Source organism: Colius striatus, chromosome 10, assembly GCF_028858725.1.
Source record: "Colius striatus isolate bColStr4 chromosome 10, bColStr4.1.hap1, whole genome shotgun sequence".
Classification (NCBI taxonomy): Eukaryota; Metazoa; Chordata; class Aves; order Coliiformes; family Coliidae; genus Colius; species Colius striatus.
Window position 1 is genome coordinate 5,465,970 of NC_084768.1, and position 72,089 is coordinate 5,538,058.

Consider the following 72,089-nt stretch of genomic DNA (forward strand, 5'->3'; position numbering starts at 1 on the left):
TCAGTGGAAAGCCAAGCTGTTTATTTTACTTAGCATTTGATTCTGTAAGTAAATGAGTTTCTAGTGGGACACAACTTTGCAATCAGCTCCTTCACATCACTAAACTGTTATTAAACTACGCCATAAATATTAAATTAATTTCTAAATGCTTAAACTTAATACTATTGACAAAAAATAAGAATGTGCAGGTAAGTAACAGACTTGCTGGCAACCTATTGCTTGAAACTCTAGAATATTTGATCATGAGAAGAAAAAAAATTTCCTTGCTACTGACAGCTTTTTACAAAACTTGATTTCCCAGGAGATTTATCTTTTGGGAATAAAATTTAAGAAGGGATTTTGTCTACACTTTGCTACATATTCCAGAATCTCTATGGTGAATAGGATTCCTGGAGATCTGCCACTCTGGATTTGTTTGAATATTAACTGTCAATACATTTCACTTAATTTCCTAATAAACACAAGGAAGACTCATTTTCCTCCCAATATCTTGGGAAAAAGGCACAATCTGAGACAGAAAAGTTCTCATTCCTTGGCTTCTGAGTCTCTAAATAAATACTGGAGCAGCAAAGAAGAGGTCCAGAATAAAAGCCATCCAGAAAAAGAAATACGTATGCTGGCCTGCAATTTATGCAGCAACAGAATAATAGTTGTTTTCCCCCATGTGGTTAGTTTTCTCAGCAGCCTGACCAGAAAGAAAAGTAACCAGGCTGCCCAGATGCATACCAAAACTTATTGTGAGATCAGTTGCATCTGCTTCTATCTGTCCCAAGGCAAACTGAATATCAGCTTAATTAATGGAAAGTTATCAATCAAGCAAAAGAAGAAACCCACAATTAGACATTCACTCTTTGTATCTGAAAATCTAAGAATTTATATGTACTATCATTATTTACTGACTCTACTTGAGATTATGAAATAAGGTCAGGGAGAAAACTCTCCAGAGTATATACTTAATGGACTGGACTAACAACGGGCTCCATGCTAAATCCGAAGAGCATGGCTGGAATCTTGTATTCAACAGAAAATGTATTTTAGAGCGGAAACAGGCACCAGCTGTTATCCATGTCTGCTGATGGGAAATGTAGGGACTCCTTTGCTTCCATGGATGGTGCATTTTCCTGGCATGTAACTGAGTAGTGCAGCATGTTTGATGGTGGAACTCAAAAGAGACAGTAAACAGCTCATTGTGTAGTGATCCAAAAAGCTCCACCTTGCAATTTACAACATTAAAAGTTTTGAAAGAAGTTGTAAATAATTTCAGTGATGGGAACAGAGGATCTCCATCCCTCTTTCTATGTCTCTTTCACAAAGTAGACCACAAAACTGAAACATCAGAGAATACTTGTTCCTATTTTAATAATTGAGAAACCTATCTCAGCTCAAGTATGTATTTTGTCCAGAGGAAACTTGGAAAAACAACAGTTGTAAGGTGCCTGAAAGCATGTTATTACTGAACAGTGGTGGACTAGGTGGTCTCAACAGGTCCTCTGTAATTAAAAATAGGGTCACGTCTACGGAAAGTAATCCAGGTGCACAGGTACCACCATTTGTCTCCTTTACAGTGTTAGCCATGTAAAGTTCAAGAAGAGAATTGATGTAACTTAGGAACCTAATTAGGCCATTAGAAGTAAACTCCATTAAAAAATACCCTTCAGCTTTAACGATAAACTGCAGCCATTTTAAATTTAACACTGTGATAGCAAGAAATACTACCATTGAATAATTCAGCATTCTGTAACATAAGGCGAGACAAGAGGAATGAAAAAGTGTGATTGCTATTTTCATTACGATGTGCCTTTTTGGGACGTATAGTATAAACCTCAAATCTCTGACACTAATTATTTTGGCATCTTATTGGCAGTCACAATTAGACAAAATGTAGAAATTTCTAAGAGCAAAACAACTTCTTGGCTAGATTTCTTCAGCCTGGTATACTTCAGACTTTTATTTATGGCTAAATTGAAGCTGGATGTCAAATCTGGGTCCCTTAGAACAAAATTTTAATAATTAACTGGCAAAACTGAACATGATCGTTTCTGACACACCTACACTGGTAATTATTGCTTTGAGGCCATTTACTAATGAAATTAATGTATTCATTGCCCTAACAAATTAGCATAACTCATACATAATGCCCCACATTTCAAGACCTTCCTAGAAAAACAACACTTAATACTGCAGAACAGAACGGCAAGGGCATTACATGGAGACAGTATTCACTGAACTACTACATGCTAAAACCACAATGGCTAAGTGTTAGTTATAAAGCAAGAAGTAAATACAATGTGGGTATTGAAACCATTAATAGTGTAGTCAAGAGAGCACAATCAAGTATTATCTTTGCACTTCAAATAAGCACATATTACAATAGCAGTAACCATGGAATCTAATTAACTGGGTACTTTTAGAGATATGAAGTATGAAAAGGAGGCAGTGCTGAAGCAATTTCTTCTTCCTTCTTAAATTCACAATAAACAGAGTGTGGCTACTCTGCTTTTTTGCCTATATTTCCATTCAGACTAATTCAGTGCCTGGAAGTGACTACAGCAGCCATAGCTGCCAAGCAACAGCAAAAGACAGGATTAAATGCATTACCTTTGGACATGACAAAAACATTAGCAGCAACCCACCATCATTTTTAACTGGGAAGATTCTCTGACTTTGTTTGGGGAAAGTGATTCCCAAAGTTTTTTATCTCACCACGCAGAACAGAGGTCAGGGGAACAGACCAGCATGTGGCTAGATGCTGTCTTAGTTTGATGGAGGACAGGATTGGAAAGCACATCTGCTGTGCTGGCTCACCTGGCAGGCTGGGGGCTGCACTGAGACCCCCAAGCAACAGACCTAACGTGCACGGACACTTACAGAGCACTCACAACCCATGACCTGTAAAGTGCCGGTATAGGCAGATTATGCATGAAGAACCACTGCTTTTGAGTATAAACAGTGGATTTATGTATTTCAAATGATAAATTTGCTTTGAACAAAAAGATGGGAGCAAAAATACAATGGGTTTGCAGAAAGTTATCTAAGTCTGTGCACTCTACAGAATTCATGCCTGGCTCAGCTGTGGGGGCTGAGAGCTAAGGACAACTTGACCAGGTCTTTCTTCCACACAACTGAGGAGCAGGTCCTGATGCCAGCTACAGAAAGGTTACTTTGCCTGTGTTCTCTAGCACTGTCTAAAAGTTATTTCCTCCTGAGAAGCACCAAATAGGAGTATATTCTTGTGGCACCCTCTGCTCCTATACATACATAAATGCAAGGGAACACAGAGTTCCTCAGTAGCTTCTATTGCTACCAAGGGAAGTAAAAAAACTCCCAAGCAAAAAATTATAGAATAATCACCTCAAGCATGGACTCTCTTTGGAACTCTATTCACATGTGTTTGGATCCCACCCAGAATCATGAAGTCTTACACCTTTATTAATGTTTTTATTCTACTCGATGTAATTTGGAGTCTCTCATTGCTCATATGAATGTCTGATCTTTTTGAATCCTCTCTTAAGTGCTTGGAGCCTATGACATCTTGATATAGCAGTGAGTTCTATATGTTAATTATGCATTGCATGAAGTTTCATTTGACCCATTCTATATCTCTTGCTTACCAAGCCATTCCCTTTTCCCTCCCAAACATTCCTCTCCCGTTTAGAGTTCCCCATTTTGCACATTTCCTCACTTTGAACTAAAAATCTAAGTCTTCCTAAAGTCTTTCTTTGATTATCTACAGGTTTCTTCTGTTTCTAACTTTACATTTCTTCATTAATTTAGTTTTAAAATAGAAAATGATGGGAACACAAGATAGCATAAGAGATTTTTCTATAGCCCATCCAATTTAATCTAGATACTGCAAACATCAGAAAGCACACTTCAGAATGGTTTAAACAGTCCAGTGGTGGATTCCCGGGGTTGAACCACAGTTTATTGTGCTCTCTCTCCCAGAGACATGAACCCTGATTATATTGTGGCCACTATTATGAAGTATAGATACATAACTTTAGGCAATTCATGTATGACCGAGAGCTCTCTATCTGTGCCTGTCTGAAGAGCTAGCTGATCTTCAGTGTAATCATCTGAATTGTCAAGAAATTGGTTCTTTGAACCTTGCCCTGTTGTCACATACAACCATTTTAGAGATAGGTAAATGCTACCTCTTTGATATTCGTCACAACTACACAAGAGGGGAACAATTTTCATTTATACTAACCCTTCTTTACACTCAAGCAGTAGATCTCTGCATTTCTGTCTACATTATATAATGTCAAGGTAACAGCAAGCAATATTAACGAGAACAAGAATCAGTTCTTTGACATAGTTTCATTAGGCAACAACAACTGTAAACCTACCATTATTTTTTGTGAACTTTCTTCTGATTTAAAAAATAAACCCACATCAAAGAACTTACACAATGCTTGGGATATTCCTAAAACATTTAGAAACACTGTACTAGAAGAACAGCAGTTCCCTGTCAAGTTATTGTAGAGCTTTCCGTTGAGAAATATTAGCTGGTCAAACCACAGAAAGCTACACTCCATTCTCATGGCTGGTCTGTTCTACATCATTTTAGCCACGTGCTGAAATACTCCAGTATATGATCTATTCTATCCAGCTAATAATTATGTACTACAATACTGCATTTGTATCAAATGTTTGAGTTGCACTTACTTTGTGAAGGTCAGTCCTCTTCCACCCCCAGCTACCTAGTTCACCTATTTTTGACTTTAAGTCTCTCATTGGTATATAGATTTTATTTTTGGCAGTATGCCTAGTTTTAGTTAATTTCTTTATCTGGCACGTTGTTACTTCCCTCAAATATGCCTCTGCAACCTTTCTTCCTCCAGGTCAGCTCTAATTTCTGTCCTATCATTTACTACTAGATACAGGGTTACTTTTGTATTACTGACATTCCTAGCAGATGTCTTTCTCTGACCCAAGTGCTCCTCACCACCTGTCACCTTGCTTCCAGGTTTGGCTATAAATATTCCTCCCCTTGCCGGTTTGACTATAAATAATCCCCTCCCCACCCTGGTGGTTTTTGGAGTCAGATGGTTCCAATCTGTGTAAGGTGGAGCTTCCTTTTACTTTACAGGGTTAAAGTTCCTTCTCCTCATTGTGTTACCCACATAGAAATCCTACTGCTGCACAAATCCACAAGTGTAATAGAAGCATACCAGTAGGTCCCTAAATAAAATATTCTGCTTTTTCATCTACATTTTCACCTCTCCTATCTACCTCCCAATGTTACCAGTACCAGTATGCACAAGAGACACTGAGCTGTGCTTATAATCAAGTTCATATCTACTTACGCTGCCTCCTGTAGAAGGACCAACACAGCTACCTCACAGGCAAGTCTCACATGGCAACCTCAGATACTGTCCTTGCACATGTGAATGATCAGGTCAAAGGGCTATGTTCTAGCCCATCTAGTAACTCTGTGACCCAGTCAGTACCCACACATAAAGGTCAAAGGAGACCTTCTTACAGAGAATCCCACTGTCACCTTCCTGAGACTGACTAAAGCAGAGTATGTTGAGGATGTCTAAGACAACATGGATAAGAAGCCATGATCTTGTGAGCTTTGTAGACTGTAGGTCTCTCCCAGAGGAAATCTGCCAAGCATCTATGCTAGGAGCTGCAATTAGATCTTGGCAGACACCTGTCTGAGGTGCCCAGGAATTGTTCTTCAAAGCTTGTATAGTGATGCTCAAAGTAACTGGTTTCTGTTCAGCATCCACCATACAAGGTGTTTTAACACATATTTTGCACATGTCAGAAGCAAACAAATGCACTAAACTCAAACCCAGAAGTTTGGATGTGAACTGCAGTAGGAGCCACAGTGCACTTTGGCTTTTTGATATGTTCTGTTTTCTTTCATTTTGTGGGGGTTTTTGGTCTTTTTTGCTTTTTTTTTTTTGGGGGGGGGGGGTGTTTTTTTTAAAGGTAAGACAGATGAGTGCTTCAGTCAGACTGGGGTGGCTACTGTAAAATTAAGATGAAATTTAGATTCAATTCACATACAAGGAGCCAGGATTTAAGAGGGTGACTACTGACAGTTCCTACAGGAGGAAAGGGAAAACAAATAAACAAAAAACACCTCATCCAAAAAATAAAAACCAAGCAGCCTAGAAGAAGTTAAACCAAACTGAAAGAGGGATGTATTGTTTTTCTTATTGGACCATCTTCCAAAGTTTTGGCACACAAGTCTTTGAGAAGACTACTTCATATTTCTCTGTTCACAAAGCAGAAGGTAGATACACCCAGTAACAAATGCTTCTTCAAGGTTTTGGCTTTGGTCCTACAGAGGATGGGGCAGAAAACACACAGCACTAGAATTGGGCTTCAGAAACTTTTCTGTGTTTACGGCATTCTCAGGAAAAGCAGTGATTGCAGCAGCAGCAACAGGCCACCTGCAGCAAGATAAGCAATAAGTGAAAATAAAAGAGGAAAGAAAGTGCTGACTGACTTTCTCAAAGCTGTTAAAGACTTTACTAGAGACAGAAAACAAGCAATGGATTTGCTGGGGTGCCTCTTTCTCACATCTTAAGTAAAAATTTATAGGAAAAGCGGTGATTAAGGAGTCACTGAGACTGTGGAAAAGAGCTAGTAAGAGAAAGCATTGTAAAACCCTGACAAGATATAGATGTCTGTCATTCATTCAATGACATTATGCCACTTTTCATGCACTGAAGAGCTATATTTAGTGACGTGTATTATCTATCCTAGTCAAAGACAATCCTGTGATAGGGGTTAACTTGGAAAGAGCTGAAGTGGGCAGTGACATCCCTACATGCAACTGGAGGCACTCAGGCTCATAGCTGAAGGAACTCTGTGTGACCTTAGAGGCTGTACACACAAGACTTGCCTGCAAAACCCGTGAGAACTTTTCCTGCTATGATTATAAACTTTACTAAGTTAGACTCTCACAGAGTTATATAACCCTATGTGGTAGTTAATGAAGTGCTGGATGTAAGAAAAATAACCGTAATGTTATTTTGCCCCTGGTATGCTTTGCCTTATAAGGATTAAATCTAGAGCTAATTCACTCGTGTTTTGTGATCTCTATCATGCTGCAATAATAATACTTAGCACTTTATAGCACTTTTCACTTATAAAAAGTGCTTTACAAACATTATCTAATTATTAATCTTCACAACAGTCCTGTGATACAGGTATACAGGTCAATTTAATGTTCTGTTTTAATAAACTACTAGCACTTTAGTAAATTGAAAAGTATAAAACACATTAAATTCACTTAAGAGAAACAAAAGCTAGTGAACAAATTGCAATTCTCTCCACAACATTCTAGGTGGGCAATACACACAGCCAACTGTCAGTGATCACTGCCTCTGAGGTCCACAGCTGACAGCCTACATAGCAAATATTTCAATTTGAAATGAGTTGAGAGACCCATTTTTTCTGACTATAACATGAATAATGAGGGATTCATTCAGAGAAGATGAGGTCACTCAATCAAGACCATCCTATATTAAATTCTATACAAATAAAACACGGTAGTCCCTACCTTGCAATGTTTAGGATCTAGATATAAAACAAGAGCTGTGACATAGGGAATGGAAGGAAATCAGCACAGGTAAGCAGTAATCATCACTATTCAAATTATATCTTCCTGATACAATCAAGTATATCAAACACATGCTGAACCATTTTATGCCAGTGTATCGTACTCTGTTGTTCTCTCCATTGACACAACTCAGATTTTAGTTGTTTGTGATCAAGACAGGCCAAAAGTTTGGCGTTGGGCAAACACATCATACAACTTAGTTACATAATCACAAACCAAGTTTTCCACATGGTCACTGTTTCACACAGTGCATGGCATGGAGTGCATGGCATGGACTTGTCTGTTAGATGAATCAATACAAGGCAGGAGGCTGCTGCCTGACCATGAGGAGGGCTGCCCTGTGTGTTGCTGAGGTTCAGAGTTATGTAATGAGCAAAGAATGTGGGAAGAAAGAAAGAAAAATACAATCTCCTACTTAAGGTAGTTTAAAAGTTACCCCTAAGAGTTTGGAGTCTTACACCAGCTTTTGTCACAAGATAGTCTATGAGACACAGGACAAGTTTCTTAAAATCAAGCTTTTCACACAAGGTTGTCTAACAATGATATATTTCTTGACACCTGGGGTCTACCTTGCTCAAAGTGCTGATAACTCACAAATGCAGCTCAAGAGTTGTGCTTTCAGCTTGCTAACCAATGTTAAATATCCTGAAATGGAGCGGAGCAGGATGTCTCAGACTGGGCTCCCAAATCAGGAGGTATTTTCAACCTTGAATGACTGTGTCCCAGTCCCCATCTGTCAAACAAGGATAATAATTCCTCCTCATTTCACTGGGGTGCTGTGAAAATAACTTCATTAATGGTATGTGAAGCACTGTAGTGTTGAGTGCTACGTAGAAACCTAGGAGGAAATTAATAATTCTGTCTCTGGAGCAAGTTTTGAAAAGCATGCAATAAAAGGCCTGAAGGCACACACTTAACAGGAGAGAAAAAAGAAAAAGATTGGATTTGAAATATTTGGACAAAATATTTGTTCTGCTTGTTAAGTGAGCGCTGCCCATGCTTTATCCAGCACCCTCAGTCACTCTCAACTTGTGGTCTCAGTTTTTATTTGTAAATTACCAGGTTTCTAAAAATTCAGAGCTATTTAGCTCTCCACAAATGCCATAGCAGAGAATCCTACTGATGAGCCCATGGCCCAGCAGCGTCACTGTCAATATTTAGAATTACTGTACAGGCCTCTATCATTTCAGCTTCTGGAATATAGCAACAATAGCATCTTTCTCAACAGGAAAGAAGGAAAGAAGATCATATTTTTGCAGTAGACTTTGATGGCATTTGAAAATAACAAAAGAAAGAAGCAATTTGAGGGGGAAAGAAGTGCTCAACATTTTATACAGAGCAGCACATATTCACTTCCTTTCCAAAAACAGCCAAACCATTCTGATCATAGTAATTCTAAATGTTTTGCCCCAAGAGGAAGCCCAACATGGAAAATATCAACCCAAGCACTTAAAGTCTGTGAAGATTAAAAATAAACTTAATACATCTTCTTTACAGTAGTTTACAAGGGAGAATTTTCAGGCAATCTGGATGGCAGTCAACATTCCCTACCTAGAATATGCATGTACACACTGTCCAACATAGTATTTTGCTATCTGTGCAACTTATTTTAATTCTTTCCTAGCATGTCTTCTTCAGTACTGAGGGGTTTAAAATTATTAATTTATTTTTATTATACACCCCCTAGCTGTTTCTTATATGGAGAGAATGGTATTCCTTAGCTTCCTTTAAATAATATACAGATGGCTAATCACTGTGGCACCCAAGAAAGATATGTCAGGTAAAGTAAACATTCTGAAAAGAATGAACCCTTGAGCTATCCCTGCCAAATAATCTTACCTGGAACTGTCACAACGATTGTGGTGTGACCAAAGAAACAGCCTTTGATGACTGAGGAGTTATCCGAACTAGTAAATTGCTTGGTGAGTAGAAAAAAAGCCAAATGCCAGTTAGTCGAAAGCAGTGGCATTTAATAGAAATGATAAAACCAGAGGGCTGCCTTTTCTGACTATAACATTGAGGCTATCAAATACATTTTTTTAAATGCAAGTGAGAGAAAACTGCTATTGTCTGCTTTCCTGCCACTTGTCCAAGGTACTTACATAGTACAAATGTAATGGCTGCTTTTTGGATGAACAACATTACACCAATATGGATTATAAGAGGCTGAAGCTAAAACTAGAACTGCAACTGCATTCAGTGCTCAACATCCTTTCTAAAATGATCCAGACTTTATAAAAACCAAGTGTGCAGAACAATGTTTTATGTTTAAGGTTCTCAAGATAAAAAAGTAGTTCCTGAATATTATGTTACTCTCAACACGAAAGAGGATACAATCTCTTTTAGATGTGTTATGGCACAAATGACTTTATTAAGTTTTTAAGAACTGTTCTTGTGTTCATACCAAGTCAAACTTTTAAAATCTCCTTAATCTATTGTTGGCAACTCAGTCTGGAAAGCAAATTTGACCCTTATTCTAAAGTAATGCTTGAAATATCCTCTCCATACTTTCATATTTCTTTTATTCTTAGCTGCCAGTATTCTCATTTTATGTGCTTCACTTGTATTTTGATGCCAGCTCCAGTCACCTGAGTAATAATTCTGATGCCCTGAAACCGGCCATGCAAAGTGATGTGAGGATCAAGAGAAGACCTTGCCTGGATTAATGGAAGTCTGAAGCCAAATATATCAGACGTAGCTGGCACATAATTGTGACAGTGTTTGGGAGACAAACACCCTATCTCCCTCAGAATCCCCAGAGATCTGGGGGACTCACACTGTGTATGTGGCCCAAAGAGAAGACAGCATATGGACAGGCTGAGGGACAAAGACACAGAGACATCTGCTTGAGAAACAGTCTCCCATCTGGAACCTCATCTACCAAAACTGAACTCCATCCTGTCAGTAAGACATCATGACTAAAGAACAAATGATTCCTAAGTAAGGTATCTGGGATGGCAGAGAGCTAACTGACATGGTTACAAAACTGAACCCACAATGTTGAGCCCCTTCGCTACCTGTCCACAACACTATACAATACTTAGTACAATACCCCAGAGGAAAAATAAGTGTCTATTTTAGTTTGTCAGGGCAAAGTCAAGAAAAAAAGAGAAAGTAACTTTCAATGGACATTTCTCCTCTTGCCACAATTCCTTACAATGGTTCTTCATCCACAGTGGTCTCATTATCAGGTAGCTGATACTTCTCTCTTCCAGATGTATACCCATATACTTTGTGCTTGGTCCTCACAGGCATCTGGAATAAAGGCCTGTGGAATACAGCTGGGAGCTGCATATGCAGAAATGCCTATGCTGGAGTTGAAAAGAGCAAACCCGCTTTAAAAGACCTATGGAGACAGTCAGAAACTTATTGAACGAGAAGGATGATATGAGGAAAAGAAAAAGATAATGGGAGCTATGGTTTGCATGTGAGACTTATGAGAGGATTTATATACGTAATTATAAGCAGGCAGCAACAGTGTTCTCCCAGGTGGGCTGCATCTGACCAGTGGTAGTAAATGCTCCTAGGAGCAAGAATTTTGAGTCATTTTTTCTGAGAGTAAAATGCTCCTAATCCAAATCTGTGTGGGTTAGAGAAAAATCTCAACATATTTGTCTATCAACTCACTTATGTTTCATATAACTCAAACTTCTAATATGATCAGCTATTTATTTCTTCACAGACATGCCTCTGAAGCCTACAATTCAGTAATTTACTTAAGAAAAATAGAGTCTATTACACAGTAAAGAGAAATGCAAGCTCTTTCATTTACTTTTCAAGTAATTAATCTCATTACACCCAAATTAGAGGAACATCCCCTTTAAAACAACAGTGTAAATATACATCATTTGTCCTGAAGGCAGGGGAAGAGAACATCTTTTACACTTCCTATGGCTGGAGATAGCCGACTGGAGAAGGCAGGGGTGCAAGTCCACAGAAGAGAGAAGGGAATTTACACACAAAACTGTATATGAGGAAACAACAGGTTGAACTCTATTTGGCATGTGAAGATAATTTATGGATCCGTAAGCTTGTGTTTCAATTAAGAGATTCATGAGAAAACCAATATGGAAAAATGACTTCTTTCTCCATGGTTTTATGCCTTGGAATTGGTCTGTTGGTATTACAATGACTTACAGCAACATGCTGTATTCTCCATACCCATGATTTTGTTAGTACTTCTAGAGTTCTACCTAGACCTTGCTTTCCTGATCTACAGATTGTCAATATCACATCAATAAATTAAACACTTTTGTCAAGAAATTTGAATATAACGTTGTGGGACTTATCTGTGCTGTAAATTCTTTGCATGTTACATTATCTCCCACTTGAGAACACTAGAAAAAAAACCCACAAACAGCAAAACAGAGAGTTAAATATTAAACTTATTTGAAGATTATCTTGTCTAGCCAAATATACATAAAGTCTCCTACTATCTCCTCACAGGATTAAGGAATGGCAAGGCCAGATCTGTAATAAAAGGTGAGTGTCTTATCACCCTCAAATCTGGCTCATATTTGTTAATTGTCACCTTTCTTCCATTTACAGTTTTCATATTATACAAGTACTTATATACTCTGAGTCAATGAGGTACAGAAAGATAAGCTTCAAATACATTACGGACAATAGGCACAAACTAGAGCTCAGGACCTCTGGGCCTCTCTGAGCCTTTGGAAACAATCAAGGTTTATGGTGTTTAGCCATTGCCTCATGGGAAATACACACAGCTTTGCTGAGATAATGCACTTAAAGTGTCATTTGTAGCAAAAGTATAACCTGCAAAGGTCATTATGACTGTCCTTCATAAACTAGCTTTTGAGAACATTATCAAATCCAAATTATAGGCCTTGGAGATTCCAAATACGCCCATATTGCTGACTTTGAAATAGAAAACACGATTCTTACACAAAACTGTAAGAATTAGTTTATCCCTGTTCAATCAACTCTAGATGAGGTTCAACAAAACGCCAAAAATAAGGTCCAAGGAACTATGAAAGGCAGAATACTATTGCTTGAAATTTCTGAACCTCTGCAAGACAGAGAAACATCACCAAAACAAGGGCAACAGCAGCCAGTCTCAAACACAGTCTGAAATAGTCTTCAACTACTGAGAGAAAGTGCGTGCCAGTCTTCTGGGAGGCACAGAAGTGACAGGATGAGAGATCACGGACATCAAGCTGCACAAGGAGTATTGCAAATGGAAGGAAATAAGTATTGTTAAAAAGGAAAAAAAAATCACTGTTAGGATAGTAACACACTAACAGGTAGGCCAGCAAGATTGTGCAAGCCTTGCCTCTGAAGATATTAAAAACTTTACAGAACCAGTCCTGAGAAACCTGATCCAAGTTGGGGTTGCTTTGAGCAGAAAGCTGCTACTCATGCAAATGCCTCAATTCTTGCTGATTCACTTGAGGGCTCATAGCCTTCACCTGACAGTGAGGTGAGGTGGAGCAGGCAAGTTCCAGTGGTCAGAAGAGACTGAAATCTCCTTTTCGATGAAACAAGTGCAAATTTTAACACGGAAGAACCCTCATCTTTTAGTTTGTGTATCAGGATTAATGGTAGTTCAAAGTACATCAATGAGCAGATCAAATACAAAGAAAGACTACACTTCTACCAGGCAAATACCCCCATCACAACTGCAGCTTCCACCTGAGAAAGCATGTGACATGCTCGTTTCACAGTCAATTTCATAGATATATTAAACTACTTACCATAGCAGCTTCCTTAAAACCCTGTTAAAGCTGAGATGTGGAGCAGAATAGAGACAAACTGAAGTACCCTGCTGTGCTTATTTGGTTTCCAAACAAAAGCCCACTGAGGGTCAGGAGAAGGCTCGAAGGAAGGGGAAGGTGGTTTAAGTTCATGGTAAGAGTGGCTCCACTGCAGAAATGCTGGAAACATTACATCATCTCAGATTCATTACATCAATTGTCAATTCCTGAACATTCATGACAGATTGCCATTCAAGTGGCTTAGATTGATTATCAATTTTATGTAAGAAAGTGAAATACTTTCTCAAGAAGGAAATGAACACAACCTTTGGACAAGTGTAACACTGAGGCATATGCAGTTCTCAGAAAGTGGCTTGCATGCCATGTCAAAGATTGAAATAAGAGCCAGTTAAGATTTCATCTCCAAAATCAGAGGATTAGGTCCCAATAGTAGGAATCCAGTCAACATAATAAGTCTGAAGAGTACATACTGTCTTATATGGGTTTTATAGTTGCTTCTCAGGCAACTCCAAAGACTGTTAAATACAGAAACCAAGCTAAAATGATCAGAATTCGGGGAACTCAATAGCATATTGAAATTTGAAGAAGGTTTTGAATAAAACATTATACTGAATAAAACACTAGGGTGGGCAACACGAGAGATAATATAGGACAAAATGAAACCACTTAAGGTTTATGAAGTATTTTGCCTCTTTATCAATGTTCACTTTTTCTGTTACGTCACCTTGTGATGTTTCCAAAACTAGCACTTCAAACTATTTAAAAGTAACCCCTCCAGAGTGTCATTAGTGTAAATAAGGGTTTGGGTTTTCTTGGTTTGTTTGGTTTGGTGTATTTTTTCAGTTGTGCCTTCTGTGACATGCCCACCAACGTAGCAGATGAAACATGATGGTCTCAGTCTTTAGTAACTCTCCTTCCTTCATCTCCAATGAGTTTTATATAAATCAAATCTTCCTGACTGTAAGTGTAGGTATCCTGCATCATGGGGATGATTTTTCCCTTACATCTTAGAATCTTATAATTTATAACACGAAATTTAAACCAACATAAATTAGTAATTCAATCCCTATATTCCAATTTAATGAACTAGAGGTTTCATTGCTTTATTGTTTTGTGCCACTGGACCGATCTTTTGGTTTACAGATGGAATGTACTTATTTCTTAATAAATAAATGCACAAAAAAATAAAGGTATCCTCAATGCAATTATGCTGATGTCCCTCAGGAACCAGAATGCAATTATTTAAAATATTATTTTCTTAGATTACTCTCAAGCAAATAAGGAAAGAAATATGAAATTTTTGTCCTTTTAGCTTAAGCTCATTTTAAGAGCAGAAACAGTGATGCAGTTAGTCCCCAGTGGCAACTGAGAAGCACTTAGCCAGAAAATTGTTATTGGATTACAGTTCTGGCTTCATAAAACGTGGCTAAAGATCATTTTAGACATCTATGGAATGACCCATTGTCAAAATTGGTATGACAAACAAGAGACAAAGTTATTCTATTTGGCCATTTTGAGAATTTTTCAGATCACAAAGGTAACTTGGGGCTGTATCAGCCTACACAGTTTTGATTCAATTATAAAAATAACTCACAATAAGAAGAATTCTAGCATAAATAATTGAGTCTTTCTGGAGGAAAAGAAAAATCACCACATACATGTGCATATACATCCAACTGTTCCTGATGTATAAAGAATTGTTAACTGATAGGGTGATCAGAAGTCAATCCTGATACTGAGGACGACCTTTTTAAACTAACTGGTCTTCTTTACTTAAATAAACAAGATGAAAAGGGCACCAAAGGACGCTGCAAGATTTTTAACAATGTGCAAACTGAAACCACTTAGATACCACCAAAGTTCATATGATCCTTTTCAGTTCACTTTACACCCTTTTTCAAACAGATGATTTCCTGGATGAGAATGCTGCCTACTATATTTTAATTTGCTGGTTAAAAAAGAATAACAAATATGAAGATACATCAGATACAGATATGCATACTTAAAAAAATGCAAACAAGAAATGAAACTGTTCATCTTTGTGTTTGAAGTCACCAGTGACCACTGGCAATAGAGTAAAAATGAGGACCTTAATCAAAAACCTAACATGGGATTTAATTTCTTCATGGAAAGTCTTTGTCATTTTTCTTCTCTGCCCATTACATGGTACGTCTTTGCTCATATAATTACGTAATTAACATCCTCAGCACCTATTTCATCCCTTGTTAATTTTGCTAAATATAAACACAGACATGCTCAAGGAAACAGACTTGGCAAGTGAAGAGGCATAACCAATTTAAAGGGGAAAAAAAATCTATTTACATACTGATGATCAGTACATATCACTGAGCATTACTAGATGCTCATAATCTACATGATGGCCTTCTGACTAGAAGTGCCTGTGCAAGAACAGCTTTTGCTAGGATGACATAGATGGAACAGAAGTGTTGATAAAAGGTAGTCTTGGTTTTGTTTGTTGTAGTCAGTCATGCAGCTTGTAGCAACAAAGGGCAGTAGTGGAAGCTGGTAAACCACATAGGTTTCACAACACTGTTGTTCCCAAAGCTGTTTTCTGAAAAATCATAAGGACTGGGGATGGGAAGGTGGGATGGGGAGATGGGAGATAAACTTGTCAGCTAAAGGCCCATAAGATTTTTGCAGTTTATCCTACTGCCAATTCCGCGGCCAAAGCCACAATTAACTGAGAGCATTGCATAACTATGATCATAATTCAATCGAAGATGCAAGTTTGAAGATTAGGGGACTAGCAGAAAGTTCCTCCCTTACAGCTCTGCCATGAAAGAGGAAAGTAGTAGAAAGTCTACAGTAAACAAAGATTCTAGTTCCAGATGGGAAGTTCGCAAAGTTTTAATTGATCCACCCTTGGCAGGCAAACTGGCAGTTTTATTTCTTCTCCTATAGTGTCCAAAAAGTATCTGTTCATCCTTGTGAAAAAGGAAAGTTTCATATAGGCTCTGTTTAGCAAGGTCATCAAGACTAGACCTGTATTCATCCTAACATAGGGATCCTAACATTTAAGGTCAGATTTTAAAACTCTTACAACAAAAATTACTTAGTTCCTGAATGATACCACTAGTTCTTGGGTTATGATGTTATTAAACCAAAGAAAAAGGATCACTAGCCCCTGTTTGCAACATAAATACGCTTTCAAACTTACTGCTTCCATACAGAAGTATACTGGTTTCTATATAGATGCATAATGTCATTTGCTACAGCAGCTAGCGAAGAGAGAACTAGTCTGTTTTCAAAAATCCTTCTCATTAAGAGCCAATACTGAAATTGTTTCATTGCCTTCATTAGTAAGTATAATCCTAGGCTATACCAAAGTCTGTCTGCAAGTATACTGTGCTGACCTCCTTATCTTTAGAACTCTGTTAATTATCCCAGAGTGTACAAGAAAGTGGAACAATCCAGTTTGAACACCCTGATGCTGTCTCAGCAATTTCTGCTCTGAGCACACGCTATTTCAACAGCCGGTGAACATTGGAGTTGAAGTGCATGCAACCAGCTGAAAAGGATGCAATTCTTATTCTTATGATGAATATCAGGGTCAGAGGTGAGGGCTAGATAACACATAGCAGATGTGGAGGGAGTAGAAGGAATTCTGTTTACTTTGGGTGACCACCTACATTTCAAGGGGATGTACAGGGGGGGAAGCTAAAACTGCAAGATAAAGACTGTTTAAGGGACTGCATTGTACAATATTTTGCAGGACGAAGCTACATACTTGTATATTAACATGAACTATTGTGGCAATACAAGAGTTAGTCCATTCCAAATTAACCACTCATGGAATATGACTCTTCAGGAAACAAGTAAGAGAAATCTTTTTAAAACATACCTGTGATCAGCTAGTATTGAAAAGTCATATTCTTTTTGCATTGCCTGTATTTCTTTGCATTTCGGGATTTTTTTCTGCTCTGAACCTGAGGGATGTTCTAGTCACTGAGAAGACTCTAGCTGCTTGAGCTAGATCCTCAGCTCTGTAGCCCAGGTTGTGAAAAGGGGACCTGAAACCACTCTAAACAGACATTGGATGATTTTTGCAAACATGATGATGAAGCAGGTGATTTACAGGAAGAACTGTCAGCAGACATCTAGCTGCTCAGCTTTTCATACTCCATGGTAAAGGATAAGGAATCTTTCTTCTCAGTACCATCAGCTCTTAACTCTGAAGCAGTAAGGAGGAAGCTGACTACAGTCAGCTACTGTGAGAGACAAAGTGAGAAGACTGATCACTTCAGGTATCTCAATGAGCTTACTGTACAAAGAATGAACTTTGTTTCCCCTGCTTCCTCTTCCCCTCCCAAAGAAATCATGAAAGTCATTAAGCATCTTGATGTTTTCCATATGGATGTTTCTACAAGTTATAAGGTCAAAGTGGACAAGTTAGGAGAACTTAAGACCATCAGAAACGACTGCAAAGGGGAAGTGAGGCAGGGAAAGCAGTTCACTTTCAAAAGGAAAAAACAAATACCCTAAACCAAACTATCCTGGGACAAGTTGCATTTCTCAACATACTACAGGCATCCATTTCCCAGACTACTGAAATCAAATGCCTTTGTGAAGACTGCCACAGAAAAAAAGTGTCAGCAAACAGACAGATAGGTTTTATTGAAAATTTCTCTTCAAAATATTTTCATACATTTTTTAAGAGAGGTCTAGTAGTTACATCTACATAATATGATCCAATCAGTGTTCAAAAGGAAATTAATGGGAATATCATTACATTTTTTAATTAGTCTTTATAGAAAAATCCAATAGAGACTAGTCATCTATGGAACAATGACCTTAGAAAATAGTTGTGAGGAGGCAAGTTTAGTCTAAGAAGGAAAAAAAAACCCAAATAAAACAAATTCCACCACGGAGATGTCCATCCCTTAGCTTGCTAACTTTCTAAATGAGTTGTTACACTTATTCCTTTATAAGCTTAGCTCTGGATGTTGAGGAATCAAACTCATTTTTATGGGTGAAGTACACGAGTTGGAAATAAGTTTGGCAAATGATCTCTGAACTACTCTAGACTCTTTGTAGGTACAGTAGTACTACATTTCTAAAGATATACACTGCCTCATTTAAATGATGGATTGATATGGAAGATGCAGGACAATTTAAGTAGAAAATCTAATAGTGTTGAGTTCTAAGCATTCTCTGCTATGTGCATCTCATCTCAGGTAATATTAAAGATAATTAAAAATCATGCCAATTCCTTAAAGCTGAAATGCATCAGGAGCATAAATCGGTCATTCTTTTCCAAAACCAAAACAATCTGCAGAAACAACTCTGATATTGCTGGAGCCTGGCTGAAACAAATGACCAAAAGAATAACCATTGCTCAGAAAGTGGTAGGGAATGCACCTCACTCCAGCTCCCATGTTAACTTTTGGTCTGCTGCCATGCTCCCACTTTGGCAATCAAAGGAATGCTGTGGGCACCATATAAAGGCATATGTGGTAGCTGGAGGGTTAAAGTAGACATTCCTTATCCTTGACAGATGGTTATTCATGGTCATTACTACTAAATTCATTTGCTGAATAATTTGGATATGACAAAAGTGTGTAGGAATATATGCCAGGGCACCCTTCTAGGAATCCTAAAACGCAATATCCCCTTCCATGCATTCACCGTACATCCTCATGCAGAGTGTGACACATTGAAAAAAATGTAGGCTTTCTGAACACTCTAACTCCCTTGTGCCACTCTCATTACATTAGAGTGGTTCTAGAAAGCTACTGGGTCCAGACCTAGGGATGGATGAATGGGCTTGGCTTAAGCAACTATTTTGTCAATAAGTGTAATGCAAACCAAATTTTTTGTTTGGGCTTTTTTTTCCCCCCAAAGTCACAGTTTGAATGGCATTGAGAGCTATAGTAGGACTACTTAAGGGTGGTCTGAATGGCTTTAAAACAAGTTGTCTCTAACAAAACATTGATTTTTAATGATGAGCTGCATACTCACTTTTGCCACACAAGTGAGGCCACTCAACAAACTGCCCTCTCTCTCCACAGCCACTCCCTTATCTCAAACCAGAACATTTTCTCACGCAGTGAAAGGCATAAAGATCTTTTGGCAAATGTTTCTTAAAAATAATAACAAAAATACCTAAGTTCCTTTTCACTTCTTCCAGTTGATACAGGAAACTGAACTTCTCCCCTTCTCTGTTCCCACTGATATTTCCAAATTGGCACCTCAAAACACCACTGCCACTAACTCACTGAAATGGAAAGTCTTCTATTGACCTCAAAGACATTTGGATCAGGCTCAAAGTCAGCATCCTAACTTGACAGCACAGACTACCAGGCCACAACACTGGCTGGAATACGTCATGTACATACTATTGCTAAAACAGTACAGGAAGCATAAACAACTTCAATTCTCTGAAAGTATGTGCTGTTTTTTCCTTTTCATTTTTCAGAACATTTTGTGAAGTTCTGTTAATTCCTCTGCTGATATAGGTTAATTCATAGGAAATTTCATTGTCTTCACATCTCTCAAAGGCCTGAGATGTCATATTTTTTATTAGAACATGAACCTTCTAGTGCAGAGGCCTTGCCTCTACTTGTTAGTAATTCACTTGGTACACTATTGACACTATGTAATATAAAAGAGTAAACTACAATAATAACAAGTGGGAAAAGGCTCTGTGCTGTTTTCCACCATGGCCATCAATCCTATTCAGATGCATGCAAGACAAAAAAAATCTAGGCAAATGTGTGAAAGCTAAGCCTTACCTACAAGTTTACAAAGTATCTCAGATACAGAGACAACTGAATCCAACCTTCCATATGCTCAAGGCAAGCAGATCCATTAAACCAGTTCAGACAAAATATTCACAACATCTGTTTCAAAGACTTGCATTAGCATCTGAATGAACACCATCCTGTTTGTGTGTCTTTCCCATCATCGAAATCTACAGCTGCTTCAAACCACAGCCACAGTGGACCCAAGACATGCTAAGCTTCTCAGCTCCTAAAGTTAAGGAGAGTTAAAGGACAAGACATCTTGTAGGACCTTCTCAACATCTCATACAACCTCCTCTTTGGCGAGCAACTGACATCTGGTGGTGTTAAACTCTCTCCTTTCCTGCTTTCTAATTGAGTTTGTAAACTATGTTTATAAGAAGCCTGCAGAACTGAAGTAAAACTAACAGAAGACAACAACACTACAGTGCCATGGGGGACACTACACACACTGAAGGTAAGCAAAACTGGACTAGAAAATTGTGCAAGCTCCTCCCATCTTTTATATCCAAGTAAATATACACTTCTGGTGAGCAATCAATTTTTTGAAATAACAAAAGGGCAGCAGAACATCAGAACTCATCTCTTCCCATTCTCAACAGATAAAGCATTCTTTTGCTTCCAATTAAAAAGATTAATAAAGTAAGGGAACACATCAGGTTAGCATCAATCATTGCCCATGTGGTTCTCATTATTGCAATTAGAAGTTATCTCCTCAAAATTGTTGGATGAAAGTGCCATGCTCTGCAATTGAAAACACATTGAAAAGAGTTATCCAACTTATTTGAGTGTCTTAAGAAAGTCAAATTTAAGAACACTGTGGAGGTAACATTGAAAGGAATCATTAAAGGCAATCTGTCAGTAAAAGGGTCCCATGAAGCTGCTGTTCAAGAATTTGAATATTGCTAAGTCTTCTCTTTAAAAAAATAAAGAGAAGAAAGAATATTAATATAAAGAATTAACATTTTTTAAAAAAAGAAGCTTTTCCAAACTCTGCTACTGAAATTCAAGGCTTTCTATTGTCAGTGCTTTAGGTCCTATATGTATTAGGAGTGTTAGCTCCCTGAATTAACATGTTTAGATTGTCACACTGAATGGGCCAAATTTCAAATAATCCTGAGCAAACTTGGTTGTTTTGCTGAAATATCACTGCATATGTCACAGAAAGTACAGTTCAATTTTGACATCCAGGCTTTCACAAGATATGGGATTTTTTAAATGAGTGAGCTAAAGAGAGAATTTTTGTGTATGCAGGACTGTGGACTTACAAATCTGTGAAATAGATATGCACATCAAATAGAACTTATAATTTCATTACAGTCTCTTTCTTTCATACATTAGTGTACAAACCAATTACATCAAAGCTAGTAGCATGCTTAAACCCAACCTTTTTTAAAGCTTTCTTTGTGTAAAGTAACTTTAATTTTTTCTTTCCCCACCCTCTTCCTCCTCTTTCTGTTCACTGAATGCATTTATGGTATAGGATGCAGTGATTTCATGCAGTTCTGTTCAAAACTATTCAGGGTATAAACCCACTCACTAGCTCTTGAGAAAGATTTCCTGGATGCTATTTAAAAAAAGGAGAATTTTAACAGGCAGAAAGATATCTCCTGTAACATAAAGGAAAACCCTTTTATTTAATATATCAGAGGAAAATAACAAAGGGTCTTGAAGAAAGAACATTTCCTGCCATCTTTATTTACATTTGAACTCTGCTACCAGTTTTCTTCTGTGGCTTCTGAAAACCAGTGGTCTCTTGCATCCTTTGGTTACCAATAGATAGCTTGATCTGTGGGCAGGGGATTTACATGACAGTGCATTTCCATGACAAGAGAACAGTCAGTCTCCAAAGGCTATTTAGAAAACTAAAAGAAACTGTGACTCTTGTCCTACAATTCTCAGCTATAAAAACCGACTTTTAAAAATTCTTGCTCTGATAGAATTCTTCAACTCTCAGAGAAAAAAGCAACGTTGAAAATGAAACGAGAGAAGTACAGATTTCTCAAACGAGGCTATGGGAGGAAAGTGGCCCTCTAAAATTTCCAATAGAAAAATTACCCTGTATGAAAGAAAACATGGAGAAAAGGGAAACAACGATGCTGAATATGATAAAAAGTTTGTTTATGCTTAATACATGGGAGAAATGGTTCAAGGACAGCTAAATGTGACCCATTTAATATACCAAGGTCTCCAATACCCATTGTGCTCTGCTGACTAAGTGCTGATCATGCAAATTAATGCTGCCTGGGGACACACAGTACTTTTCAGTTGCAGTCTGAATTTTCCAAAAAACTTTTAGAGATGTGGGTACATGTTACAGGGCAACTAGGGCTATTTTCCTTTCTTCAGTTGTTGGCTCATTTTGATAATTCATCTTTCTGACACTCTTGAGTCTTCTGACACAGACATCCATATTCAGGAATGTAAAAAACCTAATTATTGCTACTAGTTGTGTGATTTAAAGTACAGATTGCCAAGACAATTTGAAAAGGTGTCCCAAGACTAATATTTAAGGTTCGAGAGGAAAGAGGAATAAAAATCTAGCGGTCATTGTGACTCAAATTAACTCAGAAGTTCAGCAAAGTCTAAGAGTCATCACAGGTAACGTAGATTATGGCCTCAGCATACACTGTATTCCAGATCTGGTTCCTTCTAGACTCCCTCACCTTTACTGTCTTAGATTCTTACCCAGGTTGCAATATGCATACAAATCCCACTAGGTATAATTTGAGCTCATAATGTCTGACCAAATGCAAGGAAATCCAACTACACATCACCTGTGAAACTGGCATCAAACACCCAATCAAAACTTTATAAATTTGGTGAAGATGAATGTACAAAATGAAAGGGCTAAGAAAAACAGAAAAACAGAAGTTAGGAACAGCAACACTCATTTAATAAGAGTACAATGTGTCCACTGTGTGAATACAAAAGCACATGAGGGCAGACAATCCTTTTAATAATTTTACTATAATTATATAGATTCTAACCCACAGGGAAATTATGCTCTAAAACAAGTCACTCACCCCCATTCCCCAAACATTTCTCTAAAAGATTGAACCGTGCCTTTTCCTATGGCTATTTTTAGTAATGGGATCGGTAATTAAACATTGTATGGTCTGGGGCCCCAAAGAAAACATGACTCTGGGTTCTGGATGTGTTCCATGATATCTTGAAACAATCTTAGAAAATGTATGCAGCTAGTGTTGTGATCCCCACCAGATCTGCAGGGGCCCATTAGGATCACCAGAGGAAGCGTGTGGTTGTGACAATGCAAGCAATTTAGCATTACTCACTGGAGCTGAGGCATGACACCGTGTGAAGTTGCTGTTGTTCTCATTGGTTTCTCTTAAGACACTCAAGTTCAAATCTACTTAATTCATAGCTGAAATCCAAACAAAAACCTGCAGCCTCTCAAGAGAATGTCCCAAACGCCTGATAACAACCTGCTCCCTGGAGAAGGTGCATTCAATCCCTGCTCCTGTAGAGTCTCCAAGAAAAGAGGTCTAATTAATGATACACTCCCATGTACCTGTTCTCCATTTTGCAGGTCTATAGTGTCAACAGGTAGCAGGAATTATTTGACTGAAAAAGAGAAGCCACCTCACTCCAACCTCAGTAGAAGTGGTCTCCTCTAACTCAGATCATTTCAGCGCCTGGAGGTTCATGGCAATGCCACCTCCCATCCAGCAGTACTGCTAGGGGCACACACAGAGACTGTAGTCAGCGCTTCACCGCTGCAGCTCCTTCACTTCTCAGCTGGGAATTCAAGACACGGGACCACCATTTGCTCACCTTCCCCAACCTATTCTTTAACTCCATTTCCTTCTTTTACCAACACGTGACTTCAAACAGTTAATTCTTCAAAAAGCAAAGGAAATGGTTTGAGTACTTTTGTTTCAGTGAGATGTTCTGTTAAGTGAATACAATCTAATCCAGATTTTCTTTTGTTTTGTCAGTTTGGCTGCCATGCTGAAAAATCAATTATCTCCAGAATCCAAGTTTACACTAAGAGTGAGTGGAGTAACAGGGTAACAACTGTAGTCACTCTTGCTATACAGTCCACATCTTAATAAAAAGTTGTTTTGATCCTTTAATGATTTATCTTCTTTCTTCTCATTCTTATTTAGGACAAGTTAAAAAATCTGACACTTAATGAAGAAAAATATATACTGAATCCACCAGCTACACTCAGCAAGCAAACCATGTAGATGGGCTGTTCGTCTCCCTATCCAGAAAGCCATTATCTTGAAAGTATTTTTGAAACTTATATAATATTTTCAGAGACATGTTGTCTCACACCCAGAATCACTAGTGCATTTTATTTGACATATGTCAAGTAACAGATTAACATGGGAAAGAAGCTGGATCTTCTTCTCCTCAAAGATGACCATGAAATATTAAAATAAAGATTGTAGAAGTCATTTGAACTGTTTGTGCAGCTGAAAAAAAACATTGATCTTCCTGTAGTAAACTTCTGCTTACCAAAACACAAGCTACTGCATACTAATGGAAAAGCACACAGATGCCTGCTTCTATACCTCACTTAGTATGATGTTCTAACCCTCACAGGAACATCTATTTATAAGGTAATTGTTGCAAAACACTTTTAAAAGGCTCACTATCAGGAAAACAACCTCAACCCTTCATGCCCAATCATTGGCAAAGTCAATGAGTGCAGTCTAGACACTGGAACAAACAGCTAATGCTATGAGACATAACGCTTTCTTGCAAAAATGTCATTTCATTAGTTACCAAATGAAAAAGGAATGTGGGTGCTGGAGGACACTTACTGTATACTAATTTTGTGTGCATATGTACACATATCTAACACTTATGTGCAAGTACATATGTGCATTGACAGAGAAGGATGCTCTACTACATAGGGGTCTGAGACAGGCCCTTCTAGGTACATGCCTCATGTCTGTGGACGTGTAAAAATGGTCGAAGATACAAATAGTTCAAAGTGATAAACTAAGAAGAAAAAAAAAACAGCCTAACACACTAAGAGACAGTACACTTCAAACACTACTTATTAGTATTAACAGTTATGGTGTGAGGAGGACAGAAAGTTGACCTTGGTTAGTTAATGTTTCTATGCTACAGAGACAAAGTGAGTTTCCTACAGACACTATAAAAAACTGTACTGTAGAAGCATTTATGGGGTACAACTTTCAAAGTGCACGGTGAGGTTTTATAGCCATCTCAGACATCCTGGGCTAAATCCTAAGCTACTGATATCAACACAGTTCCCCTTACTCTAGTAGCACTACACCAATTTACATCATCCAAGGATCTAGCCCGGGAAGTGTAATGGGACTCCTGTGGCCTCAGCTTTCACAGAACAATCTGATACTATATAACATAATCTGACAAACTCGAGAAATTTGAAATTAAGACTTCTACTCCTTATTTCATCCAGTTAAGTGCTGCAGAGACCTTGATAGTACAGTCAGTGCACCGACACACAGCTACAAGAATTTCATTGCTCAGCAGTAGATGGTCCTATTGACTCCAATGGGACTCAAATCCATTTCAGTGAGATCTTATTTAAGCAAAGAGGGGGTTTGGCCTATTAAAATGCAAAAGGCTTCTCGTAGTCTGATTCCAGATGATACCTTCCTGTGCTCTGTGGTCCTGATGTGGATGACAAGATTTGATTTCTTAGACTCCCCAGTCGAAACATTTAGATCTGGATACCAACTTCCTCTTACATTGCAGAAGATGGCCCTGAACTTCAGAACCAGAATGTTACTCCAGGCTGACTAAGATGAAATAAAGGGAAACTCTACAAATAAAAGTAATTTTGGAAGAATCTAAATATTCAGGCAAATTTTCTCAACTGGCACAAAACTAGCACTGTGGCATTTACTTCAGTGGATCTACAAAACTCACTTGAGTTGAAGGACTGACCCTTACATGTCAACAACCTCTGCTAAATAACTTGGTATCAGTCACATGAAGTACTAGACTCTGTCTGAAATTTCATGACAGATTGAAGGCCATCCCTGGACAGAGACCATAGGGCAAAAATATATTTCAGAAAAGAAAAAGTCATGCTTCAAGTTAGAGTTCTCTTCACAATGAAAGGTGACCTTTGATATCATTCTTGCCTTGCTCTTTGTATTTAAACTCCTTTTGCTTTCAGCAGAACTCAAACACAGATGATCACTGCCTTCATCCTTTCTTTAGCATCACTATTTCAATATTCCAGACTCAACCATCATTTACCCCTGCAGTCCCCTACTGTGCATCTGTCCCTCAAATTTTAAATACCTGTCCTCCCAATCTGTTCTGAGGCCAAGCCCAAATGAGTTTTGTGCATGTAAATTCTATTATCTACATACATAAATGACAGAACGTACTGCCTGTGCATGCAAATGTTAGTTACCTAGACCAACCAATGTGCCACTGTGTATTAAGGGGCAAAGGTTTTTTGTACACAAAGAGAAGTCTATCAAGTATATCTTTGAAATGGGGGTCCTAACATTATGTGCAAGAAAAAGAAGGACCCCTGCCTGTAAAGAGTATTTCCAAAAAACCCATAATTTCATGTAGCTTAAATCTCTGGATAACCTTCAGAGGTTGAGTTACCCTTGCTTACAGCTCTTCAGGATCCACCTGGCCTTTGGTAATACTAGAGCATATGTGCAATCTGTCCAGTTGAAGTGTTCAGAGAAAGAAACATCATCTCACTAATATAGATTATCCACAGCATCTTAAAGATTTCTTGTCATAAAAACATACCCAGGAGTTTAACAATTCATTCACCAGAAATACACTGTAAGTGATAAGAAGTAACTTCATCAGCCAGGTGACGTTTCTGGTTTGGGGTTGTTTTTGTTTTTGGCTAAAGCAGGTTTTCTTCTAAATGCTGCAAAAGTCAATACTTTTCTTTTTATTCACCCTCCAACAGGTAAAATTAGATGATCCCTTTTTTTTGGTCTTTTAAAGTCAGGGAAATTTTAACACAGTAAGTTACAGCCTGAGATCAGCTTATCAACTATTACAAACCCCTCCTGAAGAGGTCTGAAAACGGAATAACTTATTTACCCTTCATTTAGGAAGCACACAGTTCATCCTATATATTTTCTATATGTGTGCACGAAGTCAGGGTTTGGGCTGTATCATTGATACTCAGTTCTGTCACCTAGCTGTAACTAAGAACCGAGTTCAGTTCAGTGTATGTGTATGTTATCCACACATTTATATACACCATTATATAGACTCCAGTTATCACTCAGTGTATGAATCAGTCCCTTAGCAGTTTATGATTTATGCAGCTTGCTAGAAGAGAAGTAGGCCATGCCAGCCTTGAAAGCACTTTAGCTTAGTTGTTTTTACTCATGAAGGACATGTTGTCCTGTAATTATTCTGTCATTTCTTAAAAGGTGAAATCCTTAACAGGTTCATGCTTTATGTGCTGCTATGTGGATGTGTGAGTTTATGTCTGAGCACGTCTCACCAAGTAGGAATCATCATTTCAAATTACTTTACAAGTAGCTACATAGAACTGGACAGTTTAAAATGTGTTAAATATCCTCAGAGTTTATATGGACAGTTTCAGGGGGAGCAGGGGTGGAGCAGGGTAAGGGGGAGTCGAGGAAATCATTAATATGTTCCAATTACTGCCCTGATTCACAAAATCCACAACTGCATAAAAGGGTCATCTTCTGGTTTGATCCTGATGGTAATGTAATGTTGTGTTGTGTTGCCTTGTATCATTTAATAGGGCAGTATCAGCAAAATGTGCAACTCTAAACAATTATGCAAATTTTAAAGTAATATGTTCAGAGGAAAACTGAAAGGAGATTCTGACATTAATCAGAGACTGCAGGCTCTGCTTGCAAGAGCTCTGTAAAATATGGGCTAACCTTTGTGTTAGTGGCTAAAAGGCAAAGTTTCTCTTGTGCCCCAAATTAACTGCAGTTCTAGCTCATTGGAAAAAAAACAAGAATATTAGATTCTCCTTTCTATACAAAAATCTGCTTAAAGGGATAGCACTAAGACACAGAAAACCTCCCGTTCCTTAGATATGTCAGAATATTTGAAGAATTTTAATAAACTTCTGGAATGATTTATAAATCACATAAATTATGGGATTTCTACAATATATTCTCGCTAACAAGTCCTGCTGTGCCTAACTAATGCTTATCTGATGTACTGGCAACGTGACGCTAATAAGTGGGTAAACACAGAATATTGAACTGGTTTCAGTTAAAAAGATTGTCAGCCTGGACTCCAAAAGAATATAGGGGAATCTGGATTCTTCTGATACTTTAAAAGAGGTTCTGTCCAGTTGGGAGTTTCTTTTAACTAGAGATGGGAGAAAAAGAAGGCCTGTGTTTGGGATCCTCCAGGCTTCAGATTCAAATTTTAGATCTCTGTTTGTTGGAAACTACTTGTGTGATACTCAGCCCTTACTGTTAACCAGGGAAAGAAGTATAATTTGGCCAGAGAAAAGTCATGCTCAGCATAACCATGAAAAGGAAATGCCACATCTCTCATGAGAAAGAATGAACTCAAGAGACATCTATCCTGCTCTCCCAACTACTGTGGTTCAGACTATCCAAACTCTTATGATTATTATCTGAACTGCTCTCCGAACCTCCATTTCCCCACTGTCAGCTGTAATACATGAGGGCAGTTTACAAGAGAGTGTTAGCTATTCGCTTTGAATTTCCCAGCTTTAGTTGGTTTAAGACAGACCCTTAATGTCACTTAAACATTGTGGTTTTGTGCTATATTTTAATTTTGAAAGGATTATCAAGAAAATCTACCCTTTCCGTTAACTTTCTTTGAAAAACGATTAAGAGTTTTAGAAAGGATCTCCAAATATCCTCACCCTGCCTGAAAAGTTATCCAGACCGAAACACGTAATACAGATGAAATTTTGTAAAAAAAATGGAGAGGCAAAACTTCAAGTTCTCAATCTGAAACTACAAATACCATCGTGCTGCTTGGGAATGCAGTGCAACATGGTTAAACACTGTAAATGACACTGAAATTTCCTTTGTGTTGTTATTTGGCTCTGTACAGCTTTATTGATAAAAACAGCAATTTATTTTTCTTTTTATGAGGCTAACAATTACATACCACTCAAAAGAATTTGACTGCTATTAGCTGACTACAACACTTGCAAGGAGAAAAATCCTGTTGTCTTACACAAACTTTAACAGATTACCAGTAAATAATATTCCACCTAAGAAAGACTTTGGAGAACTGTTAATAAAGTGAGTCTTCTTTAGCTACTCCTTCCTAAAATACCACATTAGTAATCATGGGCTGCAACTAATTTTCCTGATATTCTGTGTGGAAGTCACTATGAAAACTAGGCAGAGATGAGAAGTAATGAATGCATCATTCATAAATATGGTTCCTCAAACATAAAAATCTGGCAAAGCTCAAAGAGCAGAGCAGGAGGTAAGACAGCTTTCATATGCTGCTGCCTTTAATGCTCTTAATGTACATTGGATAATTATGTACCTCATTTCTTCCAAACTGAGTAAGATAATTTGTTTTAAATCTTTTTGTGGCATGTGCTGCTATATGTCTCTCTTAATTTTTTATAGTATTCTGTGGTCTAAAGAAAGCAGTTCTAAATTAAATAAGCTAGAATACCTATTTCACAAAGCAACCAACTGCATTCGGGTGAAGCTCTTTTGAAAGCTGTGTCAAATCTTCCCTGTCTCTGGGAGGAAAGTACCTCATTCCCCTTGCATTAGTCACCCTGCTAGAGATTAATCCTAATGAGCTTTTTCTACAGGCTTGTCTGGCACACCCAGGATTTGCATTACATACCTGCGATTTCTCAATATTTAGCCCAAAATGTGCTCGTTCAAATGCAGAGAGATATCAACTTTCCAGAAACCATTAACTACAGTATTACCGTAATAGCCTATTGAGCCTAAAGTGAGGCCAGCCACGGGGTGCTTCCTCAGCTTTGGTAGGAAGCCATAATGCAACTAAGTATTGTCAAATCAACATGGGCCAACACTCATATGAATGCCAGTATAAATGACACATCTAAAAAAGGTCACTGTATTAAACAGCAACAGTGCTCTTTTATTTCTTTATTTCATTATCCTCATTACCTCCCTCATTATCTCCCTGTTTCACTGATTTTGGCAAACAGTGGGCATCTATTTGATGTGACTAGATTGTTTGCAGACCCTGCCACAGAGTTTCAAGCTTCCTCCCAGCTGTATCCTGCCTTCATTATGCAAACAACCATTTCTTGGCCTTTTCCACCCACTAACGTGAGAAAAGACTAACAAAACTTCAATTTGCTTAGAAACCAGGAGTCCTACATCTTTGATCATTCTTAAGTTCTTTTACTCTACAAATACCATGCCTGAATAATTTTTATTGAGGGAACAAACTAAACTGCAATCAACATCTACAGTACCAACAAACCATCACAAAAAAGATCCGTCATGCAAAAAATAAAAGCTTGCATGAAACTTGCCTCAGCCCTTTTGAAAATAAAGTAGCTACTGTTAGATGTATGGGCTAAATCAAGAAGCCTGGCTTCTTCTGGACCAAAGATCTGGAAAATCATTTTCAGATCCAAAGAATTTGAAAGGAGACAGTAATAAGCTCTTTCCCAGTTAAATAAGGGTGCTGCTAGCTTGGTTACTGGAGCCATATTAAATTGCTGCAGCACCACATGTAGTGAAACTCCCTTCAGGTTAGCCAAGGACCAAAATGCTTATGATTTCAGAGTTAAAAAGCACTGCTCAAGCCTTCTGCAGAAGCAAAACAGAAGTTAGCACAACTCACAGTCTAATACACTCCACAAAGGACACAGTGTGAAACCAGAGAGCTCTACTGAGCCCTAGTTCATAGTCACAAGTCTAGCAATGGCAGCATCAGATGCAATATAGAGCTCGGTCTCAATTAACAATAAAGTAGCACAGTTGTGCTTCAGCATGACAGACCAGTCACAATGATCATTCACTGTCACTCTCTAAAGGACTGGTCTAGCAGCATATGTTCAGATTTCTACCTCTCTTAAGGGTTTGTAAGGTACATACTACCCAACCAGCTAAGAGCTGGGTAAATGAAGCATTACAAGTTGTATAAGTAGTACACTTAACCTTTGGACATCCAGTCAGTGAAGCAGTACACAAAAAAAGTTGTGGTAATGCCAAGTTTCTAACCAAAGAATGAGAACTTTAGGTAGTGCTGGCAGTAATGGCTGGGCACAGCTTTCAGAAGGAGCCACCAGAACTAGCCAAGACGACGCATGAACATAGGCTGGATATAAATTTCTACCTCCTTAAATGTGAGATGCTCAAGCACCCGAATAAAAAAGGTGTCTCTAGTTAGTCTGGAGATACAACACACAGCATTGTCTGCACCACAGTCTTTCAATTAAAACAGCAGGCCTACACTTTTTAAAAAGTGGTAGTGCCCTTTCTTTTTAAATGTAACATCTCAGTGGTTGGAGCCACTCGCAAGGAAGTGGAAGGCTTGGTTTGAAATATTCCTGCAAGTGCCCAAACTGTTATCTCCTGTACATGTTTCATAACCACCAAGCCATCAGGCAGCCAGCCTAGGGGACACTCACGACCTCTCTTGATAGTCCAACCTCATATTGTGAGTACTGCTCAGGGCATGGTGACGTCAATCAGGGCCCAAGGCAGCAGAAAAATGAAGCCCAGTCCCTGAGTAACTAAGACATCGTCTAGAAACTGGAATGTGATGTTTTATTGCTGGGTACCTATGATGATCTTTTAATGAAGAGCTAAACCACTTCTGCTAGCTCCATGAAGCAGGAATCCCCTCTCTCCTGCCTTCTGTGGGCAGGCTGTAACAGAGACATTGCCAGCTGTCTCGGTTCATGCAGGCCTCACTGTGAAAAAGTCAAACAACACAACTTCCATGATGCACCATTTCACTTTGGCTGAAACTGTAATCGTGTGTCTGTGGTTTTCCTGTTTGGGTGCCTAATTTAACTGGCTGAGCCCACTTCTTCAAGACTGGAACGAACTCTGAGGGTATGAGGAATTATCATGTTTCTGCCAGAGACGTTCCACTAGGATCCTATGTTTGTTTAACATGTACAAACAGCTAAAATAAAATATTTGTTGGCCTTGGTAATAAACAGAATATAAAATAGTGTGAAATTAAGCAAGACCAGCTGGGCTTCAGGAGAACTGAAAGAAACAGTTAACTTGCACTACACGACGATCTGGAATGCAGATGCACTAAGATGGACTGCTATTGATGCACTTTATATACAAAGTGCTGATTAGCTCTAGCTACCAAAATTATGCCCTTTCATATCCATATGTCTGTAATAAACAAAATTTAGAGGAACAAATCTTACCATGCTTTCTACTGTTTTAAATCAAATGCCTTGCAAGCCAAGTTTACAGGGTTGCATCATATGCCGTGGAAGTGTGAAGTTATCACAGCAATGGTAACCAATTCCATTCTTCCAGAGGCAAAAAACCCCAAAATATCAACCAACCAACAACAAAAAAAACCCTGAAAAAGAAAATTAGGAATTCTTCTACTTTACAGCAGGATTTGTCCAGCCCTCGGGGAACTGCGAGAATTTCAGGATATGCACCTGTATAGATTCTGTGCAGGAGGATTTGGGTCTCCAAATACACTTATATTTATATATACTGAAACCACAAAGCAAGCAACTGCTTAAACAGAATTTTTGGGGGAACGTGGAAACGTGACCTACTGACACGGGATAGGATGGAGGTTCTTCCCCTGCTAGGATTTTTCCTCCTCAATTTGGGAAGCAGAGTCAGGGACACTGTTACATAGAGAACATTATTTTCTTTCATAGCATGAATGGGATTTTGAAGAACTAATACAAATGGAAATGTGACTTCAGCTGTAATTCCTATGAAGGATGCTCTGTTACACTGCCCAGACCACCCTTGTGTCTTTCTCTGGCAACTCATTTTGCCTCAAACCTTTCCCACTACCTCTGGGGTTATATATGTGGCATTGTGGCTAACTGTCCTTCCAGCAGACTTCTGGCAGCTGGACATTTTGGATCTTTCCCAGTTTGTTAAAAAGAATGTATCAGATGCATTTATGTTTCTGATATCTCTTTTAAGGAAGGAGGCTGAATGAGGAAATTATGTCCAGCCCTTGGAAAAGCTGCATGGGAAATGTTAGGGCTAAACCACTGGTGAAATAAAGTCTGCAGGAACACATTTAGAAGTCTGTCAGATGAATTACTACTTTTATCTCATTGCATTCGCAGCTCAGCTGTTTTGATCTTTCACTTCCTATTAAAAAGAATATACTGGGAGTAGTAAACACTCAGGATCTACTTCTTCCTCCCCAGTGTAAACTTGTTGAATTGCCAAAGTGACAGAATAGATTTTCTATCAGTCACAATGTAGGTATCTTATTCTTGCCATCTAAGGGCAAGTTTCCTCAAATCATCCTATAATGAAGCCTAAGCCCCAAGATGCAGGTTCTGGTGGAAGATCATATCTGTATAGTACACTACACCTCCAAAGGCACTGGGACATCAGGTAGGCCATAGACAACAACAGCTTTAATTTTAGCCTAGTAAACAGTTAAAAACACCACTTCCATCCACTGCTTATTGTCCCACAGTTCTTCTACCATAAAACAAAAGATCAAAATGGCTCATTTGCCACATAAGACAACCTGAGAGGGAAAGCAACTGACTCAGAACCAAAAGGAAAAGAGTAAAGAATTTCATATCAGCATCTGCCACAATGGCAGAAGAGCCCACCATAGCCTCCCCAGTCAAAAATATGACTCACATTAAAGTCTGGATCAGAATTTACTACCTGATTGACATTGAATGTTTCTTCCTATGTTCTACTATTTTTCTTTATCTAAGAACAGTTTAAGCTTTTTTTTTCCTTGCATACAATTTACAAATGTTCACTGTCACCCCAGGAAGTGAACTTTGGGACTGTACAGCCAGGCATGTGCAGACATGCTCTGGCAGCCGATAATGTACAGCTTATTGGGTCTGGGTGACAAAATGATCAATTAAATTTCATGTAAGTAAATTAGAAGTGACATTCATTGGAATCAACAAGTCTGATTTTATGTAGGAAATGATGAGCTTCAAGCTCATTATTATGTCCAGAGGAAGATCTGAGTAGTGTAGTATAGGTAATGTAATAGTTGGACAAGTAACACAGATAGTGTAACAGATAACAAAAACTTCATCTCAAAGAACCAAGTTGTTGGAGAAAAAAAACAGCAATCTAAAAGTTAGGAATCGCTGTGAAAGAGTATCAGTGCATAAATCCAAACATCCTTTGTATCTGCTTCTGATCCCCATTCTAAAATGGATAGAATGAAAACAGAAAAAAGCTTGGAGGAGCTGGACAGGAAACAGTCAAATGTACTGGGATCTTTCACTATGGAAGACATGACACAGAGGGGATATGACAGACCTGTCAAACCTAACTGGTGTGGTAAGGGTAAATGGGGATCCATTCACTGCTTCCTCCAATATGAGAAGCTAAGAAGCATCAAACAACACAAGGAGATACCATACTTAGAACAATGTAATATATAGTCAAGCTGCAGAACACCTTGAAGAAGGATGTCACTGTAGAGGCAAGTAGAAAAACCCTCTTCTGGATCAGCAAGGCCAGGACAGCCTGTTTGTGTTCAGAACAATATTCCAGAGCAGAATCTCTACATTCTTCAAATGTGGACCAAACTTGGGACAAGGACTTGGGGTTAGACAAGGTTATGGGTCTAATATAACTCATCCTATTTTCTAGCTCCATCATTTGCCCTCTATAACGGACCAAAGATACTGTGTTAACAAATCTTACTCAACTCGCAACTCTGCTTGCTGAAAAGGCTACTGTACTCAGGAACATGTCATTGCCTCGTTCCTGGGAGTTATCTAAAACCTGTGAGCTATTTCTGCCCTCAACTATTTTACTGTAAATGGAGCCTACTTACAATAACAGTCTTATTTAAATCAATTAAGATAGTCTAGTTCACTTTTTAAGGGATACAGGTTAAGGTTTCTCATTTGAGCACCTCAGTCACCATAGAGGAGTAGGGAGGCAACAAGCAGACTACAGGCCTGTCTTTCTTTTCCAAGTTCCCTCTCCCAGTAATGAGGAGTATCAAATAGCTCTGTCTCAGGAACCCACTGCAAAGATGATTTGATGATTTTTCAAATTGTTCTTTTATTTTTTTTGTTGTATTTCATTTTCACTGTTTCTTTGTCAGACACTTGTTCTCCATAGGAGGTTCAGCTTTGCAAAAAACCTAAACAAAATGCCCACATTTAACTTGAGATACCTGTCAATCAGTGTCTTATTTAAATACTTTACTGGAAACATTATCCAAAGGCTTATAAAAAATGATTATGCCTTAAAAGAGCAAACTTTTTCCGATAATATTTTTAATATCTCAAATTTCTTTCAAAGTGTACACTGTTTTTCAAAAATAGAAGCTGTTTATATGCTTTAAAATGACCAATTTAAAGTTAAAAATTGTCATTGAAACGATATCTATTTTTAGTCAACTCAGTGCAAATGAGGAGACAACCTGAACTGACTGCAAGATTATTGTCTGTGTTTTTTATGTTTTTAAGATGGGAATACTGCTATGAATGGGATAGTAGAAGCAGATGATGATACTTCCCCATACTTATTTTGGCATTATTTATTTGTAATCATGATAAATATGGGTAAGATCTTTTCAGAAACTTCCCTTGGTTAATTAATTTGCAACAAATCTCACTCAGATAAACCAGAAAGGCATATCTCCCATTCAGATTTCAAAAACAGAACCAGCACTTCAGACACTCTATCTGCCTCTATGGTAGGAACCAGCATGGCATGGAACAAACATCCTTTGGGAAAAGCTGAGAAAGAAAATGATATGATTTCCTTTAAAATCTACTTAATCCAACCAATGACAGTAAGAAAACTAAGAATGAAGATCAGGACTGTGTGCTAATGACCAAAACTGAAAAAGTATCCTAATTCATTACACATTTTTGTTGTTCCTTTTTTCAGAGGTGGTAATACATTTTCATGAGCAGACAAAACCTAAACTTCCAGGGAAGAGCTGGGACATTATCCATGAACTTGTTTTTGAAGAGAACTGTCCATAGGCAGCAAACGAAAAGAGGAATCTTTACACCACTAACTGCTTCTGATACAAAGTAAAAACGTGGTCCTCAAAAGGCAGGACTTTGCAAAAACACTAAACACCATTTAAAGCTTGATGAAATAATTTCACAAATAAATAAGAAAAAGGCTACTTACATGCAAAGGTAGCATATCCCACACATCTTTGTGGCACTAAAAGACAAAAGAAAGAGAACAAACACTTTAGAGAAACAGGAAAAAACAGTCAATTTTAGAATTTTTCTCTGCATTTGGTACACTTAGGAGAATGTTCTTTCTTCAGGGTTTGCACTGAAAAATCAGGTAAACCAGAAAAGACAAAAAAAAGACTCTTTGACAGAAGTACTGTTCAGAGTATCAATTTAAAAATTCTGAACTCATATTCAGAGCCTGAAATCTAGGAATGACCAGCTGGGCTGGAATTCAAAATTACATGGACAGAGTGAGTTTTTGAGTTGTGACACATTAAGCAGTGGAGGCAATTGAATTTCTCACCTTTTCCACAAGGAAAGGAGGAAGGGAAACATTTAAGAATTAAGAAATAAAGACTTAGTATTATCTGGTTACAGCATCTTACACCTCTAGAGTTGAATCAGAGTTTGCATTAAAAAGGAACTTAATTTCACATAAACCTTTTACAGTGAGTCATTTCAAGATGGAGCTGGAAGAAAGACAAAATAAATAAGATAAAACCTGTGCATATTAAATTAGTTAAAAATGAGTCTGTTTATGTACTGGAAGTTCACTGATAGTAAAAGAGGGAAGAAAAGGTCCTTCTTCCTGCCAAGAGAAGGAGAAGGGAATTCATGTAGTAGGTATATGAGGGAATATCTATAGGTCATATATGGCAAGCATGAAGAAAGCCTTCAACAGAAGGAATAACATAGCCACAAACTCCCATGTACTGGTTAAGGAATGAAGAGGGTCACAGAAATCTTCTATTTCAGTTCAAGAGTATTGAAATAATGCCATCAGCTATCCACATCTAGCTAGGGAGATGCCTGGTGGACATGGTATTCTAAGTTCCATGTAGTACACCACTATGCAATATACATTAATTTAATCCACATTGCATAATGTGCTACTTAAAGTGAGCCCAACCAGATAAAGGGGTGGAAAAACATGTGTACTGCTTCCCAGGAGTCACAGCCAACCATAGGCAGCTTGTATCAGCAGCTACATTTGCAGACATCATGCAGGAGGGCAAGTATCATGGTGGCTATTCACAGCTATAGTTGGCAAAAGAAATGTGTGCAAGTTAGCATCCCAAGAATAGAAAGGTACTTTAGGATCAGGAAGAATTATCAGCAAAAACAGCTAACAAGAGGGTGTAAAATAAAGCAAGTCTGATCTGCTTTAACTCAGCTTTCACCTTTCTCAGCACACACAAGCACAAATGGGCATCTTTCCTTCTGGATCCTATGATAGCAGTGGGCTGTACTCTTTCCCAAGTAAATTATTCCCTTTCTTTTCCTGATTTTACATTAGTCTACCTGTTACAGCCACATACAAATGATAGCAGTTTGCATCTTACAGGAATTTACAATCATGAAGCACTTGTGTTGGGTCGGAGAAATTTGATGGAAAGAGGAAGAGCTGTAGAAAGCTCAAAAAAAAAAAAATCAAAAAGGCTCTGTCAATGTAATAGTGGTATCAGTAACACTCTAATTCCTTCCTTGTATTACTAAAAGTGGTAAACAAATTAATCTTTTTAATTCCGTTTACTTAGTACTGCCCATGACCTGCATTTACTTTTGCTGTTTCTCTTAGTTTCAGCAAAGAAAAGCAATAAAGCAACTTTCACTTTTGCTTCCAGCCAGTTTCACTTTCAGAAAAGACTATTTGCTAAAAAAAACCCAACAGTTTGACTTCATTGGAATCCAAAGCTGCACACATTTCTGCTGGCCTCTGATTCAATAAAAGCTTTTATAGAGCACTTAGGTCTAGGTTAAATTGACTGAATTTTGATAATGAATATTCAATTGATTTATAGAGAGATTCATTCAGTTCAAATTGTTAACATAGCTATGGGTTTAAATTGCAAATTATAGAATTTCACAGAATCACAGAACAGTTGGGGCTGGAAGGCACCTCTGGAGACTGCCCAATCCAAAGCCTTGCTCAAAGTAGGGTCAGCAAGAACAGGTTCCTCAGGATCATGTCCAGTCCAGTTTTTAACATCTTTAAAGACAGAAACATCACAACCTTTCTAGGCAATCTGTTCCTGTGTTCAATCATCCTTACAATTAAAACCAACTTTTATTACTCTTAAGTGGAGTTTTCTGTATTTCAGTTTGTTCTCACTACCACTTGTCCTTTGGTTGGGTGCATCTGATGCGAGTACTGTTCTGTAATCTTCACTACCCTCATCAGCAGTGGGCTTACATTTTCCTTGGTTCTCTTTCTGCTGCTGTTCTACCTGAAGGAGCCTTTCTTGTTACCCTTTATCATGTCCAACTCCTCAGGGGCTTTCTTTACTCCAGCCATGCTCATTCAGTGTCCCTGATGTCCTCCTGAGTGACTGCTTCCACTTCTTGTATGTTTCCTTGGTTCTCTTTTATTTAACAGAAGTGTAACAGAAAGCTGTGTCAGCATTCTATTTTCTAATTTTGTGTGGATAGTCCCCTTAATGCAATTGCTTTCCTAGTCCAGTGCAATGGGGATATCAAAGTCCTGTTTATATGCTTTAAAATTTTTTAAATTAAAAAAAAAGAAGTGGAATAACAGTCACTACAAAGGCACAGTATTGTGGCTTGTTTTTACAGTCTCTCCCCTAGTAACCTGCCATACACCACTAGCTACAAGAGCAGGAGGCAGACTACAGTGTAGTACTTTCCATCAAGTCATGCTTTGTAAACTCTGAACAAAGACCAATCAGTGAGGAACTGCACCGTGTAGCCTGTACAATCTTCATAAAATAAATTAATGAACAAATAAATATTCCCTGATGGGCAAGACAGACAGCAAATATCCCATGAGATCCTCCTCAGCCCTATTCCCACAGGTAGGCTGAGGAGTAGACACCTAATTGCACTCCCACAAACACGGCTGCCTGAAGACCTTGGCCCCGTTTCTCCTTTGCTCTCAAGCCTTTTGCAACTGTAAAGACCAAATGAAATGTGAAAAAAAGCCACTTCTCAGGTGGTTTAGGCCCAGGATAACACCTCAAGAGACCAAGACACCAGCACCACTCCTGCTACCCTCACCACTCTGAGTAAGCCCCCTACAAGTGCTGCAGGACCACCATTTAGAGAGCTGTGTAATCCTCCTCTGGTCTCTTTCCCTGTGATTTACAGCATGGCTTGTACAGTTTTAGTTCAACAAAAATATTAGGAAGCACTTTAAATCCTTTTTCAAGAGAAAGCTACATCTTTGTTACATGCAGCTTATCTTTTCTCTCCTGAGTTCCAAAGACAGAGCCCTTGGGCTGGCAGCATAGCAATCTGAGGAGGGACAAGTTTGTACACTCAGAGATGGGGCACAACAGTCTGTCTGTCTGTGAAATAGTGTAGAGAGGACTGCTACTGCTCAAGAGTAACAATGCTGACACTTCACAGACTCAAATGGTCTCACTATCACTTGGTAGAGCTTTGCCCACCACTTTCCACTCAGCGGGGCAGCTCTGCCACTGCCCTGCAGCCATCACCTGTAGCCTCCAGCCAGCAGCAGCCCACATATGCAGGGCAGGCCTTTGGCAGCAGGATCAAGATCAGCTCTAGGGCAAGAGAAGAGTAGTGGAATAAAAAGAAATCTAGGCAAAAATCTCACTATTTTTTAAAGTCAGCATTGCTACTCTCTTCTGGTTTTAACACACAAGGACCAGGCACTCACATCAGCTTTTCATCAGAAAATAGAATTAGGTAACGGCAGGTTAATTTAACTGAAGGTGGGTCAGTACAGTATTTTATAGGACTTCTCAAAATATGCTTATTATCTGCTTTGGTTTCTTTTTCTCCTCAGCTTGCCAGTGCTGGTTACAGTAAAAGCAGTCGTACCTTGACCACTAATGTTGCTCTGTCTCCCATGAAAATTCCTCTTAGTCCTGTAATCCCCTCACTCTCCACACGACAAATATTTAGGAGTGAAGAGACCCAGCTTTATATTGACTTCCCAGTAATTCATCTATCTTTGCAGCACATCAGGTACTACTAGCAGGCAGCAAACAATAACTGCAGTTAAACATTTAATAACATGTTGTTTTCCAAAGAGGTGACTCATCTTACTTCACTGTCTGTAAGGGTCCTCATTACCACTCCATCAAAAGGGCAGGAGCTTTTTTTGCCTTAACATTAAAAAATGAGATAAAGACTAAAACCACAGAAACTTACTGCAGCAGACAAGATGTTCTTGGGTTAAGTGATGCTCTTCATCTCCTAGCCTAAATCAAGACTAAACTTCCTCTGGTTTCAGTGGCAGCTTTGCCTGAATACAGACAACTGATGGAGCACAGGCAGCAGAGGAATGCATAGCCAGTCAACACTGGGGGTGCTGCACAACTCCTGTCAAGAAATAACTGGTTCTATACTTCTTGAAGTAGTATAAGAATGTGGACCAATGGATTCTGGCATCTCAAAACTTGGGAGAATTTTGGGTATTAGTCTTAGCAACATTAGTATTTTATGTCTCTGTCAAAATTTGGTCAAAGTTCTTGGCCATATTGGCTGCTGTAATGAGGCCAACGGTTTCCTTCTTCCTTCTCATGTCCTGTCACCATCCTTACCCAGATCAGCACTAAATCACATGTAATATACTTCCCAGAGCACTTTTTGAAACTCAGCTTATCACTGAGTATCATTTTCTCTTTTGATGGCAAGACTATCCTCAGTTACTGTTTTTAAGGGGCATCAAACAGACATTTGTCTTTCTTATGTTTATTTCTTAGTGTTCTGTCTCCTTTCTGGTAAAATTGTGTCCAAATTCTGTTCTGTGCTGCTTTTGCAATAAATACAAGTAGATTCAACAACAAGGTGAAATCTTTGCTTCTACTCTCTTAATGCAAAAAAAGGCTAGGAGTTTTGCATAGTTGTTACCTTTTGCAAACATCGCTGATGAAACAGAACTCCAGGCAAATTAATGAGAAAAAGGCAAGAGTCTTGAGCGACAGAAGCCAACAGAGCTCACTTTCACCATTCAGACAATATTTATACCACCTGAGAATGTGGGATAGCTACATTAACAGTAATTTGCACTCATTACAAGTCCTGCTGTCTTTAGACACTCTGGAAAAGAATCAAAATACCATACAAATCTCTTTTTTGGTATGATTGCATCCTTTCCCATTTCTGGAAGAGAACTGATTCTGACAAGCAGGAGGATATAGTCCATTAGGATCCTGCATGCTTTCCCATTTTTACAGTTCCTAACATCATATGATTTGACCTAATTCCTCAAATTCACCTCAGAGTGCCACAAAATCCCCATACCTTTCTTGTATTGCTGTCTTTCAGTGCATGGGCTAAAGTCCCTGTTTCCCAGAGAGAGATCTTCTGGAAGGACAAACCTAAAGATTCACGGAGGCCACTAAAGCCAGGAACCAACAGCAAGTCTCATTCAATGCCTAATAACTCTTTCACCAAGATGTTTGTTTAATTATGCTTTTCTTTCAGATCTTGGGTTTTTTTCCTAGTAAAAAAATTCCAGGAAAAAAACACCACACACATACACAGCTTGAAGAAGCACAGAAACAACTAAGTTGGTTTCCATTTCCTACTACCCTACCTGTCTTACTCTAAGCCTTTATGTACCAGGAGTTAAGTATCCTTGGCAATTGTGTCATTAGGATGAAAAACCAGCAAACTGAATGAACGCAGGGGGTAGATTCGGGAAGAGTTTTAAAGATTCATAGCCTTTGTCCCTTGTCTAGCTCTCTGACCATTGGAAAACGTCTTTTATGATTAAAGCTTTCCCCTCCCCCATATATATGTATACATATATGAAAATATATATGTATATATATGCCCCTTAAAATTGAACTAATCTTTTAATTTTTATTGTGTTTTCTTCCAGATTTTACCACAGCAATCTGGGCACCGACCCAAAATGTATAAATGAAAATCTCCTCATGCAGCACAGCATCAGCATCACATACCAGCAGCTAAAATATTTTCTCTTTCTATCTGTCCTGAATCCAGACTTTGGCATGCCCCACATCACACATCTGCTTCTTTCGAGTCGGTGCAGCAGAGGTGGTTATGTTTGTGTAAAAGGTCAGAGCCACTCGCACCAATGAGCGCTCGTACTGCCGGCTTGGCCCCAGGAAGGGAACGTTCTCCCTTGGAAGAGGAACTGAAAGCATGTCTGGGGAAGCCTGCTTTGCCTCTGACCAAACTAGCTGTCTAAGGAAATGCCAGACCTTGCTGCACTGAGGTCAAATGTAGAATTATGTGGCAGTTTGATAAGCTACAGTACACTAATTTATTGGCTATTTTAAAAAATGTAGAGGAAATTTTATTACGGATTACTTTGCTTTCCTGAAAACTTTTTATAATTAAAAACATCTGGAAGACATTTCAATATATCATAAACAAGAGGAAATCCAAATCACGTGACTTCTAAGAAAATGATGCAAATACCTTTCTGTGCCAAAATTTACAGTAATCTGTTTTTCTTATTTTGCTACAGGAGGAAGGGAGAATGAATGGAGGACAAGTCAGTAAGAAGAAAACTACTAGTTTAAAGAAATATACTGTACTAGGGACCTCTGGTTTATGAAAAATACTATTTAAAAAAGAAACACAAAACAACCCCCAAATCACAAAAGCAGACTGGGTTTCTCCTCTCCATTCTTCCCCCCACTAATCAGTTACCAGGGAATATATCCTTCTGGAGTGAATAAATTATGACATTCATAAGAGTATGTTTTGAGTGAATGTAGGTAAAGGAAACTACTGGTTTAGTCTGCTGTTTACTGCTTTTTAATATCACTGAATACCTACAGCCTTTATGACAGTTCTTTAAGAAATAAACTAAATCAAAACAGCGCTACAGTTATGCACAATACTAAATATCTTAGTCTGAGCAATCCATTATCTTATAAAATACAGTAAGATTTATAGGCTTTAAAAACAAACACAGTCAAAAAGCTTTACAAGAAATCCCCAACACAGTTACTAAAAACCTCAACAATTAATTACTAAGTTCACAGTAAATTAAATAATGCATGAGCAGACTAGTGAAAATGTTTATAATCAAATCTAAAACTCATGAGAAACTTAAAACTGGTGTTGGGTTCACTGGAAAGACACAGAAAAACAAAGTTGAACTGTCCCAGAGTTCAAGGTGGTTTATATTTAGAATTTCAGTTGAGTACAGAGGCAACTATCATAAAGTTTATATTGGCCCCTAGCTGCAACTTCACCCAAAATTGCTATTTCAATCCAGAATTTTCATTGAGTTTCTCCAGATTTTCTGGTCTTGAGAATGAAGATGCTGTGATCTAGATTGGTTTTTTACTTTTTGGAGCAGAATGGGAGAGAAATAGATTTGATGCCACCTCATTGAAAAGTAATAGGATATTGGCTATGAGAAACCTGGGCTGAGGGCAAAGACTAGTCCAAAGTCAATCATGGACTGTGAGCTTGCTAGAGCCATGCTATATGTGATTCAGCGGTTGTTTTTTCCCAGAAGAGGCTACTAGGGGGCTTCAGAACAGAGATTACATGTACTGATTGCTTTCCACTGGTCCTGCCTACCTTAATTTTTGTGACAGCTCACGGCTGTTTCAGTTAAACACAAAAACGTCCTTCACTAGGGAAGTCTTAACACGGGCCAGAGGGAGTGAAGTAACATACATGGTGAGTGTGGAGTGGACCTCCATTGCTAAATCCTAGAACTTGGGGTGAGCCAACTGTCTCTTGAAATCAGTAAAACTACCTAGTGTGAGACCATTGATATTTTACCAACTCTTTCCTTTCTTATCAGTTTTAGAGATAACATAATAGTTACAAAAGCTATCATTTCTTTTTTTCAGATTATTATCATAGGGGATCTGAGCTAATCTTAGATTCTAAACCAGATTTTGCAAATGCCACCTTTCCATGTTATTGTTTCAGGCTCTTTATAGACTCAGGTATAACTTACTGCATTGGCAACACTCACATTTTAGAGGTTTTTTTTCTCCAGTTCTAATGACTTTCTTTAAAAAAACAAGTAAAAATCTTGTTGAAAAATGTTGTGAGAATTTTAAAAGACACAATTCTTCCAGCCCCAATTATGAAATAAAAACATGTCCGATTGTAATATTTAGATAACACAGTGCTTGCTTGTACTATGTAATTTAGGGGATACCTGATGAACTATGTTCTTACGATTTCAAAGGCACTTATTTTGTTTAAATAATGTTAGGTTATATATGTTGTGGCAATGAATGCCTTTTACTGGCAGTACATGCAAAGAAGGCCCAGTTCTGATTGAGTGCTCTGATTAGAACTGTAATGTTGCCAATGCATCAAAACAAAGATAAAGTTATTTATATTTCCTTGTATTTTGAAAAGAAAACACTTTGGAGTGAGGAAAGAAAAGATTTTATGCTAGTAAACAATAGATGCTGTTTAATCAAGTGCAGTGAAGGAATTGGGGCAACATTTTGAATTATTTTCTCTTTAATGAATATTTGCGGACCAAGTCTGAACTCTAGCAATATATTTAATAATTGCACTTGACATTAATAATTGCATTGATCCTTTTTCTGCAGATGAATAATACCTAAAGCAGACTTTGCATAATATCAAGCTTTTTCAATGAACAGTTTTGATCTTATGGGCTGCTTGCAAAGTAAAACATTTATTCTTAGTAAGAATGATCGTGATTAGTCATTTAATGACCTGATACTGTCTACGTTCTCTGTTTTTGACTGAAACGATAAATCTTAGAGAACAAATCAACCTCTACCCAAACAAAAAACTTTTGATGTAAATATTGGCAAAGAGAGTACAAAGGGACATGAATTTTCTTGAACTGAGTAACCAACAGTTCTGACAAATGTTCAGAAACCATGTTTGGGCAATATTCAGCCAGCTCTTTTACATGGTATTTTTACTGTAATAGAAAAGTCTCATTAACATTTTCCTGTGAGAAATCTGAGTATGTAAGGATATTATATTTTCATGGCATTATCACAAATTGAGTCCTTTTATCACAAAATAAATTAAACATTTGTTTCCTGGAGTACAATGGTGGAATAAAAGAACAAGTCAAATGGCTTAATCAATAACTTTTTAATTTTAGGACTTGTCAGCTTTCCCTTTCTGTTTCAGATTTTTTCCTTCTAGCATCAATGATGACAGATTGAAGGAATATGTAGATAGACTAAATGCCTCATATTTGCAATCCAGTTGGAAAATATAATTTCATTTGGGAAATCTCACCTCTGCAGAAAAGTGTAAAAAAGTTCCAAGGTGTAATTGCAACAGGTGAAACAATCTTCTGGTCTAACAGCACCTGTCAAGGACATACTTGCACTGGCAGTTTTTACATGCTGGCACAGAAACCATCACCGGGGAGAGGAGGGGAAAGCCAGTGCTACAGTATCAGCAAGGCCTGCCAGTTCCAACCCCCAACCCAAATTTTTCTTATAAGACAAGCATGGCTACAATGGGTTTTTTTACTCAAATGATCAAGTCTTTACAATGACAGTCACTGCCTCAGGCAGCACTAACATGATTCTTCCCATAGAGAGTAATACTATTTGGTGGGCACTAACAAGAGCAACATTTCCTACCACTATGACTAATTTTGTAAGAGGTTGTCCCTGACTGTGACCTCACATTGGCACATGGGTTATACTGGGGCAGCAGGCATAGCTCTTTATACATGCTGCTATTTGTAGTGTGCACTTTTATTCCAGGGTGAGGTTGCAGTCAAACTGAGAACCCAAGCATATGCTTACCTGAGATGGGTCTCAGGTGTCCAGTCAATACAGTGAATTTGATTGAGGTTTTGATCAGCATAAGTAAATTAAATAACAAGTGCATAAATGAAGAGCTTCTATATAATTAGAGAAAAATAGTATGGTTGTTTCTAACATTTAATGACAGATCATCTGTAGGAAACACACTTAGAAACCAAGTGCTAAAAATAACAGTGCAATGCCGTGCAGTACGAAGAAAATGGTTCCCCTTCTCCCTTAATCAGACAGAAACAAAATTCCTACCCAAGGAGGTGGGGCTAGAATCACATCTCCCCTTCTTGTGTGGTTTCCTGACAGATGATCAGTCCATTTTTAACTCTTCAGGAGTACAGTCAGGTTATAGTACTTTAACATCTTGTCTTCTGTTTATTTCTTTCACCATGCTTTCCATACTCCTACTGTGCTGTGCCTCATCTGCCCTCACCATACTGCCTCCTCATTTAATCATGCATCAGAAGTCTCCTTCTACCCTCCCATCTCACTACAGTGAGTCTAATTTTCTCATTCACAGAGGAGGCTGTCCTCTCCTCCCTGCTTTAATTATGACTCTGCATTAAAAATAAAAATAATAAAAGCTCATTTTCCTGAGACATAAGTTATTGATGCTCTGGCCCTGGAGAAATACACACACTTTTCTTTGAAGTCATTTAAAATATTTTGTTTCTACCAAATATATGTATTTAAGTAAATGAGAGCTGGGAACATACCTTCTTATTTTGGCTGGCTGGCCCCCTTGGAGCTTTGCCTTGGGTGTGTAACTGAGAGACAGCCACTCATGCATGAAGAATAGAGGCTTAATTAATTGGAGTGGAATTGTAAAATGGTGTACTTGATGTGGGTAAGGCACATTCCACACTTTTCCCCCATAAAGAATGTGACATTTTTGTGGAAGTGTTGAAGAGTGGGTCCAGGAGCCATCAGATGGATGAGACTTCATTAAATAGGTACAGCAGGGAACCCCTAGTCCTGCATCTCACACAGATTTTTCCCCACGCATTCATTTAATTAACTCTCAATCTGTATCTATGGTTCCAGAACAATTCTATTTAATTTTTATGTTGGATGTTATATGTAATTTATGGTACATAATAAATAGTTTGTGAGAGGTGGAGCCACGAATGGTTTGAAACAGGCTTTCCATGTCCAAATGAAGCTGCCACAGAAATAGTTTTTCATTTCTGCCAAACTTAAAGTTCCCTTTTTTTCTATTCAGCCTTGAAAAATGTTGTTAAAAATCCCAAATTATCCAGGAAAGTTTATCAGGTTTCAATAAAATAGTGACTTCATTGTTAGCAACTGTATATTTCAACCATTTCATGAAATGGCTCCTTTTTACATTATGAGCATTACATACAAAATAAAAATATATGGCTTCAAAATTCTGTTTCATGATATTTATTATAAAAATAAATTAAAAGGCATTTTGGGCCCTCTCTCATTTCCTCATAAAGTGCACTTTGCCTCTTTTTAAAATATATTGGTGCTGTGGTGGGGAAATCAGTCTCAGAAATGCCTCTTGCACTTGGCTCTATTTTAGTATGGGAAGGAATCAGTTCTTACAGGTAACTTCATCTATCAGTTACGAAAGAACACACTGTTTTGGTCACCAAGTATATTACAAAACAATGGTATATCATTTCTTTTTTTAAAAAAATATGTCCTGTAAGCTCACCAATTCTTTTCTTTTGGATTTCCAAGACCTATATCTTTTAAAGTTTCCAAATGCATCCTATCATATGTGGAAGCCCTTAAGTTTGTTCCATCTTTAAGTATTTTAAGAGTGGAATACACATTTCTGAAATGTTGACCTTTCATTCAAGATCCAAGTGCAAACAGCATGCTTATTGCACCTATCTCCTTATGGACAGTGGCCCTAGCAATATTATATGTCTTTTCCTGTCATCAAAGATATTTCAGTGTGCAGATCTTTACCATTGATATCCTTTTTTTATTTGAAGCTATTGAGCTTTATGAAGCTGTTTCTCACATTCAGAACAGTCTGAATGAGAAGATAAAAAGACATATGATAAGCCATAAATGTTTAACAGTAGAGGAACTTTTGGTAGCACCCATCAAGGAGACCTTCATTTTCTCAGTCAGTGACCCAGTTTATTCACTAGTGGAAACAGAATTCTGTCATTCCCTATGAAGGTGAGGGTCAGATTTTTATTCCTCCGTCACATCTACAGATGTCATATTAGAGTTATTCAAATACTCTGATGTGAATACTTGAATACTCCCTGAAGCAAACTATTGCTAGTTATTTTGAACTCTTGAATGGCTACCACCTAGAAATGCTAAATAAAGTTGTAATAATGATGATATGCAGTGACACTTTTGGTCTAAAATAAAGAATTATTTGAAACAAGTAAAAAGATAATCAACCTCCCTCTTCTCCCAGTTATTTGGGGTCAAGTATTTTATCACCATACTGTAAGGGTCTGAAGGCCCAAGATTACAATTGTGCTGAGCAACTTTGAAAATTTGGCTATTATTATTACTATCCATCCCATGTATATATAGACTCACCTATACACATTACGCAAACATCTTGGTTCTACAAGTTTAAGCTGGAAACATGTAAGTTGCCTCATGAGACTTTCAGCTGCTGGTTGAGCTGGATAAATATTGTGATGCCTAGGCTTTCTTGTGGTAGTCTGGCATTTCATATTCAGGCCTGGGCAAAACTGGGATGAGCATACATTTGCAAAAATGAGAAAGAAAAGAATGAAAAAGAATTTCTCTGTGAATCTTATAAACATCAAGGAAATGTTCAGGTATGAGGCACTGCAAGCGGTTTGTTCTTTCATTATCTGCCAATCCTGAAAGAGAAAACATGCAAGGTTTCCTTGGCTACTTGTTAGAGATGCCTTGTGTGAAAAAATCTATCCATCCTGTATGGGTTCTACGCAGTCAGGAGTAAGGTGAATTTAGCAAGTATGGCTACAATAACATGAAGCCAATTGAATCTCATTGATAGCAGTAGACAGCCTTATTTAATAATAGCCTTAAGGTAATAGTGTATTGCTTTCCAACAGAAGGGACAACATAGAGAAAAATGTATCATTTATTCATTTTTATCCTTATTCTAAGTTTCATGTTTGCAAAAGTGGCCTACCTTTTTATGAATTGGAAACAGGCCCCATTCTCATTTATTTTAATAGATGAATGTGAAGGTAAGAAAAAGCAACCAAAGAAACAGTGTGTATAACAAATTAGAGTAAAAGAAGATTGATATACTTTCAAGATGGTGATATAGCAGTCCATGCTGAGTTTACAGTGCTCGTGGTTTATAGCATGTGCCATAATTACTTCAGCTTAGAGCTGAATTGACTTTGAAAATCCAGAAACAGTTACTGAGGCTATAAAAAAGAGACTTTGGCTTTAGTGAATTTGTTCCAAGAGAGACAAGTTAAATTTAAAAATGAAATTTCAACTTGCACGTTGTTTTCTGAGTCAGGTCCAGGAAAAATGTCTCTTTGATTCAGCCACCTATTTTGCTGCATAACTAGGACTGATGTCAAAATCTTAGACCAGAAACCATGTTGAGAGAAAGTTACGTTACACAGAAAGAACAGACATAAGCAGTTTCCACAGGAAAACAACACAGTGTTTTCAGTTGAAAAATATTATTTATGTAATTAGTAGTTGAGTTAGAGCCTAAGATGGTCTTCTAAGGGAAAGGAGTTTCACTAAGCTCACTTGAAGTATGCATACAGAGAAATGTTGGGTCAACCTTCAGTCAAAGAAAAGTTGAGAAATGGGGAAGAAGGTATCCAAATACTTTCAAGTTCAGACACTTTCAAGTCAAAGAAACACAAAACAAACAGTAGAATCACAAGATTCTCCAGACAACTATTTTACTAGAGGGACATGACACCATTTTGAAACTAGGACAGCAAAAATGTGGCCATGTCTTGACTCGGTTTCCCTAACAAACCACACAGGAGCTATTTGCAGAGCATAGTAATGTAGTCCATATAGTATCTCATGGTTCTTTCTGACGTATATTGTATACTTTGTCTTACTACTGTCAAACTAGGCCACCACTCTAAAAGGTTCTGCAGGATGCCATGGATTTGTTTGTTTGATTGTTTCTGTATGTTATTTGTATTTAACTGATCTTCCCTAATCTCATGAAATTTTTGCCTACTGTGCAAGTGACCATTTATGTTATTGGTAGTGCAGCTGTGCTTGGCCTGTATGCTTCAGCACAGCCTTCTGGTAAATCAGCCAGTCCTCCCAGTTTGGTGTCACCAGAGAACTTGCTGAGGGTACACTCTGTCCCCTCATCCAGGTCATTGATGAAAACATTGAACAAGACTGGCCCCAGAAGCAATCCCTGTGGAACTCCATGGCCACAGGCCTCCAACTTTATTCTGTGCCATTGATCACCACCTTCTGGGCTCTGTCATTCACCCAGTTCTCGATCCACCTCACCATCCACTCATCCAAGCCACATTGTCTTGAACTGCTCTTATGCATAAAATCTAATCCGTTCACATCTCAGTCACTGAATAACTTTTAACAATGTTAAATTTCTTCTAAAAATATTCAACTTTAAGCAATTCTGCTTTTCTTTTCCTGTTATATATCCTATATATATTATGTGTATATCCAATATATATAATATTTAGTATATATATGCAATAAGGAACTACATCTTTCACCCTCCAAGATTGTTGTACAAATAACAGGATCACAGCATTGGAGATACTGTGCATAAAATTTAAAACCAAAAATACTTTTTCTATAAAAATAATATTTTTAGCTTGCAAAAAGTTCTATATTTTATTAATCTACTTATATCTGTACATTCTAACAAAAAAACTTTCATTGTACAATACATGTCGATCTGTGAAGATTCAGATTTATTTACAAGAAATCAGAAATGTATTATTCTTACTAACTTAAACTGAAAGAAAGCCTTCATTTGAGTGACTTAATCATACCCAGAAAGCATGTAATAAAATAATGACCTCTATTACAGATCATAAATAGCAATCAAGTCTCTACGAAATAATGATCAAACCAGATAATAAGTCTGATTACATTCAAAACCCTGTGCTTCTACTGTGTTTTATTTCTAGAGTGTGAAATAGAAATTGACTTATGAGAAGATGCTGGGCCAACAACCGAGAGTAGTCTAAGTAAATTGAAGAATGCCAATTAAGCCTGGAGGAAGTCTAAATTGGGGTAGCTTACCTCTTCTTCCAGACCCCTCACTGTGTACCTCATACCAATTTAGACCCCCTTGAGACTCGCTTACACGTATGCACTGAGACTTAGTTACTTAGGCAAGCTACTTAGTAATGTATAACTTCCATATTGCCTCTGAAAATGATGTGCAGATTCTATGTTCAAATTAATATAGCTCATATTGTAAGATGTCAGGAGAGAAGTAAATAAAGAAAAGCATCTAACCGGAAAGAGAAAGAAACTGCAAGCTAAAAAACAACAAAAAAGCCACCCCTTTTGTCACCTTTTTCTGATATTCCAGCATGTGAGGTACACCAGTGGAGCAAATGGTGCAAGTCGGTCTGCAGAGCTTAACAGATTCCAACGTTTCAAGTTGGTTCCAACAGGGCCTCGTAATCCAATGCCTTCGCAAAGCTTTGAGATGTGCTAACAACACAATCACATTTCTGCCAAATCTGCATGTTAGGATCTTTGTTTTAGTTATGGTTTTCTTTCTGATAGAAAGAAGTATTGACATGCTAACCTCTCTCAGCCTTCCATAAGAGAAACACAACATTAATTGCTCCAGATTTCTGCAAATTCCAAATAATAACTATGATTTGGAGTACTGTGTCCAGTTTCGGGCCCCTTAGCTCAAGAAGGACTTCTAGAGAATCTAGTACAGGGCCACCAGGATGATCAGGGGACTGGTGCATCTTCCTTATGAGCGAAGACTAGCATCCTGGGATGCATCAAGAAGAGTGTGGCCAACAGGTTGAGGGAGGTTCTTCTCCCCTCTCTACTCTGTCCTGGTGAGGCCTCATCTGGAGTCCTGTGTCCAGTTCTGGGCTCCTCAGCTCAAGAGGGACAGGGAAGTGCTGGAGAGAGTCCAGCACAGGGCCACCAAGATGATCAGGGGACTGGAACATCTTTCATACAAGGAAAGGCTGCAGGAACTAGGGCTGTTTAGTCTGGAGAAGAGGAGACTGAGGGGGGATCTTATTGACATTTACAAATATCTAAAGGGTGGGTGTCGGGAGGTTGGGACATCCCTCTTCTATAGTAGTTAGCAACAGGACAAGGGATAATGGAATGAAGCTGGAACACAAAAAGTTCCACTTAAATATAAGTAAAAACTATTTCACTATGAGGATGACAGAGCCCTGGCACAGGCTGCCCAGAAGGGTTGTGGAGTCTCCTTCCTTGGAGGTCTTCAAGACCTGCCTGGCCATGTTCCTATGCAACCTGATCTAGGTGACTCTGTTTCTGCAGGGGGGTTGGAATAGATGATCTCTAAAAGTCCATTCCAACTTCTACCATTCTATGATTCTATGACTGCAGGATCTAGCACTATTTAGTCTGGATAAGAGGAGATTGGGAGGGGGATCTCATTAATATTTACAAATATCTAAATGGTAGATATCAGGAGGTTGGGGCATCCCTTTTTTCTGTTGTATCTAACAACAAGACAAGGGGTAATGGGATGGAGCTGGAACACAAAAAGTTCCATTTAAATACAAGAAAAAATTATTTTACTGTAAGGGTGATGGAGGCCTGGCACAGGCTGCCCAGGGATGGTGTGGAGGCTCCTTCTCTGGAGGTCTTCAAAAACCGCCTGGACATGTTCCTGTGTGACCTGATCTAGGTTGACCTGCTTCTGCAGGGGGGCTGGACTAGATGATCTCTTAAGGTCCATTCCAATCCCCTACCATTCTATGATTACATAATTTATGTCAGCCTTTAATTTTTCAAGGCAATGCTTCCTATCCCAACTGCAAGAATCTAGTCTCCCTCAAAATAATAAATTCTAGATACTAAAGATAAAGGCCTTATCCATATGACAAAGTAGAAAGAGACGTAAGCCTCTCTTTGTGCTTCAAACTGGCTGAAACAAGCTAGCTCTGGGGCAAATGATGCAATTTAAAACTACAGGAACCACTGCTTTAGCTTTGTATTAGGGTATAAGAGGTCTATTACCAACCAGGATTCTTGATAAGATTCAGGTTCTCTTCCCTCTCTCCCTCAGGAGGTACTGAGTATTACCTTCCCATAACCACTACATCACAAGTTATATTGAAGGGGAGAAAACTCTCCTGTTCACCTTGTGCTGGAATATCTTCTAATGGAATCCTCTCTGCAAAGCTTGATCAGCAAGAGAAAAATAAGAGCAAGAGCAAGCGCAAGCATGCTTACAGCTTAGTTATCAGAGCTCCCACCTGTGAGATGGAAAACTTGGATTTTCAGTCCCTCTGAACAAGCATTAATAGGAGCAGAGACTGAATACACACTTCTGAGAGATATACTTCTATGCATAGAACTTGAGATATCTACACCACCACCCTAAAATACCATGTTTGGGATTCACAATTGCAATAGTCACCCACTGACAGTTTTATCAGGACTTTTCAAAACTTTCCATTTCACTGTGCCTTTTTTGTTCAGTTGCTGTACAGATCCTACAGCAATAACCATAACCATATCTTGGCTTTTGCACTGGTGATTCATGATGATGTGAACAGGTTGTACTAGATCCTAACCTGTTAGAAGAAAATTAAAAGCTTCTCCTTTTGCTTACAAAATGTTGCATTTGCTCATTGGCTCGATCCCAGTACAGCCTCAAAGAATAGCCTGAAGCCATTCAAATGGCCCTTAACAAGCCTGAATATCAGTTTTGATACCCACATTTGAAAACTAGAAATCTAACCAAAAGCCAAGTGCTGATTAATACTGACATCAAAGTCAAGGTTTTAAGAATATGTTTCACCAGTAGAATGAGGTTTGTGTGGGTTAGGTACCTAATTCAAATCCATTACCTATAACACACAAAACCACAGAAATGACTAAGGTTTGCAGGTTACAAAGAGCCAAGACAAGCATGTACAGAAAAGGTGGGACAGATATGAACAGATGGCAAGAGACGACACCAAAAGCTGTCACAGGCTATGTAAACAGAAGAAATTTGAGATATTGAGAGCATTGTTGAAAATGAAATAGGAGAGAAATTCCTTTACAGATATCAAAGACAACTGCTCCATCACCAAGCCACTATCTAGGCAAAGGAGAACAAAACTTGATAAGAGTCAACATAAGAGAGGAAGATGGTACAGTACCTAGTGCCTAAAAAGTGCTCTCGGCAATGAGAAGTTGTGTGGTAGACAATGAATCCACAGTGAGTGAATCAGTCGGTGTTTGGGAGAGCTGCAGTGAGCTAATTCTCTGAAAAGAGTTTACAGGTAACTATGAGGGAACCATAATTGTGCACTGCTCCTATCGAATGCAGCACTTTAGCACAAAAGCTCCAATAATAAACCTCCTAATTGAGAGGTATTTAATAATTGAATAAATACTAAGTAACAACTTAATAGTGTACTCCATTTATAAATATCTGTGTACAATATGCTCTTTTAATAGCACAAACAGCATCCGTTTTCTTGTGAAGGCTCCTCTTCAGGAGACAAATCAGTGTAGCAGCTGTGCTGTACAGTACTATGTGCTACAAAGTAGTTGCAGCCTTATGAACTCACCCTGAAACATACTACTGTACATATTGATTCTGAGTATAAATACTGCCATGGAGCATAATTTTATCAATTTCATTCTTTAAACTCTGTCAAAATAAATTTAGCCATTTAAGTTTTTCAAAAATTGAGCAAGATGTCTTATTAACCACATTTGCTTTTATCTAAAAAAATCCTACTCCTCACATTCTACAGTAGCTGTTGCTGTATTAGACTGCCAGTACCTCAGGGCAGAGACTGCCTTATGTTACACACGTGCAACACAGTGTACATACTTATCCCTCAGATCATATTCATAACCAAATAACGGCAGAAACAGAAAACTTTAACATGAGCTCAGCAAAACAGCCTAGAAGGAGAACAAGGGCATATTAATCGGATGTAAAACACACACAGTTCTTTCAGGGAAGAACTGAGCTAAAAGTTGAACTAAATTTTCCCCCAGGCCTATAAGATGTGATGTTGAAGGGCATTATCTCTATGAATTGGGTATTATAGTAAAATATCCTGCAGAAACAGTTCACACTCTTGAATTTATTTCTTTTTCCAAATACCCTTTCACATACAGAGTGGATCTGTTTTTCCTCATGTTTTGAGGCATGGGAAAGCATGGGCCATGCTTATCCTCAGAGAGTTGGCCCTATCCCCAGCTATGCAGAGTTAACATGATGATCTTCTCTATAGAGCTACAAGGGTGAAAGGCTTTTCTCTGCTTTCCCTCTAGCTTGTACAAGTCATCATAGTAAATTTAGGATACTTTCTGAAATGGCTTTTATGTGCTTCACGGAAACTAGGCAATTAGGGAATTTGTCAATAAGAGCAGCCCCAGCTGCAGCAGTAATTAGTTCCTCCCTATGTACTTTACCATTTGTTGTGGTCTGGAATCTGCATGTCATTTATCTGTCCTTGTGAGTGATTCAGCACCTCGTGTTACACGTGGAGGGGCAAGGACAGTACTTGCTCTGAAGGTGTAGCACAGACCTTGCTCTACCAAATGCTTGGGCATTGATATACCACAGTGCTCATGGCAACCCCTGGCAGTGGGGTCATTGACCATAAATATTCAACAGAGAGATGCTTGGAGAATAGTGATACTGACATATCTGAGAGTGATAGCTCTAGAGAAATAAATTACCCCCCTCAAAGCTTCAATGATTCCTTGCCTCATACACTGAAGCATCAAGATACAGAATAGCCTTTCTAACAGCTTATTGTGAGGGAGATTTGGGGCTTTTAGGTTTATTTTGCTGAGACACCAAGTGTCTTGAGAGAGATAATACACTTTAGCAGGCCATATGAGAAAGCTGGAAAATGCAGCTACATATTTCCAGAACACAGGACCTGCATGAGGTCATTTAATGTTTCAGTCCTTTCAATATCATCACTCTTGGCTCAATTTGGGCATTGCATCTTTCCAAAGGCACTAATTGATTTGGCTCTGCACAAGATGAATAAGAATATGACAACTAAAAAATATTATTGAATAGAATGCTGAGGAATGAGTAATATTCCTCTTTTTCCAATAATTTCTATAATAGGCCCTAATTAGATATGGCAAAGAAAAAGATAGGTAGGCTGCCTTATTCAGAAACAAGCAGATCATCCAAGCAACAAATTTGTGGTACAGCAGTTTGGCATTTACCTCTAGCCTAGAAATTTGTACCAATTATCTTACTATTAGCGGAACATGGTACATCACAGATTGCATACTCCAGGCATATAATTTCAAGGGCAGGAAAGGCATATCAAAAACATCATTTTCTAATTCTGTAGATGAGGGTTTGTTTACACAATCTTATACCATTTCAGATGAATGGAGGCAAGATCAGTTGAAAAAATTAGCTTTCCTATAGATAACGTGAGCCTCGGCAGGCCTATTTCTTAAGGCTTATATTAATGTCAATACAAGTTTCAAGGGATTACCCATAGGATACTCTTGAAAATAAGATGTCACATTTCAATGAATTTAACCCAAGGCGTAATTTTTTAAGAGCACACTGTAAATATTAGATAAATTTGTCTACTCCCTTGTAGCTGCTGCTTATTGTTTGAGAAATATTTCAACTTAAAAACTAAAAACTGTGAAAATTTTGGCATGTGCCAAAAGAATTTTAGAATTTTGACATAAACTGTGATCTAATTAAACAATAAGACCTGACAAAACAGTCACCACTGTCTGATAATGACCTCCTGGGGCAGTTAAACATACCAAAGCAAAGCAGAACAGACTGAGAAGGTCAGCAGCAGCACTAAGAAACCCTTTACAAGAGGTCTAATCGTTCTTATAGCTCTCACTTTGTTTTCTTTTTCTTCTGTTTGAAAAATAGACACACATGTACACACACATAGATTATTTGCAAATACAAAACCTCTCAAACATAACTATGTGGTTTCATAAATAGTCCCAATCTGGCTGGCACATTATTTTGCAAATTTTATTGAAACCTAGTTATTGTTCTCACCTAGGACAATGAACACTGGGGCTAAAAAGAAAGTGATGGAAACAGGCTGTACAAGGTACTTATACAACTACTAGTACACTTACTCCTCTAAAATGGAGAACATAATATATACAGCTATGCATTCTCTGTCGGATATAACCAAAAAGTTGAGGTTCACAGTGTGGATAGTCTCTTTATTACAGGTTACCCTCAGCTGATCTATTCACATGCAAGTTAGGATTTTCAAGCATCTTACTAACGTGCAATTGAGAGAATCTAATTTTAGTGAGTTAAGCTGTGCCCATATTATAACTGAAAATGATGGATAAATTCATAGATTAGTTCAAACTTCTTCAGTGCTATACCTAAGTGTACACTGAAAAATGTACTTCCATGTGCAGCTTCCTTTTCATCCATGACTAAACAGAGCAGTTTTTAAGGTACAGAATTAATCTGGAGAGATGTTTATATTACTTCTTTTTAAAAATGCAGTTAAGTAGCTGGAAATATGGCACGGGCATCTCCCCATGGAGCTGTCAAAAACATAGCATCTCTCTTTATGGACCAGCAGTAGGGCCCATTCCTTTGTTATTTGCTGGTTTTTTGAAAGACCTTTGGTTGAAAAAAAAGTGCTACATACAACATCCTTGAAGGAATCTCAACAAATTACTCTATAAATTTGATTTCTGAAGTAAATTAAAAGTTTATACATAACACGAAAAAGTAATTCCCTGCAGAAAGTTAGAGATCATATCCTGGTATAAAGTCTATTCCTAATTTGGAGAAAAAGTCCACAGATACATGTTCATGCATACACTCAAACTGCATGTAAGTTACTGTCCTGTAACACCCCAGCAGCATGGCACTTCTTATAGTAATCTCATTACACTTACTCTCTCTAAGGATAGGTTTTCATGGGTTCCAGAAAATTAATCCCAATATGCTATTTTTTTTTTCTAATGAAGAATTTCAGAGTACATGATATGCAAAAAAATGATCCTATTTGCTTTTGTATGTGTAAAAAGGATTCCTTCACCCTCCTTGTCCTTTAAAACATTTTGATTTGTTTTTGAGTTTTGAAGCAGTTAATGCTATTCTTACCTGCTGACTTCCATTGGGATTTCTGCATGGTTTAGTCTAATTACTCTTGATGCTGGACCTCTCATGCCATGAACTACTTCAAAGGAGAGAACTAGAAAAGCGATTGCTTTTTTAAAAAGTACAATATCAAGGAGAAAAGATAGCATTTTGTTCTCATGATATGATGGACAAATCATAGAGAAAATCTATTAGAATGATAGATGACATACATTTTAATATAAAACACCAGCAGAGGTACATTTTTTTCCTGAAGTGGCTTTGAAATAGTACAGTCTCTGTTTCATCCAAATTTATTGCTAAAGCCTCTAGTTGAAAAGTTCGCCAATGAACAGAATCAAAGTAATCAGATTTTTACATTACAAGAACTAGTAAAATCTTGGTTCACAGCTATGATTTCCTAATGAAGCACCAGTACCTATAAATGAATATCATTTCCTGCCTCAAGGCTCCCCTGTGTTTTAAGTACAGTGCCCGTTTATCCATCAGCATTGACCAGATACTGTTGGATTATGATCTGCTTTTTGGAAGCAACATAAAGCAGGCTCGTTTTTTTAAGGTTTAATGTAGCATGCAGTTTATTATAATTTTTCTGGTCAAAGGAATTTTTCCATAAATATTCCAATATATCCCAATCAAAACACGGGTTTGGTTCCTAGAGCAAACTTCTTTTTTCCCCCCAATCAACAATTGGTGCTTTATTATTAATCCAAACAAATACATGTATTAGAGCAATGTTATGATGTTTTGATTCAAAGAAGCAGACTGGCAGTCAGTCACTTGGTGGTACTGATCAGAGGGAACAAACTTAACTTCAAGCTAAAATTCCAGAACAAATTCAAACCAAAATCACGTCAGCTTCTACCAATCTTTGCCAAAGCTCAGTGCCCTGTTCAGTGGTGGCAGCAGGGGATTGAAATTACCACAGCTGCCCAAAATGTATATTAGACAGCCAAGTAGCAAATGGCCAGAGCAACAGAGGAATGCACTGATTCAGCAGCCGCTAACAGCAACGCTCATATGAAATCCCAACCACAAATTAAATGAATCTTCTTCCAACATCAGAAAACACCAAAGGAAGGCAGAGTGCAACGAGCCAGGCTGAAATAAGAAAGTGTTATTTATATCTTCCAGCACTGGTGAATTTGGCCCTTCGTCTATAAATTACCTATTTAGGCCTTTAATAGGTATTTCAGGCCCAATGACTTGTAAGACAAAAAAGAAAGTTGAGACCCATGCAATAGCTCAATGCAGTAACATGTTAACCAACAGGTTCAGCCTTTGTCCTAAATTTTCTGGGCCAAATTATAGCATTAATCAGAATATATTAATGATTCTTATCAATTATTCAAGTGGTGGGGTTATACTTGAAGGCAAAAGTTAGTTCCCTGTTTTGTGGGTTTCAGTATCTCCAAGAGAACATGTTCCCAAGCCATATTTCCACACATTTCTCAAGACTTGTGGGTTTCTGGCAAGAACATATATTTGGGGCTATTTTGTAGTTTCTTATATCCCCGTATCTGAGATGTTACTTCATTGGTGGTCTGAGTGGAATCCTGGCAAACATGGGGATTTTTAAATCACCAAATAAAAATAATAAAAAGCTTTCCTACATTGTAAACCATTCTTAAGCATTGGTTTATTTGGCATTTTATAAATATAAAAAGAAATTAATTAAAAAAGGAATAGTTTATGAATAAATTCACCTTAAAGAGCAGGTTCTCTGTTCAAGTTAACAACTCCTAACAAATGTGGATTTCTAATAAAACTAAAGACAAATGTTAACCACAGAGGTGTCAGCAGGCAGTGATTATTACTGTGATCTGCTTATTGACTGCTGCAACAAATTCTAGGAGACAGAAGCTGGAATCATAAGGTTAGCAACTCGGCTACACTTAAGTACAACTACATCCTAACTAGTACATACTATCAGCCTGGCCTTACTTCAAAACACAAGAAAAATATCCCCACATGGAAGACTGATTTAGGCTTCCTCTTTTATTTTTTCTTGACACAGCTTAACAGGCTGCAAATATTTTTTGAGTAGCAGTCGTTAGGCTGATATGGAGAGCTGCAGTCTGCTCTCCAGTACTGCAGTCACAGAGAATCAGCCTACAAACAAGTTACCACAGGGTAGCGCATGGTGTGAACTTAACAGTGCATCAGCTGCTGTCTGGTAATTGCCTGTGTGCATGCTTTTATCCTGTGGTTACTTGAAGGTTGTTTATCTTTCTTTCATAGAGAGGTAAGCTGCCTTGAATTATCTGATTAGCTGAGGGGAGAGAGGGTGCAGATGGGCTGATCCTCTGAAGCAGCTGATGTGCTGTGGGTCCACACTCTCCCTTACTCCACAGTAACAGGCTCCCAGTTCTTCCAGCTCCAGGGATCTAACTCTCGCTGAGTGGAGTGACTCAGGATTTACATCAATGGAGCTGCGAGCAAACCTGAGCCGTTACTCTTCATCACATAGGGCCCTACTGTATCATCAATTCTTAAGTCTAAGTCCCAATTGGAATCAGTTAAGAGATCAGCCTAAAAATCAATGACACAATATGGCCCAGAGATAGCAGCAATCCTTCCTGTAGATCTCACATCTTTGCTTTTAAATCTCCTCTCTTGGACAGACCCGGCTTGTTTTGTTCTGCTCCTACTATATCTGAGCAAAAATCAGAGATGGGCCCAGAGTAAAACACGGCATCTGAATTCCAGTCACCAGGATACGTCTGAAACCTGAATTTAGGCCTTGACTCTCATTTTGTAGCTGGCCCTAACATCACATAGGTGCCTAGACCCTATGCTCACTGATCATCCTGAGAGCTGCACAATAGAAATTCTCTACTAATGATGGCAAAGAGCAATGGAAGTAGTTTTCAACACATTTCCACTACTTTGCAAAATCAAGTACTTATCATTATGGGGTAAGACACTGTGATACCTCTTAAAATCCCTTACAGAACTCTAAAGGAGCTGGTGGGGACTTTCACTTTGGTTTCACATCTGAATGCCAAGGTCTTAGCTCCATGTTGTTTCTGTAGCTGGGAAGAAATGTGTCTCATCAAAAGCAGTCTTTGTAAGTGCGTTTTCCTGAATGAAAGACATGTAGTCACCTTTCAGCAGTGCAAAGAGTTTACAGGTTCTTCCTGTTCAGCTCTCCATGCTCATACGCTGTTGCTCAAAGAAGCTGGTATGTAGATGTCTCATTTGAGCATGATCAAGCTGGCTGACAGGTGAAAGCTCACAAATGCAATGCAAAGTACCAGGGTAGTACAGCTTTCTTAAACTAAGTGCACTTGGCTAGGTTTTAAAATAGCAATACATTTTAAAGACAAAAATGCCACTGTCAAAGCTGGCTATAACTTCTGTGAGGTGGATAAGATTAAAAGATGTTTGGCATTCCTGCCACAGGGCCCCCACCCCACAAGCATACCAGAGCAGCCTCCACCTGCAGCGGTGTGAGGCAGACCGTGTGTGGCTGTGCCGGTAGGTGTACACATGCCCAAGTGTGGTTTCTCAGCCAAAGTAGATTTAGAATCCCATGGCTAAATTCTGTGCTCATTTACACCCTGTCTAATGCCAGCAAAATTAGTGGAATAGCAGGCATGTGAGGCAGCAGAGCACTGGCCTCCAGGCTCTGTGATTCCATTCAATAAACACACTGAGGCACTTGTGCTGAATGAATGCTTTTACCTTCTCTCTTTAAACCTGATATTTTAGATATTAAGAGAAAATAATTACATCCTCCTCCTGGGAGGTTTATTTCAAATCCTTTCTAGGGCCCCACTGTGGCCAGTGCTTACATTTTTCAAAATTGATTTTAGGTAGTATAAATAGTCTGAAGCTGCACATGACATTTCCTCACCCTAACAATGACACACTACAGCGGAAATGTTTCTGAGGGCAACACGTGGTTTTGTTTTTAAGCATTGCTTATTCATTAACCCTTTTGTCCTATGTCAGCAAGTGATACTTTTTACCACATGAGCAAACTTATTACTGTTGAGAATTAGAAGGCGGCCTCAGATTAATATCTTAGTATATAGGCTCAAGCTCAAAAGTGGTTGCGCTTCTATAACTTAACAAGTTACTACTTGTCAGCTGAACAATAGAAACAAATCATGTGCCTTCAGCAAGTCCTCAAGGTAGGCTAAAATACAGCAGCTTAAATCATCTTCCTGGTATTGCCTGCTCCTCTCAAGTTGCATGCAAACACAACCTCCATTAAGAAGTAAATCAAATTAATTTAGCCCCTACCTCATATAAATACTGCTCTTTGCAATTCTTTGTTAAGGTGAGGGAAGAGCACTTTAAGTCTTATGTTTACGTACTGATTTCTATTTCTGATTTTGTTTCTGGACAATTAACCTGTGGAAAATATAAAAGGAAAAGACAATCTGTCTCTCGTGAAATAGGCTTTGAGGACTAGAGCTTATATTAATTTAAAAAATGAAAAAATCAATGTAAGTCTTTATTTCTACGTTGGTTCTCTAAGCCCATAAATCCAGAGTAAAAGGCATATATATGAAGAAAAATCTATTTAGTAACTTTAATGATTGAGGTGTGTGGATCAAAGGTATTCAGCACATTGTAACTTCTGGAGGTAAATGCTCCAAATTATAATTTTAATGCTTGATATTTACACAGACCTTTTTGTGCTGCAAGCCACAGAGGCTCTGTCCATTCTTTCAGCTTTCACCCTTCTTTCTGTTTCTCGATATATATATTTAAATCTAGAACATTATGAGGTCACTGAATGATTATGATGATTGATGTAAATACTTGAAATGTGAAAGCAAATAGCTACTATCCCAGCTGGGCACCATGACCACTAATAGCTTGCCTAAAATCAACCTCTGAAGATGAGAGGCACTGATGAAACAGTACAGAGTGTTTCATCATTCCATGGCTTGAAGGCTAAGTCCAATAGCAACATCTTAACTAACCTGGCAAAATTTGGAGACCTCTGTGAGGAGTTCTAATGTTAGCAGCCTTCTTACTTCCACCACATGCAGAACTGGCTCACTACTTCAATTAAAATGTAATCTTAAAGGAAAATCCCCAAAGGCCAATTTCAGTAGAAAAAACACTTCCACAGATTTTTATTGGCTCTAGACATAGCCACCGATACTCCTAGCCGTGTCTTGATATGATTTTGGTCTGAAGAAGTCTGAATGCTTTAAATCCCTGAGCTTAAAACTCCTTCCTATGAGCTGAATTTAAAACACATTGGTGTGACTGTGCTATGCACACACACATCAGTGGAAAGAGCAGCGACTTCCCCCTGCTAAAACATTTGTCTATTGATTTTGTTACAGTATTAGTTACAGCCATATCTTCAGTCTATGCTGTAAATCTGCTGCTGTTTAAACGTTTAAATGATAGCATAAAGCTCATACCATATTGATGTTGTGGGTAAATGATGTTTTAGCACAGTGAGTTGCTGGAACAATGTTTAGCCAACAATCTGAACTACTGTACTTCCTAGAAATGTTGTGCTTCTGGAATACGAGCAGAGTTGCAGCCCCTGGTTTGTAACATTACAATAGGTGCCTAGCGAGAGCTCATCACCTCCACAGTAAACCTTTTTTATGAGTATTTCAGTTCGTTTGCTGTATTTCGTTAACATTTGTGTGCACATGCACACACATGCATGCACACAGTTGTTTATTCATAAAGCACAGAGTGATAACATGACAATACCTTATTATGAAGAATCCAGGAGACAGCAGCAGTAAAGCATTTAGCTTGAAAACCTTCCCTCAAACATCTTGAAGTTGGTTTGTGATGCTGACGTACATGAGCCCTTATTGCCATTTGACTTTGAATTATTAACAATAGGTAGAAAGATTTAGCACTCTTTCGACTCCAGCCTCATCTACATCTTCCAAGATAAAAACAGTTTACTGTTTGTGCTAGTTAATATACATCTGTGAGCACCCCAGCACTTAGCTTCTAGTGGTAACCTTGTTAGTGCTCCATATAACTACATGTAACCACTCAGCATGACAACCTTTTGCATTTCTCTTTATGAATAATTTTGTTGTATCACATCCATTTTCATGTGCTCTTTATTACAGCACACGACTACATTTATTAGAGTCCCCATCAGAGAATTCTTCTTGTTATCCTTAATGGTATTGCTCTCTCTGGACTGTAAGTTTGGCACATTTCAAATCCTATTCACTAGGGTTGTTTTCACTCTGATTTTTAAAATTCCTGCAAAGAATTTCATAGGTGGCAAAACAGTTAAGTAAATATTCCACACATATGTAAGAAGCAAGTTAAACACAAAAGGAGGAATTTTGGGGAAGAGTGGGGTGAAAATGAAGTGAAAGTTGAACGGTGTTACTCCACTAAATCATTTTGTTGGAATGCTGTGATGTTTCAACCAAAACCTCAATTTTCTCTTGAGTGACAAATGAGAGAAAATCTAGAGCCTATCCATTTTTTCCTTTTTTGGCTCACCTACCAATTTATTTACCATATAAATTGGAAATTTGAGAAAGGTTAGAAAAAAATACTAGACCTATTGTTCTACTTTCCCTAAGCTGATGAAAAGGACCAATTACAGAATCTGAGGGGAAAAGTAATGCTCCTTGTGTTAGATTTTCCTGCCTCTGAATGTGGTTTCATCATGACCTTCAGGGCATGCTTTAAAGCCTAACGTTCCCAGACATTTAATAAAGATTTGTAGGTGGGAACCAAGATCCAAGCTCCTTCCTCATTGCTAATAAAGATGATATACCTTGGGAAATTGAGGTGTCAGTGGAAAAGGTTCTTGAGCAAACTGCTAATTATAAAAACAATGAGTCATCTGGTACAGATGATGACACTACACCAAGAGTTCAGAAGGTCTTAAGTATAAATTGGCTAGGCTGCTGGAAAAGGGCAAGCTCTTACTTGGGAATGGTACTGTTACAAAGGAGTCAAGACAAGTGAATGTTGTCCCTTCAGTGCATGACATCTCAGAATGATCAAGGAATTAGAGTCTTGTATCATCCATCACTTGTCTGACCATCTGAATTTTGTAAACTGATTTAGGTAATAGAAACGATGCCTCACCTAATCTCTCGTGACTCATTATGTTTGTGTCAGTATCATAGTAGGAAGAGAGCTGCTTGACACAAGTTAACTCCAGAAAGGGCCTGTGACAAGCTTCTTCATGAGAGGCTACTAAGGAAGCCAGGTGGCTAGAAAGTCATATACTGCTGGGGTAAAAAACTATGTTGCAGGAAATTGCATTCAGGTCAATCTTCTGTATAGCAAAAGGCTAACTGTTGAAGACCTCATTCTATACTACATTTCTTATTATTTCATTGTCTATTAGAGCTTTGGGAGGTTCAGGAGCAGTGGGATGACAATGTACATAAGGGTATTTAACTTAGAACAAAGGAAGACAACTCCGATATGTTGAGACATTACAAGCAGCTATAAGAATGGCCAAGAAATTAATTGCTACAATTGTAAAGTAACACACATTAAAACAAAACCAAAAAAGTACACCTTTTAAGAGCAGGACCAAAAAAGCCCAATGAAACCCCAGCAAAATCTGTGAGTGCCAGAAAAGAGGAATAAAAGTGTTAGGTGATGAGATATAATGAACAATGATTAGACTGTTTACATGCTCTGAAAATATGAAGGTTATTTATCCAAAAAGGGAGATGAACAAGGGGGACATATTGGAAGCACACTAATAAATGGCACAGAGAAGATAAACATGTTTTTTCTGTCATGGCCAAGAAACAAAAACCCCTCAATCAGCTTAAAAGTTGGGGAATTCAAAACATTTCACACTATTTACAGTCACTGGAAATAAATGAGACAAAAAACTTTTCAAGATACAAAACTGACACAACTTCTACAGAGAGGAAAAAAGGTTATTAGAACTAACTTTTGAAAATACTGTTGAAGAAACACTAAAGTCCTTCCTTCCAAATCTATAACAGTCTCAGAATATTATGTATTATCAAGACATTGAATATGGTAAGGGAAAAAGTCATCCCACACTTTCCTAGTGTAGGATAAATGTAGACCCTTGTTATCTCAAGTGTCTGAGACAAATGTCAGATCAACGTCAGAGACAAACCTAAAGTCCTTTCCAGAGTGCAGACAGCTCAGTTTCTTTGTTTTGATTGTATTTATTTCAATTTGCCAAGGAGGCAGGTCAACACAGCAGAATCGGTAACCAACTAATAGCAGGTGAACCTTAAACTACCTGCTGTCACTAAATAATGATGTATTTGCAATGTTCACAATGGATAATGTGATTATTTTGCTACAAGGACTATAATTCAGATCCTCCTTTATACTCTTTCAGCTGTGAGAAACAGCCCACTCCTCCAAATGCTACAGATGCAGATAATTAAGCCAACCACAAAGACTTTGTTTCTCGCATACACGAAGACTTCCCTAGCTATATCATACAGAAGAACTCAACGCTTGCACTGCACTACACAGAGTTGATTTGATCTGATATGAAAGCTGATAGTCACCTTAGGACCTCAACTGCAAGAATATAAAAATGAGTGCCACAATATTTTGAAACACACTTTTCACTGTAAATTCTCAAAGAATATTTTTCAGTATTCATAACAGAAAAATAGTTGCCAAAGTAGTAATCCTTTCTATAAAATTACTATAAAAATTCCATATGTTCTAATGTCAAGTTTTGTAAAGACTAATCCAAAATCTGCTGCAGTCCATGTGGAGAGGACATCTGGGCCTTTCATTTGCACTCCAGAGAGTCACATTTATTAAAAATTAATAAGCCCCTAGTTTGTAGAATTTCAAAGAAAAAAAAACCCCATAATACAACTGAAACAAATGCAGAGAGATTTGCTTGAGTGTGGAAGGAGTCTGAAAAAAGTAACTCATAATATAAACTGTCCTGTTCATCTGAAAAATGACAAACTCTGGAACCTACAGTGATATCTTCAATTTTAGCATCCGTCAACAATTCACTAGGATATACAGCACAGGTAAGGACCATTATTAACCAAAATCTACAGAGAATTTCCCAGACTACAACATGCCTCCCTAGGAGAATGTGTGAAAGTATGGCTACACAGGATACAGAAGGTTAAGACAAATACATCTTAATCAAAATGCTGGGGCTAGGTAGCAGGGACAGTTCATGAAACTCAGTTATAAGAGCGAGTCAAAGTACATTTCCACAGCAGCTTGCAATTAGATAGGGTATTCACTGTTCAACACTACAAACAAGTTTCAGTAATACCATCAAGTTTCATGACCCAAATGCAACGGTAGTCAGAAAGTATTCTACAAAGCCTTCATTTTTTAAGAATAAGAAAGAAAGGGTTATAATGAATTTTGGCATAATTCATGAATAAAGCTCTTAAATCATTGCTTGCCTAGAATAACAAAATTCAGCTTCCCAGTAAAAGCTTAAACAAAGATCAAAGCTGATCATCTGTAAGGGGAAAACCTGTTCTATTGTCATCAGTAAAAGAAGGAAGAATTGGAAGAGTCCTTCAAGAACATCACAGTGGAAGGTTATTACATGTCTGTGCTACATATGAGGCTACAATAAAAATCAGCTCCTCCTTTAGTCTTTATTCAGAGTGATGGAATTAACTTTAACTTTCAAACAATTTTGCTGTGCAAACTTCTACAAGAGAGACATAAGGACTTAGTGTCTCAGAGTGGGAATACTTGCAGATTCATTGTGAAATGTTTTTCTAAAGGCACTGAGACGTCCTTGGGATAAAGGCCCTACCTGTGCATACGGTACAACTGTATGTTGACAGCAATAAAACCGTATTTGGGTAAAAATATTCTTCTTGTTTACATCTTTAAGTGTGACAACTGCAAAGCTAAGCAATACTGATGCCTTCAAAATTCCAAGATGGGATACAGTTTCCCCCTACGGTGTCATTTAACTGGTTCACAGTTAAATATGAAAATAGATGTGTTTCTAACTTTTAAATACATAAGTCAAGATGCAAATTGAACTCTTTTTTTCCTTATACATGTATAGAAATATATCCCATTCATAAATGAACTGTTCAAAGATTGCACTGGGACTCAGAAGGCACATCAGCTACCATCTTCACAAGACAATCAGCCCCCTAGGCATCCCCAGTGCTCTGTAAACGGCTTAGATACTTCTGGCAAAATAAAAGAGAAGAATCTGAGAGCACTGGGGAATAATGAGCGGTGACTGGCTGGTTATGAGATGTATTAATAATATGGCTTGGAAGAGAGGTAGCAGATGACTTCATTTAACAACATGGTTACAGTGACTCATTGCCAGGAATGGAAAGAGGTGACCAAGCTGATTGTCTGACTCTCCGATCCTGTGTTCCTTGTTGCTTCTGTCACCCTAGTATATGTGCTACAACTGCACCCTGAAAACTAGTTTTGCTCATTTTTTCCTCAGTATATGAAGAGGAAAAAGTCAGTGTTTCTTCTTCACCACAATTCTTGATCCAAATCGTGACAGGATAGGAGAGAAGAGAAGGTGGCAGAGATCAGTCCATTTTGAACCTATCATTAGCTTTGTCCACAATACTTTTCACTGCTGCCACAGGCCAGAGCTGACAAGAGAGAGAAAAAGCCATATCCCAAAGCAAAGGGATCTATTCGTTGGCCTCTGAGGAGGAGCTGGCTCTATATCCTGGAATGCCTAATGTTCAGAAAATTTATCTTGGTAAAGGCTCAGGAAAATGTATGTTTTTATTTTACCCAAAGTAAAAATATTGGTCAATGTGAAATTAAAAAGTGAAAATAATACTCCCCCTTGTAAAAAATTCCAGCCTCCTACACTCACTGTATCTTGTAGACTTCTAAAACAAATAACATGCATTTTATATGTTTTTTTTCTACTAACATTTTATTGGTATTTATAATGCAGTACAGAAGAGACTTTTAAGATGGAAAAAGGCAAGTTACAACAACATACCAAGCCATTTAGAAAAGGCTGTGATTGCAGAGGACACAGACTATGCTACCTACCTTTTTCTTTCAAAGGTGAGAAACAAAAAACATCAGGCAAATAATGCAATTCCTTTTTGTTGCCACTGAGGCACACATTGGTATAAGGAACATATTCCAGAAGGTCACCTTTTCAAAAGAAGTATGTCTACAGAACCTGCTTCTGCAGGGAGATTGGACTAGATGATCTCTGGAGGTCCCTTTCAACCCTACCATCCTATGATTCTGTGATACAGACTCATTAACACAGTAGGTAGCAAACAATTAAAAAAACCCCAAACCAAACATAATAGGCTATGTTCAGCTAAAAAGGAATATGCAGGAGCATTAGGAACAGTCTGAGTGAAGGCCCCATAATTAAATGGAATTCTGAGTGCATTTTTCTGTAATTGCTTGAGCAAGGTGTCAGTAACTAGACGTTTTGGAAAGCTGAACTTTCTAATCACATTTTTTATATCTCTGACCAGGTATCTAAGACATGTCTGAGATGTAGAATGCAATTGCTCATGTCATTTGTTGAACATAGCAGATTTTATACCCAGAGCATGTGACTGATGTTAGCCAGTTAATCCTTCAGAATTCCCACAAATTAGGTCTCAAGACTTCTCTTCAGGAGACTATTGTGTAGTCTGTTATTTGGATTTTACAGTTATTGACATCTGACAACCTGTTCAGCTGCCAGTGTCTTAAACAGGAAAATTTAAGCAAGACCTCCTCCTGCTCCTAGCCTTGAAGACAACGATCTTGAAATGAGAAGCTCTGGTGCCTTATTTCAAATCTAATAGCTGTCTCTATGGCCAGCTCACCTTCAGAGGAATACCTGGTCATCTGACTAGAGATGGAGCTAAGAACAGAGCTGCCTTTGTAAGACTGGATGTAGAAAGTGATGAGCCTACAATCAAGCTAGCTGAAAGACTCAGCTGACTCCTCTAATTCATCAGGCTAGGGTGCAACGGACTCCTGGCACTACACGGGGGGATGGGCTGAATTCCAAACTGTTTGTGCCATGTTGCTAATAATATATGTGAATCTGATGCTTTTTCTCATGACTTCCACCAGTTTGTGAGTTTGGAAAGAAAATAGTACTGCTATCAGATCTTCTTTCCACTGCTGTCCTTTATTCCCCAGGATTGCTATAAACACAGCATCTCAGTGCTATTTTGGAGTGGCGGAATGAAACTGCACATGTCCAGCAACCTAACACTTATCTGACACTAAAAGAGATACACAATAGACAATTGGTTTTCTTCCAGTATAAGACAATATAACCATTGCTTGGCTCAAGTTATTTCAGTAAATACAGGGTACTGAAGTAAGTCGAGCTTCAATTAGTTATATTAACACCCAGAGCTCTCAATCAGGCATGTTTTCACCATGCTGCCCTTAAATATGTTTTATGTTTGTGTGTTAAGCCAGAAGTTCTTTCACAGATCTGCTTTTTTCAGAACTGTAGTCAAAATAAAGACATCAAAGTAATAAAGGCCTGGAATCCAATAATAATAATATGTTAATTCCAACACCACAGAATGGTAAAATTCCTTCACATTTCAGCAAACAATCTGTCTTTCTTACAGGCTGTAACTGTGCAGATGACTGAAGCAGTCTCTGAGGGGGTGGAAAGGCATGTAGAAATGTTCTGGGTTGCAGCTTGTTAACCACTCCAATGGAAGCTGAGTGCACTGCCTCTAATGAGCTCACTAGTTTAAAACAAAGATATTGTAACAACTGTGGAGCTTACTGGTGCCACCAATTAGTGAAAATATAGGCTTGGTATTGTTCCTTCTAAGGTAAAACTAACTGTCATTTGAGAGCATGAAAGCCAGTCTCATAATTGGTGAAAGCATAGTTCACTGTACCATCTCTGAAAAATTATCCAGAGGATGGAAAGATAACAATAAATTGTATATAAAAAATAACATTATGATGGCTACTATCCAGATGCAGTTGTCAGTTCTTACTCTGCTATTTAATTTTCCTAAGCGTGAAAGAAAGCTTGTAAATGCAAGACTTTTGTACTGGACCAACAGTCTGCAAGACATGATGTTTTGCATTAGTGCATTAGTTAAACATGAGATACGAGGACATTGAAAAAGATGGGAGTTTCTAATACAACATCAGACACATCAACACCTTGTTTCTCATGAAAGTCTGAAAAGTTAAGAAAGAGAAACCTGGACAGCAGAGAGGAAACGGAAGAGATACTGAATTATTAGTAGGACGAAACAAGCCCAAAAAGCAATGCCAGTAAAACAACTCAGACACAAATGAGTGGCAAGTTCTATCACATATTTTTGTCCCAAAACTAAAGAGAATGAGAAGATAATTTAGAAACACAGTGGGTTTCCAACATCTCCACAAAGAACCCCACACATGGGCTATTTTGTTCCTAGGGGTGTAAGAGAGGTAGTCCTGATTGGAACCCATAACTGATTATGAAGTTGTTAGTTCCATCCTCTAGGAAGAAGAAGAAATCACATCAAACAACACTTTCTCCTTTGAGGCTGCAGCTACTTACTTTGCCCTCATCTCCCTTTATTGTCTGACTAGCCAGGCAGCTCTATCTAGGAAGTGGAAAGGAGGCAAATTCCTAGAGCTCTTGGCCTTCTGTAGAGGACATATGAAGTATCTATTTAGGAACCAGCTTTCTGTTAGTAACCCATGCTCCTCAAACAGATGACTTTTACTACATCATAGTTTTTCACTTTGTAATTCCTGTAATTGTAATTTTTGCACCTAGTAATTCCTGCTTGCTTGCATTTTATAAGAAGAGATGGTTTAAAACTGACAAC